At 42.0% G+C, this 63,123-nt stretch overlaps 2 protein-coding genes across 6 annotated transcripts; one reads left to right on the forward strand and one right to left on the reverse strand.

Annotated features, from left to right (window-relative positions):
* Positions 1-11,096: 11,096 nt before the first annotated feature.
* On the reverse strand, positions 11,097-30,696 carry FAM76B (family with sequence similarity 76 member B). 2 transcript variants are annotated; one of them, XM_073337728.1, is made up of 10 exons: positions 30,404-30,696; positions 29,322-29,386; positions 28,833-28,887; positions 26,922-27,077; positions 25,546-25,742; positions 22,154-22,201; positions 21,863-21,943; positions 21,076-21,208; positions 14,584-14,685; positions 11,097-13,707 (listed from the first exon to the last, which is right to left on the reverse strand). In XM_073337728.1, the coding sequence occupies exons 1-10, from the start codon at positions 30,497-30,499 to the stop codon at positions 13,618-13,620; spliced, it is 1,023 nt and encodes a 340-aa protein (XP_073193829.1). In that variant the 5' UTR covers positions 30,500-30,696; the 3' UTR covers positions 11,097-13,617. The 2 variants fall into 2 exon arrangements, with proteins under 2 accessions (XP_073193829.1, XP_073193818.1); XM_073337717.1 differs by having other exon boundaries at positions 21,076-21,211.
* Positions 30,697-31,221: 525 nt separating this feature from the next.
* On the forward strand, positions 31,222-60,467 carry CEP57 (centrosomal protein 57). Of its 4 annotated transcripts, none has more exons than XM_073337681.2 (12): positions 31,222-31,388; positions 31,961-32,045; positions 43,123-43,279; positions 46,728-46,907; positions 49,084-49,205; positions 49,723-49,839; positions 52,711-52,788; positions 54,991-55,095; positions 55,248-55,328; positions 56,107-56,351; positions 57,142-57,286; positions 59,152-60,467. In XM_073337681.2, the coding sequence occupies exons 1-12, from the start codon at positions 31,237-31,239 to the stop codon at positions 59,386-59,388; spliced, it is 1,704 nt and encodes a 567-aa protein (XP_073193782.1). In that variant the 5' UTR covers positions 31,222-31,236; the 3' UTR covers positions 59,389-60,467. The 4 variants fall into 4 exon arrangements, with proteins under 4 accessions (XP_073193782.1, XP_073193797.1, XP_073193793.1 ...); XM_073337696.2 differs by having other exon boundaries at positions 59,048-59,220; XM_073337692.2 differs by lacking the exon at positions 55,248-55,328.
* Positions 60,468-63,123: the final 2,656 nt, after the last annotated feature.

Here is a 63,123-nt window from a genome sequence, read left to right on the forward strand (position 1 = left end):
GCTGCTTTATCCCATTGACCTCCTCTCCATTTACTTTGCTAACGAATCCAGAAAGCTCTTTATTTTAGCAAGTTGGTTATAATACTACCAATGCCAAGGCATGTACAGTACTCATAGAGGCAACCTACAGAAAGGCCCAAACCCCAATAGGCTAATATTTGAATGAAGTCACAAATAAATGCAGCACTTTTATCTGGTGTGGAGCAAAATGGCAACATTTTCTTTCTACATACTTATCTGACCCCCATTCCTAACCTTGTGATGCAGAGAAGTGCTGTTATTCCCATTTCACAGACGAAGAATTGAGGCACAAGAGAATCTAAGTGACTTACCATCCAGGAGGTCTGTGGCAGAGCAGGAAATGGAACGTGGTCTCCAAGTTCCTAAGCTAGTGACCAAACCAACAGCCCATCTTTCCTTTCTAGCCACAATTGACCTCAAATTGGCAAAGCACTTAAGTGCAAGCTTAACTTTAGGCACATGCTGAAAGTCAGTGAAGTCAATGGGACTTAAGCCTGTGCTTTGCTGAATTAAGCTATTTAATGTATTTCTAATGATATTCATCTTGTCATATAAGTGTTGTGTGGTATTAACTATTGACCTTTATGCTAAAAATTATGTTAGCAATTGAATATACCAAAGAATTTACAGTAAAGATTTGACTGGCTTATGTTTTCTCATGAATGCACAATACTAGGGTTGTTGCATGAAACAGCATTTAAGACAGACCCTTATGGATGGGTCTAATTTAATAACAGTTGATAAGCTTTCCATAGAAAGTGTAAGCCAGCCTATAGCAAGTAAGAGACAATGATATCCCAGCTCTAAAATTGCTCAGTTCTAGGGTCCAGTTTCACAAAGGTACTTGGGCACCTAACTCCCATGGAAATCAGTGCCTAGGTAGCTAACTGAGAAGCTCGCCAACTCCACCTAGATCCTGACAACATCCTGGACCCCTCCCACTCAGATTTCAGGCCAGAACACAAAAATGGACTAGGCATGGTGCTGTTGTCCATGGCTAAGAGGAGATCATCATGGAATAAATTGCTTATGGAGTTTGTGGAATCTCCTTCATTAGAGATTTTTAAGAGCACATTGGACAAACACCTGTCAGGTCTAGATAATACTTAGTCCTGCCTTGAGTGCAGGGGACTGGACTAGAAGACCTCTCGAGGTCTCTTCCAGTCCTATGATTCTATCAGTGCCAAGAGCCAAAGATCCCTACTCAAGTTGGACCTCTCCACAGCATTCGACTGGCTGACCAGAGACTTCTGCTGTCCCACCCCAGAAGTGGGGAGGGAGAGCAGGCTCATGTGGAGATGGCTGTGACCATTTCTCTCAGACTGCACCCAAAGTGGTCTGTTGAGACCCTGCTCCTCCATCTCCAGAGCTCTCAACTGAGTCACACAGATTCATGCTATCCAATATTCTACATGCAGCCAGTAGGGGAGATTGTGGAACTGCATGGACTTGAATGCCAACAATAGGCCGATGATACCCAGCTCCAAGGGTTTGTCTGAGATCAGCAGCTGGATGTAGATGAGATGACAGAATCTGGAAATACTAGGGTGATACCGGTGCGGAGAGGGAAGCACTTTGAAGAATGCATCACCCTCCACCAAGGCAAATGACCCTAAAATTGTTAAGCTGGTCTACAGCCTTGGTGTCCATCTACATTCTTCATGTCCATGTCTGCTGGAATTCCAAATAGCCACAGCCATGAAAAATGCCCTTTACCATCTCTGGCTGGCAAGGTGACAGTTCCTCCTTCTTTTGGATTCAGCCTTATTCACAGTGATCCATGATCCCCAGCCTCGCATATTAAAATTCTCCATGCTTAGGAATGAACTCACTAACCCTAAAAAATCCCAGATCCCATCAACTCAACAGGCTGCCAAGAGCACATGAAACCTGTGTTTCACTCTCTTCACCAGTTCCCTGTGGAATACTGGGTGAGATGTTTTGGTTTTGGTTCTCATCTTCAAAGCCCTTCCTGGCACTAACCCAAGTTACCTGAGAGATTGCCTCTCCCTCAATAATTGTGACCTCCCAGGAGAGCTCTGTTCCAGTGGAATAATCAAACTAAAAGTGAAATTTGTAAGGACAGCATCCAGGCCCACAAATCTGGAATTCACTCTCCCGAGAGACCAGAATAACCCTGAACTTCACACTTTCGGAGCAAAGTGCAAATCCCACTTTCTTTGGTTGAGTTTTCCCACCATAAATCCACACTGAAAAATAAACAGTTTGACTAAGTCCAGTGCCCTGTGCACTTTGTAATTTTTAGACGCACTCTGACAGCACAGTGTTGGAGGCTGTATAAAACTTGGATGTGGCAGATTAAAAAATTATTTGGAAAGGATAATATTCTATTAAATTCTGTTGTTTTTAGAGTGGTTTCTGTAGAACTATACTGGCTCCAACCCTATTAATTAAATTCTATAGGATTCTTTCTACAGTGCCATGTATACCTTCCCCTGGTGCAACTTAACCAATGAAACAAGAGGGTTTTCTAGTAAAACTTTATCAAAGTGTTATTGAATGCATGTGAAAGCAAAATTACAATAATGATTGGGTTAAATTATGTACTTTGCACGCATTGGCAATAAATCCAGATTATTGGGCTCTAAAGGTTGCCAGAAAAGGCTTTGTAGAATACCATACTGCTAAAAACTTAATGAGTTTTAGTAGAGAAGAACATAATTCTAAAGTTCAGCAGAAGGTGTATGTTTGTATGCAGTGACTAAGTGTATGTGAGTGGGAGGCAAATGCAGATGGTTGGAAATATGCTACTACTGCTAAACACATATGCTGTTTGGTAGTTTATAGCAGAAAGCAGGAATTGTCTAAAATACGGCAATTCAATTACTAGTTATTGTTGTGATACTGAGTCATGTATCTTCAGAAGCACTGAATCCCCCCAGGAACAAAATTTTCCATTCTTTCTGAAAATGAAAGAGGTCATATTAAGAATTAGGCTCACAGAGAGTTTGCAGAAGTATAAGAGGAACAAGACAAAGGGAAAAAACAGTTCAATAAACCACATTCCGTAAATTTTCCTGTTAAAAGCAAAGGATGCACGAGTTGGCTAGAAAGCAATTTGCTTTTGGTACATAGAAAATGAAACTTAAGTACGTTCCCAAGTGGTTCTCCATTGTGGCTCAGTCCTGTCTTCTCTTTTAGCTGGCTTTTAGACAAGTAGCTAATTAGGGAAATGACTGTCTCACTTTGTGTCTTGTACTGCTCCTGGATTGGTTGTTGCTTATTGAAATTACTACTGATTGGTGAGTGACTGTTCAGTAAATCCAGCTTGTGGAGTTTCTAATTCTAGCCGATATCTTTTCTGGACATATTTTTACCTTTAGTTAAATAATCCTTCACCCTAGGGGTTGAGAAGTCAGTTCTACAGCTCTGCCCAATTAACACAATACCCAGCTGAGGCCCCTCAAGGGGAATGTTTTGGAATGGTTGAGTGGCTGATGCCATTAATGGGAGACCTGTTGGTGTGGAGGGGGAAATGGAGAGCTGGCAATACTTGATGGGAAGAGCAGTGGTCTGGAGTTCTCAAAATATGTTCTCTCACCCCTTAACAAAAATTACACTACAATTAGCTTAAAAACTTGAAAATTTAAAAACTTTTCTTGTATATTACAGTCATTGTTAAAAAATGAATAATGTTAATAAATACATAGGTTTGATGAAACAAAGTACAGTAGTTGTACTTATGTGCCTGTGCTTAATTTGTGTTTTCGATGATTTACCTTCTAAAAAAATCTCGCAGAAAGGTCACCTCGCACCCCCAGGGGATGTGTGCACCCCAGGTTAAGAACCACTGCACTAAACTGATAAGATCTGCATTTTAATTTAATTTTAAATGAAGCTTCTTAAACATTTTAAAAACCTTCTTTACTTTACATACAACAATAGTTTAGTTACATAATATAGACTTATAGAGAGAGACCTTCTAAACACGTTAAAATGTATTACTGGCACGCGAAACCTTAAATTAGAGTGAATAAATGAAGACTCGGCACACCACGTCTGAAAGGCTGCTGACCCCTGGTGTAGACACTTTTGGTGTCACACTAAACATTTTTATTAGCCACTACTCAGAATATTCTAAAGACAAATTAATTTTCTTTGCTCAGTATTTATTAGTATACTAGTGTTGTTCTCTCTCTGGCCCAATGACTCTTTAAGTATTTATCCAAAGTGGAACAACTTTAACAGGAGAGACTGAGGGAACCCCGCATCAGAATATCTCATAGCTCAGTGGTTAGCGCTGTCCTGTGAGGTGGGAGACCCCTGTTCAAATCCCTTCAGCTGTGGGGGAACTGAATTTGAATCTCCCACACCCCAGACGAATGCACTAACCACCACTGGCTTTAAAGTTACGAGGTGAGGCGTGGCAGCGGCACCTCCTCTTCCTCCACCCCGGCTTTGTGTGAAGCCCCTGCCTCAATTACGCTCACAAGAAACAACTTAGGTGCCTAAGGCGCCTGACTCCAGGAGAGGGGTCCCCCGTTGTGGACTGCTAGCAGAGGTAAGTGCCTCAGTGCAGCCTAGACACACCCTTCTCCTTGGTATCGCCCATTGGCTAACTTAGACAGCTCCCCACCTAGCGTGCTGGCTTTGTGGATTCTATTCTAAGGGGCCTGCCTCTCCCCACTCATTGTACGGGGAGTCTAGGCACCTAACTCCAGCTTTGTGGATTGCAGTGTTGTTCCTGTAATTTTCTAGGTGCCTGAAAGTTAGGCTTTGCTCAGTGTCACAACACCTCAGTCCATTTGTGGATCCAGGCTTAAGTCACTTTTGAAAATGGAACCTAGGTGCTCTTGAGAATTTTACCCAATAGCTGTCTTAAAAAAACTAGGAAATAAGGTACAATAAACATTGTCAGACTTTTCTCTGCATTTTCATAGTATGAAAATTATCTCACATTGTTAACAGATTAGCAAGGAAGAAGTAGGTGACAGGTCACTGCTTCATGCCCTGTGTACTTGAAGCTTTCTTCCCAAATTAGCTCTTGAAAATGCTTCTTTTTGCAGAAACATTCCAATTTCAAACCCAGCGACTATAGTTAGAGGATTACTTTCCAATTCTCTCTTTAAAATTAAATCTAACCCCTATATTACATTTTGCTTACTAGTTAGATTGTTAATACAAAAATTACTGTCTCTTTCATAGAACTGAAAACAAGGAGCAGAAGGTATAAAATTGTATGAGTATGGAAGTAATTCCTGACAACACTCAATCAGAAACATTAAAACTTAGGCTAGATAGCAATTCTCCCACAATACAAGCATATATTTTAATGGTCCACATGAACTAACACTATTAATTTTTCATTTACCATGTGTAGGTTCCAGGGTCAGGTCTTCCAGCTCATAAAACACACATACACACTATACAAAAATGCCCTGAACAACATGTGGAGCTGCTGAGGAAAAGGCTTGGTTGTTTAATAATCTGGTTATCAGAATTGAAGTTATTATGCCCTTAAAGCTTTAAGACTCAATTCAAGTAGACCCCTGAGTTCTTAAATGATTACCTGAATTATATCCTTTGTTGGCAAGTCCACATGATCTCAAATATTTCTACTACTACAATCAATTTGTCTGGGAGATATCTGGATCAGAATTATGTCAAAGGGAGAAAGAAAGAGGAAACTAGTCAAGCCTAATTAGATTTAGTGCCAAAGGGGTACTGCTTTTGCCTATATATACTGAACCTGGAAATATATCATTTAAATTCCAAAATTATTTATTTCCCTGTTAACTTATATAGAAACTGACAGCACAGTCCAGTGGCTAATGCCATAGCCTGGGCATCAGGAGACCTAAATCCAATTCCCAGTTCTACCATTGCATTGCTGCTTGACAGTGGACAAGTTACCTCCGGACCTCATAAAAAGGATATATTTTTCTCCAAGTACAATGATTTAAGATCTATGGCTGAAAAAAATCACTATTTAAGTGACAAGGGTTATTGAATTACTACAAAGATTTTTACTTTGTTATCCAAAATAGCTTTCATATTTTCACTTTATAGATCTACTAAAACAGATCTAGAGAATATGGCTATTTAAGCAGCCAAGGTGTTTTCATTGTGGTGACTTTGGAAGGACAGAGAATTCCTAGCTCCCCAATGAAATCTCTTGTGTAGCTGCTGATGTGTGCAACAATACATTGTACAGCATATGCTTCTGAGAAAGTATGTGGTTTAAGCAACATCTAGTGGTTAATACCGAACAAGCAGCCATTCACATTCAGCTCAAGGCTCATTTTTAAAATTCAGTGTTTAGGTAATAAGGGCAAGGACTTGGGTAAACTCCACAATATGCTTTCTGTAATCAACATTGAAAGGAGAATTTGCTATAAACAAAATTTCATGTGGACATGCACTCACTGTCACACTGTCTGGAGTGGCTCACAACTCGGAGTGCCTCCGTGAGGCCAAACTGTCAAAAACAGGGTGGACACCCCAAACTGGTGATATGTTCTCTTATTAGATTTCACCAACCCAATAATAAACGTGAACTCCCAAAGCACTACAGTAGTCTTATAATGGAGTCACAGACAATCCCCTTAGACACTCCTATCTATCTTGCCACCCAGACAAGCTGAACTCTGTGATAAATGGTCATTTACACCAAAATCACAACAATATTCAGATTACACCCAGTCCAAGAGACCAGTTACTCACCCAGGTCGATTTGCATCCTCGATCTCACACCAGACAACACTGGTAGCCAATTCTACAGTAAACTAACTAAAGGTTTGTTAGCTGAGCAAAAGGAATGAGAGTTATTGAGAGGCTAAAGCAGGTAAATATATATATGTACAGGTGAGTCAGTCTATAATTTCAAAAGGTAGCACAGATGTAGTAATCTGCCAGCTTCCCAAAAGTCTTAACTCTGGGGATCTCCATCTTCTAATTCAGTTATTCTGCCCTGTTAGATCCAAACAGTCCAGAGTTGAAGAAATTTGTTCCTTGTGTCCACACTTATAGCTTCTTCTCACAGAACAAGTTAACCCACAGAACATGTGGGCTCTTTGATGATGGAGTGGGGAATGCATTTAGAGTCTTTGATTTCTGATCATCACACACAAAGAGCACTTGATTTGAAATGTGCAGGAATTAGCACCTTCCTGTTATAGTTTGACTTACACATGGTTTCCTTATGTTTGATCAGTCACTTAGGTATACGGTATATACAATATAAATGTTTGCTATTTCATTCTAAGATGATACAGATAAGTGAAAACAATGCATGCAACATCCCATTAGTTTTCATGAGGTTTAAACACCAAACACATTCTAACATGTTCAACAACTACTTTCATCTATACAAATACACAGTGAATTGGCCTGGCATCCAGCTGCAAGTTTGTCAGTTTTTTATTGACGCCTACACCTTGGCCAGACCTAGCACTCGGCTCATCAGTGTCGGCTCATCACTATCTTCAGTGTGACTTTAATACAGAATGGCTGAAAAAGTACAACAAGTGATATTAACAGTCATACTCCACAAACAGGAGCAGTCTGAGGAACAAGATTTCTTTAACCAAAAACAACAGGGGAAATTCACTGACTTATATTGGTTAAGTCATTCCCTCTTGCAATCGGCACTTCCAGAAGAAAGCTTCTTACACAGGAAGTGGTCACATCTTCCCAGGCAGAGGGCTTGGGTGAGCAAACTCTCTCTGGGTTTGTGGATATCACTATTTCACCAGTAACAAAAGCAAAATTGCTGGGAGATACTAAGCTAAATTAAGGATTCCACTATTGCTGCTACTGATTTTTCTGACCCAGCCAGAGGTGTGGTGGGAAAGATATCCAAGTTTGTCTACTGTGGACAAGCCTTAGTACATGGTCCCTTCCGGGCCAGCCTTTGTCTACACTAGAACAACCGTAGTGTTCTACCTCTTTAACTGTAGGGTATCATTAAGTGATACAACCCCCCTAGACATGGTTATACTGGTAAAACTATGCTTGTAGTGTTACAAGCTTATACCATCAAGAAGGAAAGAACAATTTCAGGAAAAAAAATCACACTCCTAAGCAAAACAGTTGTATTGGTAAAACTTGAAAGGGAAGACTAAGACTAAATGTGTCAGACTGGAAGAGGACCAGGAATTGGAGAAATTTAACTCTAGCCTTTTTTGTGGTAGTGTGAAATTTTGAGTGCCTAAATGCAAGAGGGGAAAACTAGAGATGCTGTGAAATGTTAAACGTATGCAAGTATGTGCCTGAGATAGCTTATCTCAAACTACTAAATCAAGTTCACCAAGCACAGCTTGCTCTAGATCAGTTGTTCTCAAACTTTTTTATTGGTGACCCCTTTTACACAGCAAGCCTCTGAGTGTGACCTGCCCGCCTTATAAATTAAAAACCACATTTATTTATATTTAACTATGATAAATGCTGGAGGTATTCTCCCATTCTGTCTCAATGAAAATAGCATAGATTTCCTCCTACTGTATTTTAGTTTTTGTTTTATCTTCTCTGAAGCCTGAGGGACGGCCACAGCTGGAGATGGAACATTGGATGGGGAGGACCAGGGCTCTGAGGTGGTACCAAGCACTCTCTCAGGTGCTTTTTCTGGCTGGTTTTTTGCTCACATGCTATTTCTAACAGATCACACCATATGTGGGGTTGGTAAGGAATTTTCCCCCCAGGTCAGATTGGAAATGACCTTGGTGGTTTTTCATCTTCCTCTTCAGCATGGAGTGCAGATCACTCGCTAGGATGATTTGGATATATCTCAGTTCCCTGCCATGGCAAGGGCCTTGAGGACGGTGCACCTCAGTTCCTCCTATTCTCTGCCTGCAGCACACAAGTCTAATCTCTTGTGGGCTGTAATATTTTGGTCTAATTCTGATTGTGGGAGTTAGTGCGTGGGTGCTGGATGGTGTTGGTGGCCCGTGATATACCTGATCAGACTAAATGATTGGGTTGTCCCCTCCAGCCTTAAAATTCTATGACTCTACAATAATAAAACTAGTGTCTTATTTTGAAGAACATTTGTTGGCCAATGCATAAGAATGCAGGTAGACAAAGTGAGGTCAAGTTACTTGTAAAGTAAACAAACTCCTGTCTTGCCTCAAGTGGGTCAGTGGGATAGAATGCTTTTTTCAAGTGAACATTTATATTTTCCACACAGTTTCTTCTGTACATACATACTAAAGAGTTGTTTTTTTAAAATACTCCTTTTCCATGATGCAGCTTTGCAGCAGTGCTTGTTCAAGATATACAAGCCACGTGAGCCGTAGCCACGAAAGCTTATGCTCAAATAAATTTGATAGCCTCCAAAGTGCCACAAGTACTCCTGTTCTTTTTGTGGATACAGACTAATGCAGCTGCTACTCTTAAACAAGCCACATTTACTTTGCCCACAGCTGTCAAGTGTTGGGCTCCTTAGTAGAAAAGCTTAAGGTAAAATGCTGCATTCTCCACTGTTACTTTCTATTACACTAGTTTTACAGACCAGTCAAACTTCAAGAACACAATAAAAAGGGACACGTATAGAAAATAAGGATGCTGTACAAAACTTTTTATTCTGCTAAAGATTACAGATCTGACAATTTGCATTCACTATAACTTGTTTTAAAAAAAAAAAAGTAAATTCAGTGCTTCTTGGAGGTGCTGCAGACCGCCAAGACTGGAGATCTTGTTTATACACAACTTGCGCCAATTTAAAATCAGATTTCATTAAACAATACATAACCCTGTACAGGCACTTGTAATTGGATTTTTTGATTCATCCTCTGACTCAAGTTTACTTATATAAGCTATATAGATATGCCAGGTTTAAAATGAGTCACATCCACACATGCAACTCACTCAGCTTTAAAAATCACATAGAGACACAAGGTAGGTGAGGTAGTATCTTTTATTGGACCAACTTCTGTTGGTGAGAGAGACAAGCTTGTGAGCTACACAGAGCTATTCTTCAGCTCTGGGCCTGACCCAAGTTTGCACTAGCCTAAGAGTATTATTCTGTTGAGACTGGTTTCATTGTAGCGATGACAGGACTTGTAATAGCAGTGGTTGGCGCCTAAGCTGAGCCACGCCAAGTAAACATACTGAAGATTGTGAGATTAATATCAGAGTCTTTCCAATGATGGAATGCGGGTCACTTTAAGCAGTTTCAAAACTCACAGGATATGACCTCACATTAGTTCCAAGATGCTATACATTAATAAGCCCATCCAATTCATTTCCTATAATGATGTGGATGGTTCATATACGTAAGAGTTTAGTGTAAAACAGTCTAAGAAAATCATAGAAACACTATTTTGGAAGGCCGATGCTAAAGGCAAAGTAAACTCCAAGAAAATATCTTGTTCTCTCCACAGAGAACACAAGATGATAAAATGAAGTAACCAGCTTTTTGAAGGTGAAGCATAAGGAATTGAGAAATAGCCTGCAGTTTAATGAAGCCGCTCTATCAAAACTAAGTATGAGGAAATTGTCAATTTGGAAGAGAATCTTTTAGTTAAACATGCCCAATTTTATAGCATCTCTAAGTTTTTGTTGAATGCTTAGGAAGTCTCACTAAGGGTATGTCTACCCTACAAGCAGAAGCTAGAGCCATTGTAGTGCAGACACTTACTTCAGCAACAAAAGGGGTTTTTCCCCTTTGCTGCAGCAAATTCACCCCCTTGAGACAGTAGCTAGGTCAAACGAATAATTCTTCTGTCAACATAGCTACATCGCAGAGGGTGTGCAAACTGCATCACTCAGGGCTGTGAAAATTAAGTTGGCCTAAGTTTTAGGTCTATACCAGGCCTATTTCTCTTGAGTTACACATGTAGTCGCTCCCCTGAAGTGGCTCCATGCATTATCACATTATAACAGAGAAGAGCAATAATATATTGAGTCACTAAAGTAGGTAATTATTCAAAAACAATCACTTGTTGCAATTTGAAGAATGCTCCATGTATGCAATATCTATGGCAGCTTAGTTCTTTGAACAGATCCTTCACAATTCCCCTCAAAAGTGGGACTGATGTTGAGTTCTGGTTAATGTTTGGCACTACGGATGTTTAAAACAAATTATGACTTTGAGTAATATAAAACAGACAACTAAATGTTTTGACAAGCTTTTATTGTGAAATATTGGATTTAGAAAAAGGTACAAAATGTCAGATGTGTGTCAATACAGGATTTCAATAGTCTATAAATGTGGACAACTGAATAGCTTCACTACAGGATGCATATTTAGACATACTATCTAAAAAGAGACTGCAATATTCACAGACTTAAAATACATAAATAACTTGAGCCAAAGTGGCAATCACCTGTCAATGTTAACTGACAACTAAAAACAGGCTAAAAAGCACATTACAGTACAATCAGTTCCTTATGTCAATGCTCTACAGCTCCAGGATCGCATTCGTCAGGACTGGGATTTGATTGGCTAGTTTACAAACTTTAAAAATTAAAGTTAAGTTAGGTTACAGAATAAAGAGATCAAGTATTTAATTATAACTAAATACTGTGAAGCCCCTAAATGTTTTTAGCACTGGGATCTATAAAATTCAAGTATAATATTGAACTTTTTCTTAAAAAAAAATTCTATTGCAGCTCAAGGAGGTTTGAATAACAATCACTTAATGGAATAATTCATCAATTTGATGTGCATGGTTCTGAATTGGTTTTTAAAATCCACATGCACCATGGACTGGTGGCCAGTAAACTGGAGAGAAAAGCCCCCAGTATCAAAATATTACTCTGAACTAATGAAAGTCAGAAAAACTCCTAATTTTTTTTAAAACTGTATCAATACAACTAACATCCCAAAAGGATAGCAGCAGCATTTTCTACCCTAGCTGTATTAATAAGTTTATTAAGAACAGTTTTTATAAACTTACAAAGTTGATCTTCATGTACAAAAAAACCAAATACATCTTCACTGTATGAAACAAGCTAGCTTGCTTTTTCCAAATTAAAGTTATTCATTAGACTAAGTCTGTCTAAACTGCTGAAGTTGTTCACAATTCAGTAGCATCTGGATAGACAGCCAGAGGACTTTAGATTCTAGTCCTCCAAGCAGCAAGGTGTCAGACAAAGCTAGCTGAAGTGCAAGCAGCTCCCGAGTCACCAAATCAATGTCCACATCTGAACTGGAGCTCCCATCTGACAGACTATTCCAAGTATTTGCTTTCCTAAACAGTGTACCCCCAGTTATGCGAAGTTGTTTCATCCTACTAAGACACTTGTACTGATGTCCATTAGGAGCAGAGCTAAAACTGAGCTAACTAAATGTAAAAACAGAAGATTCCATTCGAGGGGTTGAACAGTAAGTTTTCATTTGACACCACATCCATTCCCTTTATTTATGTACTGACCATTACGGTTTTGGCTACTGTTTTCTCGATGTATATCTTTACATAAACTAAGTACGTGTCAATCTAGTTACTTAAAAAGTGACCATAAATTACAACTAAGTACATTTAAAACCAAGACAAAGTGAATATGCAAGTTTTAAAAATAAAGTAGTGAGTATTAACTATACTGCTAATTTCGGGATATAACACTGGGAGTACAATGCTTGCTGTGAAATTAAAAAAATTAGTACTGGGCCAACAGGAAAAATACATAAAGCATTATCGTCTAGTGTGGCAAAAACCATATGAATTGTTTATTTAGGAAGTGTTTGGCATAATAAGCACTAACCAGACTCAAACCCCACAGATGCAATCTAACAAGGTTAAAGAAGTCAATACACACTATCCATCAATTAGCTAGTTCTTCATGCTGCTTCAAGCACTGCACTAGCAACTTTGATCTTTGTTTGATTCCTCTGTACACACATTTATATATACACAACCATTTATTAAACATGATCTTAAAACAAAAACGCTATGTACAAAATACCAACATTCCTATAAATAAACAGTTGGAGAAAGGCACTTGCAAGAAAAAAGTCTACAGTAAGTCTTACAAAAAAACCACACTTTGCCTCTGGTACTGTACAATAGATAATCTTTCAATAAATTCCAATCACAAGAATGTAAAACACTAGTTACTCACTTGTTATCACTAAGAATATAACTGTTACAGTTGTATTTACACATATGTATACATCTTTTGAGTTTCATTTAAGAGCACCATGATTTCCAACCTAAATGTCCTATATTTTAATACAAAGCAAAAGAACAGTTGCCAGAACCCAGTGTCCATATTCCTATTCCAAAAGTGTTGCCCTTGCAGATTTATAAACTTGAAACTGAACTTTTGGCCAAAGTTAGCATAGTTTAAGGGATTCAGTTGCTGCTTTGAACTCTGTAGAAAGTACACCTATTTTGTTATTGCATGATGTGTTTTAAAGAGAGCACTGCTGTATTATCCCTCTGCAATTGTTAAATACTATTGCTGGCAAAAAAGTTCCCAATATAAAAAAAATAAAATAAATTTCTTCAAGCCAGTTGAAGTACTTTATCTGAACAGTTTAACTAAAAAGCTGCATATTAGTTATAAAAATGTGTAGGAAACATGCCGACTAATCTTGTGTGCAAAAATATTTTTCCACTACACAGGATTTTAAGGGCTTCACAGAATTACTCAAATTTACATTGAGTAGTAATCCTCATTTAAGTAACCAGTTCCTCATGGAGATGTTAGTATACTTCCACTTTTATCAAACTTTTTACCCTTTGACAACGCAGCAACCTGTTTGAGTAGTTCTCTGTTTTTGGCCTGTAATATAGATAAAAGAAAGATTTATAGAAACACTCTTCTGTTTAAAGATAACAGAAACACTGTTCAAAAGTCCTAATAGTTACTCTTAATTCCAGTACTATATCCATCAGTGACACACTGCAGAAAGATCAACAAACTTCTTGAATAGGAGGGAGCAGTTATTCAACAATGCCATGCACAACTGTCTTGCTGAAGTTATGAAGCCACCCTTGCGTAAAACTTCTATTCCTAAGAATAAATCAACATAACGGCAGAAGTTTTCAGCATAGCTCAGGTATTTAAGCTCCACATCTTCCACTAGTTTTATAAAGGAAGACAAAGCCAAATCACTCACACGGATTTGCAAAAATCAATACATCTACTGCATTGTAGATATTTCTGTTCATTCTAGACTTTATAAATTGATTCAGGTTTTCCTGCTGCTTAAAACAGTTGTACTTTCAATGTAGGTTACATCATTGCAAGATTAACCTCTTGCACTGCAATAAAATTGTGCAGTTATGCTAGGTCATTATACCACACAGAACAGGTATATCAGTGTTTCTTAAAGTATGAGGTATGCCCCTTGAGAAGAGGGGCATGAGGAACTACCTGGGGGGAGAAGAGAGGATGCGCCTCAGTTGCTCTTAAAAAGTAGCTATCTAGTGGTTACATTTGAAAAGAAAACTGAAGATAATGCAGGCGTAACTCAGGCAGAGAGAGAGTGAGAACCTGAAACAGCTCAGAGAGGGGAACTGATCCATCCATTTCAATGACTGGTAACTCATGCAAGGATGACAGTGCACAATGGTTATATTTAAACTATTTCATTTCTCAAAGCAAGTATACAAAATATTTTGACACCTATTCTATTAAAACTATTTAAGTATTTACCTGCAGTTGTTCCACTGTTTCCTTGTGAGCTCTTTCCATACTGTTCATTTTTGTCCTTAAATTAGACTCCTGGTACTGAAAGTCTGCCTTCAACTCTGTCAACTAAGAAAAACAATTCCTATAAGGATATTTTGGAATGCTACCTCATACGTATTTTTAATTAACTTAGATCCATAAAATAACTTTTGAGGCATAAAAGTCTCTCGGGGACACTGACTACTTTCTTCATTTACTGCTTCTTGTGTTGACAGCTCAGCAAGGTTAAAAATATCTTACAGCACAAGTCAAATATCTCTTTTACGTGTGAAAGTCCCATTTGGGAACTGGATATGGAAGACTAGTCCTTCAAAGTATTTTCAGATGTTGGATCACACTGATTTACAATACTTAGCTTTATTTTCAGCCATGAGACTCATCTGCCAGGCTTTAGCTATGACGCTGGCACAAAGCTGGTTTTTGAGCAACAAATCTGAAGTACAGTCTAAAACTGATGTGCCAGTAGAAGAGATTTTAGAACACATTGATAAGTTAAACAGTTATAAGTCACAAGGATCAGGTGGTATCCACTCAAGAGTTCTGAAAGAACTGAAATTTGAAACTGCAGAACTACTAACTGTTGTGTGGAACCTGTCACTAAAATCAGGCTCTGTCCCAGATGACTGGAAGGTAACTACTGTAACACCAATTTTTTTTAAAAAGGGCTCCAGAATCCTGGCAATTACAGGTCAGTGAGCCTAACTTCAATACCAGGCAAACAGGCAGAAACTATAGTAAAGTTTTTCAGAATGATCATACATAGATTAACAGGATTTGTTGGGGAAGAGTCAATGTGGCATTTGTAAAGGGAAATCATGCCTCACCAATCTACTAGAATTCTTTGAGGGAGTCAACAAGCATGTGATCCAACAGGGGTGATCCTGTTGATACAGTGTACCTGGACTTTCAGAAAACCTCTGACAAGGTCCCTCACCAAAAGCTCTCATGGAAACTAAGCAGCCGTGGGATAAGAGGAAAGGTCCTCTCATGGATCAGTAAGTGGTTGAAAGACAGGAAACATGATAGGACTAAATGGTCAGTTTTCACAATGGAGAGGTGAACAGCGGGGTCCCTCAAGATCTGCACAGGGACCCATGCTGTTCAATGTATTCATTAATAATCTGGAAAAAAGAGGTAAACAGTTAAGTGGCAAAGTTAGCAGATTATACAAAATTATTCATGCTAGTAAGTCCAAAGAGGACTGCAAGAAGTTAGAGGAATTTCACAAAACTGGTTGACTGAGTTAATACTTAATCCTGCAATGAGCACAGGGGGACTGGACTAGATGACCTCTGGAGATCTCTTCCATTCCTATGATTTGATGACTGGACAACAAAACAGCAGATAACATTTGACATTGATTCGTGCAAAGTAATGCACACTGGAAAAAATACTCCTTACTATACATATACAACGATGCATTCTAAATTAAACGTCACCACCCAAGATAAACCTTGGAGTCACTGGGGATAGCTCTCTGAAAACTTCTGCTCAATGCACAGCAGCAGCCAAAAAGGCTAACGTATGTTAGGAACTATTAGGAAAGGGATAGATAAAATATCATAATGCCACTATATTCGAGGTGTGGGGACACCATGGATTTATACTCTGTCCAGTGCTGGTTACCCCAGCTCAAAAAAGGGCAGTGCAAAGTTCAAAGAAGGACAACAAAGATGACCAAAGATATGGAATGGCTTCCGTACAAGGAGAGAAAAACGGTTAAGACTCTTCAGCTTAGAAAAGAGATGACTAAGTCTATAAAAATCAAGAATGGTTTGGACAAGTGAAAAGACAAGTGTTATTTACTCTTTCACACAATACAAAAGCTAAGGGTCACACAATGAAATTAACAGGCAGCAGCTTTAACACAAACAAGAGGAAGTACTTTTTCCACACAGTGCACAAGTAACTTGTGGAACGTGTTGTGATGGTCAAAAGTATAACAGGGTTCAAAAAAAGAAATGGATAAATTCATGGAGCATAGGTCCATCAATGTCTATTAGCCAAGATGGTCAAAGCACAATCCCAAGCTCAGGACAGCCCTCAACCTCTGACTACCAGAAGCTGGTGTGGAAGATGGGTGAATCACTGCATAATTGTCTTGTTTTGCCCCCCTGAAGCTGTACTACGGGCCATTGTTGGATACAGGATACTGGCCAAGATGGACTATGGCAACAGTTAATTAGCATAAAGCTGTAATTTACATGGCAAATATCTACAGAGACATAATAAAATGATTCTGAAGAATAAGTCTATTATATCTCATTCCTAAACAGAGAGTAAATTCCAAGAGATCTAGAATTGCCACTGCAAACACTACATTGATAGGAGAATTAAATCACAAGTGAAGTTTATATAGGAAAGTTACTTATCTTTTAATTCTCCTCTAAAGACTAGCTTACAGGTTTCTTGCCCCTGGCTCTCAGATACCAACGATGAAACAGGCAGAAAAATGCTCTAGAGGTGTATTGATCCCCAAAGGCAGTGGGCAGAAGTACAAGCCATGTAAGACCTGCAGTGCCACTCTTGGAGCCTTCTAGTCAAGTCTCATTTATCAGGAAGCGAAGCCTCCCAGAGCCAAACAAGCCAGTCATAACAAAAGGGTTGAAAGAGCAGTAACCTTACAAAGATTCCCTTCCACTCTGAATGGAGCTGGGAAAGAGAAAATTCTGCAAGATGACATCTTCAGGGATGCAGAACTACAAGTAATTCCTACTCTTCTGACATACCAGCTACGTAATATTCTCAGAACAGAATTTTTTCTAAATCTCCTTTTGGAACCCAGATACTTGTAGGCAAGCAGACCTACAGAAATCCATTCCTGATGCAATAGCTCTTGCTACCTTGTCACTTGCATATAAAAGAACACCTGCACCCAGTACTGGCTCAGCCCCACACTTTTATCAACCATCTTTGAGTTCCTGGTATCTGTCCTGTGGACTACATTCAGTCAGCTCCCCAGTAGTTAATATGCCGTTGGGCCATGAAGGCCCAGCAGTTTCTGATGTGTAGGATAATTGTCTGATGTATTCTCTAGCCATGGTTGTCTTGACCACCAAGCTTTCACTGGGATGGGAGAAACTGCTGGCAGAGTCCTGGGCAATATGTACTTCTCAGCAACATTTGAAGCAAAAGAAGTCGTGTGAGTTGTCTGACACACCTTTGCCAAGTGGTCCAAAATAGGATGCAAGAGCATGGCCACTCAATTGGATGGAGGCTCTTGTTCCACGTATGTACTAATTGTTGCCCTTCTAAATTCCTGGACTGGTGCTAATCCAGATCCCACCAACTTTATGCATTAGAGAAAGTCAAATCCTTACAGAGCATGTCTTGTTACTCCTTCAGTTAATCTGTTCTGCATCCAGGAGGCAGACATTGTATCCCTGACCACCATCATGCTTCTATTAAGGCAGCAAAGTAGTGAGCCAAAGGGGCACTTGGAGCATTAACCATCTCAAAAGGCATCAACAACGGCTGTGCCCAGACTCTCAGCACAGGAGCTGTGGGGTTTGTGTACTGCTATTAAAGGCCAGTACTTTGTTTGTTGAAAGAGCCAATCCTGGGGTACAGTATCCAACTCAGGCTTATCTTGATGAAGGATCAGAGGCAAGCATTAGTGATGGCACTACACGGTATGAAATCACCAGGAGACACACGGCTAGGTTGCTGAACACACCATGGAGGCTCCCCAAAGCAGTCTTCCCTGTCCTGAACCAATGTGAAGAGAAGATGCTGTGGTCTTATGATGTGAAGGTGCCCCAAGTCTTTGGAAGTGATGAGTTGGAGGGCAGGTGGCTCTCTTCTGGCGTCTCCTGCTAATTATTTGTTTGAAAGAAAATTCAAAGTCTGATGTGACAAAAGTCAGTACCATAGACATTGAGCACCGAGACCTTGATTTGTGGTAGAGTCCTTGGATTTGGATGGGATGAAACAGAATTTTTTCCCCCCAGGGGAACTAGTTTGCTGGGCTTAGAGGGAAACAAGGCATGGCACTGCAGGCCTAGAGTCCAGGTGGTCAGAGGCTGATTAAGGCTTGTATTTTTATATTTTTTCCTTCAGAGCTAACCAGGCTGACCACATGCTGGACTTATGGGAGTCTCTGGAGAGTGCCTTAAGGAGGGCTTAAAGAAATTTCTCAGTGCTTGGGTGCACAAGGCAAATATCTGAAGGCCCTGCACATATTGTCCCACTAGTTTGAATTATTAACTCCCAGGCTGAGGATTCTGTGAATATGATCATTTATAAACAGACCTGTCAGCCATACAGGTACTGTATGGAGGTATGACTGGTCTTCATTCCCACCCAGGTGCTGAGGAAATGGATGTTATTCTGAAAGAAATTAATACCTAAAAAGCTTTGAAGTTCAGAGAACTATGAGATGCCAAGAAAAAGGTTCTAACAGTAATACGAAGGAGCTGAAGCACAAGTTGCCAAAACAAAAACTCAGACCAAACAGAAGTTTTTCTATGATCCCCAGAGGCTGGCAACTCTATCAAAGCTCCTAGAGAAACAGAGGCCACAGGATAAGAAAAAATTTGAAGACAAAAATATATTCATAACAGTTAGGTGCTGAGAAAAAGGAGTACTTGTGGCACCTTAGAGACTAACAAATTTGAGCGTTACCTTCCGTGAGCTACACGAAAGTCTTATGCTCAAATAAATTTGTTAGTCTAAGGTGCCACAAGTACTCCTTTTCTTTTTGCGAATACAGACTAACACGGCTGTCACTCTGAAACCAGTTAGGTACTGAGTGTTTAAGAGCTGAAGAGGTACAGGGCTATCAAGGTCGAAAAGAGACTGAAAGGTTCTGAAAGTAGTGGTTAAGGCATGGGATATCATACCACCACTAGCTGAGGACTGCTTGTGCTACTACTTGCTACTTCTCACCTAAACCTTGGGGAGTTCCAGCTATTTTGCATTAAGGAGCAGAGACCCAGGAGTGAGAACCTGCACAGAGGAAAGTGAATTTACATTTTCAAAAGTAGACTATATTCTGTAATACATCCTCTGCTCCCTAAACTTAAAAGTAATGAATAGCCATATTTAAAATGGCTCGGCTAACAATTCTGAAACAAGGATTTTGCAATTACAACATTAAGTGACAAAATGTAGCAGGAGACTAATCACCGTCTCTAACGCAAGTATTGTCCTCTGCCTTGTCAATCATTCAAATTGAGCTGCATTTTGTCTGTTCTAATCTACACCAAACTGGACCTCCTAGCTAACATGATTAGCAAAACATCAGCTCTATCAAATATCCTCTTGGTGAGTTATGGAGAAAATTGGACAAGTGAAGAACTGTATTAAAGCAACTCATAGTGTGTATATATACACACTGTAAATGTTTAGCGACAATATCTACTCACTGGTAGTCTTAGTTATCTGATTATAGTGCTTATGTAAAAGGACTAATTGCACCAACAATCACTATTCTAGAATTAAAGATAAGTGTTCTGAAAAATGTTTGGAACTCAAATCACCACCAAGTTACAAGGACATGAAGTGAGAACAAAGTGGGACATATGAACATTCATGTTAATAAATGGGACCAGCTAGATTAAGTACTGCATTTGCTTTCAGCCAGTTATTTAATTCAAACTGTACTGCAGGGAGAAACTAGGTGCAAAGACCAATGACCCCAGAATATAAAAACAAAGTTCTCAGCTCAAGCAACAAAATTCAGTTTAGTGTTTTGCTTGTAAAAAGGGCACAAATGCATGTCACTGTGTGCCCACTTTAGACTAACAACAGGAGTACAACCTTCCACACACTGCTCTTTTTGTGTTTCACCTAGATCAAATTTAAAGAGAGTCAAAAGGTAGTTTCAGTTTCAGACTGATTTAAGGCCTCCCACTAACTTCAATGGGACTACCAGAAAAGGTAATGGTAGCTTTTGTATTATGAATTGGACTGCCCAATTCATTTCAATTGAGCCACTGAACAGCTAGAGATAAGGACTTTCTAAGCATTCTAAAGTGGTCCAGATTAATTAGTTTAGCCTCAAAGATTCAATATACCAATACAAGAACCTAACATTGCAGTCCCAACAGCACCCATTTACACCAAAGGACACAACCTTAAACTGGTCAACAAATCAGTTGCTTAAGAAATGAGCTTCTAATAAAAGTTTGGCAAAATTAAAATATTTGGGGCTGTTTTTAAGACAGTAGGCTGCCTGAAAGGTGAGTCTCTTGTATACATTTAACACTAGTCATTACGTTCAGGGAGAGTTGCCTTACAGCTAAAATACATCCAAGCTGTGTAAGTCTGCTACTTAACTTTTTAAAAGGACAATTTGGTAACGTTGTAATTTGGTAACGTTGTCTAGTCACAAAACAAATTTTTGGTATTAATTTTGTTTTAACATTCAAACACAATTTAAGTTGACAGCTCCTTGAGTCTACAAGATACAAGAAAAAATTTAATAAGGTCTTATTAAGCAGCTGTAGCCTTTACCTTTTTATCTTTTTCTAAGATAGTCTGATCTCTTTGCTGCAAAAGACGTTTGAGTGACATCACTTCTTCTTTCAACTGACTTATGAGGACAAAGTTGTCAGTTCCCCCACTGTCTGCTGACTGATTTATAGAGCTACTAAAATTAAAAAAAAACCTGTTACTTGTAACATCAACAGAATAACACATTTTTCAAAGTTCAAATTGCTTAAATTAACAATTCCACAAACATCCTTAAGGACTAATGCAAAAAAAGTATGTACCTGACAGAAATGGATGCAACTGGCAAATTACCTTACTAATGGCACACATTACATACACCTGCAGAAATATAATTGAGTATTAGCTTTGAGGGGGTCAAATTCTTCTTAAGTGAAGCAGCCTCTTTGTACATTATTCCAACTGTTGATCAGAGACAGAATAAATTGTTCAGTCTCACACATTTAGGTCCAAACACATTTTCTAGATACTACATCAGTTTAAAGCACCAGATTCAAAATCTGTGTCCTTCTGAAAAATCACTGATGTCAGAATATTCTTTGTTTGATAGCTATGGCCTTATGCTCTACTTTTGCTTCCCTTTTCCCAAAGCAGCTAAAAAAAGGGACAGTGTCAGCTTTCTACTGATAAACTCTCAACTGACTAACAGCACTCTGCCATAAAACCCTAAAAGTTACTAGGATGAAAGTGTAATTTTTCGCCTTTCTAATCTGCCAAATAAAAACAGCAACTGGCAGCAAACTGATGGTCTACTTAGTTCAACTATCTCAGCTGTAGAATATAACTTTACCTATCTCCATTGGATGGCTTGGATTCCAGTTTGGGTTTTTTCTTTGGAGTTTCATTCTGAATAGCTGCAGAGGATTTATGGCTGAAATCAAACAAATATGATAAATCAAAAGCAGTAGAATGGTCTCATACTGCAGAACTGAGCAACCTACTACTATTTACATATGAAATGACTCATACACAGAGATTAGTCTTGAACAATCAGAGATGCAAGTATGAAAAAAAAATTACCTTTCAAATAAAGAATACAACATTCATTTGCTAAAAAATCAGAAATGGGCAATGCAATTACCTCTGTTTCCACAGTCCCTGATCTTGTTCTGGACTTAGATTGCTGATTCTGAAATACATGTAATACAGGTCAAATTCCATAACCACTATCTGAAACTGAAAAAGCATCCATATCAAAGTTTTGTGCAGCAGAGCAGCTCAGTTTATAAATTTGTAATTGGATGGATAATTAGCAAGGCACTTAGTAAGCACATTTGGGATTACTCCTCATCAAGGCCAGGCTCATTTGCAAACAGCCTTTAAACTACTGCATGCTATCATAAGGCACAAGGGGAAGAGTTAGGGTTGACAATTCAGCCTTGGTTTTAGTATTTCCCTACTTCTGCAAACATTATTTTAATACTTGGCAATTTTGAACAGAACTTGTTTTTTCAAATATAAGTTGTACCTTAATTCATTTCCAAGGTAAGCTGACCGGAGAGCACAAGTGAAATGGTTATGCTCAACGTATGTGCAACTTAGATTGCATTGGATGAAACTGAACTCCTCAGAGCCCAATTTAATTCATTACACACTTTAAACCTGCATGTGCACTGATCTACCAACAATACTAATAAAATTGGATAGGGCAAGTTGGTGGGAAAACACAGAGGCGGTTTACACAGGAAGGTACCTGTCAATTGAAATTATCAACTCTGTTTAAGTTTGGAATTGTGCATTTTAATAAATACAAGCAAATACATGCATACACACTGAAGCTCTTTTCTTTATGACACCAGGAAGTTATCTGAAAATGTTTTATTTATTAGACATTTATCATGCTCTCATGAAATAAGATTTGAGCAGTTATATCTTGGGTAAGTCAAAATGGATTTTCACCAGACACTATAAAGGCACCTATCATTCCTACTATTCACCTGCTTGCCAAAAGTCACTTTCTTTTATAATGGGAAAATTGCAATTTATTCCCCCCTCCCTGGTCTTCATTTTCAAGAGCAGTTGAACCAATTTTCCCCTCAAGCTTTTTTTTTTTTTTTTTTAAACGTAATTTTTATTAGATCAGACCTGCAAAAGTTTCAGCTTAGAAGATAGTAAGAATGTCTTGAGCAACTGAAAAATGAAGTGTATAATAAAAATGTTTAGGGTGGCCTTAAGAATCTATGCACTTCAGCTATAATTTTTCATTGTTCAATCTAGGAAATACAAAATGTTATAAAGAGGTTCTAAAGTAAAACTATTTCCAGCCTACAGATAACATCTGTATGATTCTTACACAGCATCCTTTTAACAGAATGGTAAAACAAAACACTAAATCCTTGAAAGCAGCTGCCTACAAAGACTAATAAGTGTTTACAAGTGTACAAAACTAGAGATACATGACAAAAGAAATTGGTCCACTGTTTAAGCCACAGCAAGACAGCTGCAAACACTCTGAAGCATGATTAAAGTGGCAAGTTTAAAAGAAAAAATTAAAATGACAATAGCATTGCTCTGCTACTGACATGACAGCCACCCAATTGTAAGGTCTGAGACCTTTTTCTGCAGCCACATTAGGGGAGCAGCTGACATGAGATATAAAGCAGAAAAGAAGTCACATCCTCACATTCCATCTAAATTACATTAAAACAATGAAATATCTGTTAAGATGGAGATCTTGTCCTAATAGTACCCACCACCACCAGATTAAAAAAACAGATCTTAAGATGTTTAAAGAAAACTTTGCTTGATAGCATTCTGTCTGTCAAGGAATCACTTAACAGTTGTGACTATGACATCTATATTTATTTTTTGTTTTGCCTTTATGGTCTTTACTTCTCTATTGTTTATCTGTATGGTTTCTGTCTGTTTCTTTGATTGTTTCTGTATGTTGCATGACTAATTTTGCAAGATTTAAATCAACTAAGGTGGTGTGGTATGATTAGTTGAAAAATTGTTTTGCAATACATTAGGACTGGTAAGACCTATTTTGTAATATTTTAGTTTAAAATGACTGGTTAAGGTATAGCTAGGGCCCTACCAAATTCATGGCCCATTTTGGTCAATTTTACAGTCATAGGATTTTTAAAATCGTAAATTTCATGATTTCAGATATTTAAATCTGAAATTTCATAGTTTTGTAATTGTAGGGGTCATGATGCAAAAAGGAGTTGGGGGGGGGGGGTGTTGTACCACTACCCATATGTCTGTGCTGCTGGTGTCGGTGCTGCCTTCAGAGCTGGCTGGCTGGCGAGAGACGGCTGCTGGCCAGGAGCCCAGCCCTGAAGGCAGAACCACCCACAGCAGCAACACAGAACAAGGATGGCATGGTATGGTATTGCCACCCTTACTTCTGTGCTGCTGCCTTCAGAGCAGCCACCACTCTCCGGCCACCCAGCTCCAAAGGCAGCGCAGAAGTAAGGGTGGCAATACTGCAATCCTCCCACCCCCAGCAACCACCTTTTGGATCAGGATCCCGTTTAAGAAACACGGGACTCCCCCATTAAATCTGTATAGTATAGGATAAAAGCACACAAGAGACCAGATTTCAAGGTCCATGATGCATTTTTCATGGCTGCGAATTTGATAGGACCCCAGATATAGTTAAGCAGGACTCAAGTTTAAACTATATAAAGGGGTCCAAAAGGAAGTTCTTTGGAACCTAACTCCAGGACACAGCCCAAGATCACAGCTGCCAGACCTCAACACCCTGCCAACCATATTGTGCAGAAGTTGGAGGAGTCCCAGATGACCTGATCCTGACTGGCCACCAGGAAAAGTTCATTTGCCTTATTGGGAGTGGTGAGCACTGTATGGTGTGTGTGTGTTCATTCTGTTTTGGTAACTGTTAATAAAGAAATTAAGAATATTACTGTGCAAGGCTCTTTCACTAGTAAAAGGCTCCGCAAACCTGCAGAAGATTACTCCCTGAGCCCTAGGAACTGGGTTTGGGTGGCCCTGAACCTTAAGAACTAAGTAAGGGTAGGTGCCTTTTGCCCTAGAACGGGTGGGGGTGTCTAAATTAACCAAGTTACACCTTGAGCCCATGGAAGGGTAAGGGTGGGGTGCCTTAGGGTAACACCATGAATGTCAGTCAGCATTGGATATTCTGGCAAGAATTACATTTACTATCATAATTGGGGAAAATCAAAGGTGACCTGCTTCTATCCCAAAGATGGTGCCATGACATCATTTATCTACTCCTCAGATAAGTAACCCCATTAGCATTTCTAGACTTATGGGCAGTTTCAACATCAGCTGGTAATTAGACTGCCAAAAGGTTTTTTTCTACTAAGTTAACTCTAGTCCATTCCATTTATAGCAGTACTGAGACTCTGCTGGATTTGTGGAATAAATTCACAAAATGTTATTCCGATTTTCAATTCGGTAATCGAAACAGCTACTTTCATTTCGCTACTAACCCTGTCTCATAGAAGTTAAGATTTTTCAAGTTCCATAAAGTTTCAGAGTACTTACTTGTGATGGCTGCTGCTGTGACGATGATGATGGTGGTGGTGGTGATGGTGTTTCGAATGATGCTGGTCTTTCTCAGCAAGAGACGAGGATGACGAATTAGAATGTGAAGACCCTAGGCTCTTCCTCTGTTCCTTTGTCTTCTGCAGTACTCTCTTGTAGGACAGTGTGCAAAGCCAACACAACAGCTTCCCATCAACCTTTTAGGAAAAAATTCACAAAAAGTGGGCAACTGTACTTAGTACTAGGAGAAATCTCTCTGGAGGAAAAAAATCTTACTTTATCTATTATCCCTGTGTAAGTCAGTCTTAAATTGGTTTGATTAGAATTCTTTTGGCTAGATTACCACTACTGGGACTCCAGAACACGGATTTTATTCTTTAATATACACAAAAAAAGTTAGAAATATACACAGTAACAGTCCATTTTCGTGCCGCAATATTTTTTTTTCTATACACTGTGGGATGTGGCAATGAAGGCCAATAGTTACCTTCTACAATAAATGACATCAAATGAAATCAACTCAATATAGTGCATCATTTTTTCTAGTTAAGTTACACTTCTGAAAAGTGAATCCTCTCCTCTTCAGCATTTTAGTTGCCCTGTAAAAATGGCTACAACAACATGTGTTGGACATATATCAAATATTCCTCCCCCAATGCCAACCCCTCTCCCCACCAAAGAGAAAATCCCTACTCCTAAGTAAATTTTTACTTTAGGAATCACGCAGCCACTCAAGTCTTCTTTACTCAGGGCAGCATCAGCCAGCCTAAACCAGCTGCAATACAAACCAAGTACATTATTTTGTAGCAGTTAAGGAGAAAAGAAGTCTCTTGTTGACAGCACTGTTCTGGAGTTCAATTAAAAAAACGTGCTCACCCATAATGTCATTTCACCATCACTTTCTGGACAAATGGTTTTGGCAATTGCCCCTCTAAGAAATTAAAATACACAGGTCTGTGGAGAGCAGTCTCTTTCCTCTCTTCAGCTATACTCTATGGTTAAAAGGAACTCTTTCAAACTGAAGGATCGGACAAGGTGGAAGTGACAGATCCAAGCTAAGGAAATTTGTAGCGTTGAAGGTTAGGGTGAAAAAAAAACAGACTACTCAACTGCCATGGTCAGATTATTTTTAGCTTGTAAAAAAAGAAAGAATTTATTCCAGAATAAGTCAATAGAGAAGCATCAAATCTCTATTACTCAGAAGTTTAATACAAAATGCTGCGTCAGATCTTTGTTAGAAAGCCTAATGAAATTCTCTTTATACCACATTGCTATTTGGGAAATTAACTCCTGCTATTTTTGAAGAGGGAAATATTTCAAATTGTATCTTTCGTTTTCAGACCCAGCCTTTACAGTACCACCACAACAAAGCATACCTTCCTTCTTCCCTCCTCTTTGCGATCAAAAGCACATTGCTGCTTGCACTGTTCACATGTCTGAGGTGGTCCATATTTCTTTTCTGAATTTGTGCAACGCTGGCATTTTGTGCCAATAAATGCTGCAATAATATTACAGTACTGACAAGGCTTGGGCTGAAAAACAATGGAGAACTAGAAATTAGTACATTTTAAAATGCTTAACAAATTAGCACTACAATTATTAAAAATAATCATGCTTCTAAACTAGTCTTTAGAACTTGAAGTTAAGAACAGGAGGAAAATTTGGTATTTAAATCAATGATGGCCCTAATTTTTTTGGTTTGTTTTAAAGTGATGCTAGCTCAACTGAGACAAAAATAAACAGTGTTTTGCACACAAACTAGCCTACATGCTCTGTGAAAGAAGTGCGTAAGTTTTTTTGGATGTTGCCTTCTCCAATTTACAAGGTCAAACATTTTTTCTGTCATTGAGAAATCTACCTAAATCTGAAAAAGAGTAATTAGATCATTTGCACTTCTCTGAAGGTTTCTGAGAACAAGGAAGACCCTTCAAATAGCCAAGAGACTTGAGCACTGCAGAACTTCGGAGCACTGCAGGTACAGGCTTCAGATATAATGCCTGCTCCTACAACCCTATGGGGAGTAAAACAAAACTTCAGCTAACTAAAGGTCAGTTAATGGAGTTTAACCTTTACTATAAAATGAAGCCAATAAAGACACACAATTAGAAACCAAAATTAATCAGTTTCTAAAAAATTCCCTTCTAGTTCATATATGACCTTATTTTGCTTCGAGGCGGTTTCCTTTTTTGATAAAGTATTGCCCAAGTGTTGGTGCATCTATATGATGCTTGGTGAGATGTATTACAATCCTTTAGAACTTCCAAAAAAGATCCTACTTTATCCAGTTTAAGTTTACAAAGAGCTGGGTAAATTACATGCTGGTAATTTTTAAATTGAACTAGTCCAATAAATTGAATCTCGTGTAAAAATGTGTTAATCTAAGGGCATAGTTTACAAGATTTAAGTGCTTCTGTTCACATGAGAAATTGCTATGCATTACCAACACCTTCTCTAAAAGCATACAGTGCAATTTAACGTAAATACTGTTCATTAATATGGATTCTATTATTACATGCAAATCTTTTCTAACACAGCACTAAGTTAGAACTAAAGATGAGGAAATATAAACCATTCCTACAGTAATATTAACCAGCCCACATTACACAAGTAGAATTTGATGGCATACTTGACAGCACAGTGGAGTCAACATTCCTTCAGGAACCTTCATTTTTGTATTATGTTAATAATGGAACCTTTATAGTGCATAACCAGATTTTCACCTTGAGTCGCTCATTAAAAAAATACCAAGGGGACACTAAGTCTCTCGGATAGCTAGCAGCATATCTTGTCAAGTGAGCATTTATGAAAACATGCAGGGATTTGCCACGTACATATAAAATGCACACAGACTTTAATTTCTACTACATGTGCAGGATGAACAAGTTTCCATGATTCATAACTATCAAACTTGGTTGTGAATTACCCTGAATTAATAGTTTCAAACTGAACCATTTTTTAAATTTTGTGAAAAAGTATGCCAATTTTTATAACTGGGAAAAAACCTCAAATAGCTGAGGGTTTTTTCCTTAAGCTTTTCAGAGGACTTTTCTTAGGTCAGAGAGAAAGAACAGAAACTTTCATTCCAAAAGATTAATTTTTCAGAAAGTGTGAGTGTGTGTGTGTAAAATAGTGTCTATAACTGAAAATATTTTACAAACTGAACTAGTAATAATCTAAATAAGTTTATAATACCAAGATACATGCAACTCTTTGCAACGTCTCTTGCATTTATAGACCAACTGAAACTGAAATATGTATGTATATTTGACAATGAACTGCAAACTCACCGTTCCAAACTGCTTCACGTTTTGGGCACATTTCTTGCATATTGTGTTAGTTTTGCTAAAGAGAAGATTTTGCAAAGTTGAATTTAACAACAAGCACAAACTTTCAAATTCTTTCCCATATGCAATTACCATATAATATGCATGCAAATATAAGCTACACCCAATGTCTACTTAAAGACAACCAGGTATGGAAGGAGTCTGCCTTCTTTTATGTTTATATAGTACATTTGGGACACTACAGAAAGCAAGTTATTGTGGCTGTCTTATGCCAACTCACAGAATTCACTTCCAAAAGCCTAATATTTTCATTGATAATTATATGCATTATTGCAACACGTGATTTAAGACACAGCATTCCTCTGAAGGTATTATTGATAATCCACAGCAATGTTTGTGAATTTGGGATTTTAGCCACACATGAAGGAAGTGTTTTGCATCAATTGAATACTCCTTCATGAAGGCTGAAATAGTTTCAGAACACATACATACCTCTCTTGTTGGAATTCTGATCGGCAGTAAGTACATTTTACAATGGGATGTGCAATTCGACATTCCTGAAAGAAAAAAAGTCAGTAACCATTTATCAAAGCGAACAACCATGACATTACAAGTTAGTCTCATCTGACTTCTTAACATACCTTTTATATATTGTTATTGTATACATCCATTGATGTTTGAGTGGTTAAAAAAACTACACACAGAATAGTTTTTCCTACAACTTGCTTTCCGCCATTTAGTTTTGTAGCAACTGTCTGATGTAACAGATTCAATAAAGAACATACCCCCTTTTTTCCACAGGAAGCAGAATGCAGAAAGTGTGACGGGGCTATGAAGTTTATCATAAAATAGATACTGATTTCTGAAGTATTTTACAAGGAGGGATGTTTAAAACCCACCATCATCATTTTCTTCCAGGTACAGCTAAGCAGAGGATTAGCGTGACTAATGCTCAACACCGGTGAGAGGGTGAACATAAGTGCTAGTATATAACCATAGCCCAGAAGTGCCCCTACGCCCTGGCCAGCCCCAAATGGCATTGCATCCTGGCTCACTCAGGCTATAGCTCTAGGCAAGACCCATGAGCAGAGCCAGACACTGGGGGTGCAACTGGTTTTGTAAAGTGGTGCGAGAGCTCGAGTCGGCTCATCCCTTCACCAGGGCAAAAAGGCCCCTTTGGGCATCACCCGAAGCTGGGGAACTTCCTGTCCTGAACAAGGTGCAGCCTCAGCATTACAGACGGGGCAGGCAGGGAGCGGATGTGGTAGAGCCAGAAACCCTGTGCCCAGTAACAGCCCCCCTCAGCCCCTCCTCTTCTTCCCCCGCTCAGGCCCCCCCCTTCGCCTCCAACTTCTCCCCCCGTCCCCAGTGACCCCTCCTGCCCCCCACTCTCAACCTCTACTCAGGTCCCTCCCCCTTCTCCCCCACAGCTCCCCCCCCACGTCTTCCTCTCAGCTGCCCCCGCAGCCCTCTCCCGAACCACCCCTCACGCCTACCTGTCCCGCCTCAGCCCCCAGGCGCACCCCCTCTCCCGTCCCCCCGCAGCCCCGCGCGGGTCCCCGCCCCTGGCGGACCTTGCAGAGCTGCTGGCCCTGGGAGAGCTCCTCGAAGGGGTAGCGCTGGTTGCACTTGGTGCAGGCGTACAGAGCCGGGGCCGCCGCCGCCGCCATCCGCGCCGCCGCCGCCGCCGACAGGGAGGGCGCGAGCTGCGGGGAGCGAGCCGGGCGAGGCCGACGGCAACGGCTCAGGCGCGCCAGTAACCCTCCGCCCGTGGCCTCCAGCCGTGCCCGCTGCGCCGCTAGGCCCCGCGCAGAGCCTGGGCCGCCAAGCCGCTTCCTTGTGTCGGCTTCGGCGTCGCCCCGCTGCCGGCCCCGCCCACGCGCCCCCCCCCAGCCAATCGACGCCGCGCGCCAAGCCAACCTTCAAACTTCGTAACCCAATGGCAAACCCCGCCGCTCCTGCTGTAGCCAATCAAAGCTCGGATTCACGTCCTGCGGCTGCCGTTGATTGGATCTCTTTCTCCCTCCCTCAGTGGCTGCTCCGATTGGCCTGCTCAAGGCCTGTTCTGATTTCTCATTGGCTAAGAGGACACGCGAGCATCCTGACAAAGACCATCCTCTTCCGCCGCCCGCGATATGTGCCTGAGCAAGAATACCTTATATCAACAACAAACCTTGACGTCACTACTCCTCCTCGATTCGGTTGGTCGGATCAAGCAATTGCGAACGAGGCTACGCCCCTTCTGTCAAACCTTCGCCTTCTATTGGGCAAACTGCTTTCTTTATCATCTGATTGGATAGCTGACATGTCAATCAAACGTCGCGTTGTGACGCACGACGTTGTATTTCATAGGGGGTGGGACCTATGCTGGGCAACCCCACTCTTTCCTCCTCATTGGTCAGTTGCTATGTCGGTCAAGCAGCGCCTTGGTGGCGTAGAGGCGCCGCTGGTCCTGGAGTGGGGAAAGTGGCTGTATGGGCGTCGCGGCCTTAAAGGGGCCCGCACCGCTTGTGGCCGCCCCGTGGGGACATGGCGGCGGCTGGTGACCCCCAGCACATGGTGAGACATGGCGACGGGGTGGGGGCGCTTCTCTGTGCACCGGTATGAGCCGGGGGCGAAGAGCTCTAAGGGCTCGCCGGGGGGCCAAGCTCCTGTCAGCCTCGCCGCGGGGAGAGGGGCGCAGGATTCCCCCCCCCCCCACGGGCCTGGCTGGGGAAGCCCTCGCCCCCGATCACCTGAGAGTCCCCTCCCAGCAGGGATCCCGGTGGGAATCCCCCCGTCCCGCCCCTAGCACGGATTCTGGGAGGACTCCCCCCCGCGCCCCGGCAAAGACCCCCTCTGGATCGCCCCGCCCCCTCCTGAGCAAAAACACCCAAATTGCCTCCTGCTCTGTTCCGAAGCCCAGACCTGTCGGGGAACGACTGCTAGAGTCAGTCCCCTCCTTCAGCACAGTTCCTGGATCCCCAGGATCGCTCCCCTTCCCACTCAGGGCAGATCTTGGTGGGAATTCTCCCCACCCCCTCCTGAGCACTGACCTGGGTTGGTTGGAGGGTGGAAGAAGGTGCCCCCGAGCACCTCCATGCCTCCTGTAATGCAAATAAATAATATTCATAGCTTTTGTACATCTCTAGGTCTCCAGCTGTTTCTTACCTGCCCCTCAGCAGCTTGGAGCTGGCTAAAGAATTCCGGGAGGGTGATGGTGATGCTGCATGGAAAGTAATAAACTAATGGCACATGTTTACTTACAAAGGGCTGCAAATTTCTAATAAGAAAACTCATAATATTTTGTGTGTATGTGTGAGCAATGCAGAAAAATTTACAAATCTCTGAGTGTAAAACCTCTCTGAGGTATTACTGGTTTTAGTGGGAGTATCTGTATTGCACAGCACAGTCTGGTATCTGTGGCCACCAGAGAAGTAGTGGGGACCAACACAGTTTGATAAGAAGAGGTGTTTACATTACTAGAAGCTGAAGCCAAAATGACTGGTTTCAGAGTAGCAGCCGTGTTAGTCTGTATTCACAAAAAGAAAAGGAGTACTTGTGGCACGTTAGAGACTAACAAATTTATTTGAGGATAAGCTTTTGTGAGCTGCAGCTCACTAGCTCACGAAAGCTTACGTTCAAATAAATTTGTTAGTCTCTAACGTGCCACAAGTACTCCTTTTCTTTTTTTGAAGCCAAAATGTAATCCAAGCAGAATAAATTACTAAAAGATATGGAACATCGAAAAAACATGTTTGCAAGAACAAGTGAAATTTTAAACTCTAAATGTCTTCAGTCTAGTGCATTTCTATGACAGGTCTTCTGATAATGCTTCAGATATTAAAAAACTGGCCCTTTTAAAAGTGTTGCTGTTACCTCAAACTCTGGTATAGTGAAGAGGGTAAATTCCCATCTAAAGGACTTTTCTATACAAAAGAAATAGAATGTTGTAATAGGTTTTTTTTACATTGAATTTGTATTTTCCAGCACTTTCTGGTGTTTGCCAGGGTTGTTGGTTTGATGATGATTGCTCTAGGGCTCATCAGAGGCTCAATTCTGCACTACTCAAGCTTAAAATTAGGGATTTGCTTAAGAACCGGGCTAAATCAAGGCCTAAAACCCAAAAGAATCACAATCTAGGGACCAGAAAGGTATGTCTTCGCTGCAGCTGGGAGAGAGATGTAGGCAGACTTGCGCTTGCTCAGCTCAAAGTAATGTGCTAAAAATAATGATGTAGACATAGTAGCTTGGGCTCTCAAGTTTTCCTGGCCCCCTGGCTCTGAACTTGGAGGTCAGGCTGAGCTGCAATGTTTACACTGGTATTTTTATTGTGCTAGCTTGAGTCTGTCTACCCAGGCTGGGAGGTTGCAGTGTAGACTTACCTCAAATGTCCCCACATGCATCTTTCCCAAGAAGCCTAGCTTAGGGAAGCATAGCAAGACCCTCCCTCTCCCTACTCTGACTTCCATGAGAAGGGGAGAGAAGAAAGCATGACTGTTGAGGGGAACACAATAGGACAGAACTGAGGGTGCTGTACAGGGCCATAGGCTACCAGGCCAATGATCCTAGAGAACTGCCTGGACAGTGAAACTAGAATTGCCATGAGAATGTGGTTTCCCCACATGTTTCTGGTCTGCTGTCTTCACGGCTCTCAGAAGTGAAGTCTGCTCTTTTTGCTAGCAACTGCATTTGTGAGAGGAGGTGCAACTGCTGGGAGGGCGTGGCACATGTTTTCTGAGAACTTCTGGCAACGGGCCGTAAACCATTAGATGAAAGCACTATTCCTACTTCCTGGGCCACAGGTTAGAATCAGCTGCCCAGGATGACTGAAGCATGGGCTATGCTTAAAAGTTAGGTTGATGTAGCTACAGTGCTCAGGGGTGTGAAAAATCCACATGCTGAGCGCCAGAGCTATGCTGACCTAACTCCTGGAGTAGGCGCAGTTAGGCCCATGGAAGAATGCTTCTTTCGACCTAGCTGCTGTTGACTGGGGAAGTGGAGTTCCTACAGCGATGGAAAAACCACTTCTGTCCCTGGAGAGAACCTCTACGCTGTGCTGCTACAGCGGTTTGGTTACAGCACTGTAGTGCAGTTGCAGCCCCTGTACTGTCGACATGGCCTAACCCTGCTTAGCTTCCTCCGGTTAGTCGCTAGGTCGGAATTCTGAATGTTATTTCTTCTGATGGGACAGAAGTCCGAGCAACAGTCTTGGTCACAAATCAGAGAGAGGATTGAATAATAAGTGTAATCTCAAATATACTGTTAAAATGTGGGTTTTTAAAAGTGAAACCCATCCTCAGTTGGGGGTTTATCAGACCTGCTCTGTTAAAATTTTAAATGTTGGTGGAATGAAAAGTGACAATGCCAGCTCTTCATGCTTTGGAATAGCAAGTTTCTGGATTTAGAAAAGCTCACCCTCAGAGTGTTAGGCCATGTCTACGCGACAAAATTATGTTGACCTAAGTTAAATCGGCATACGGCCACTGCAGTTATTACATTGCTTGTGCGTGTGCACGCTACGCTCCTTGTGCCGGCGGTGCATGTCCTCACCAGGAGTGCTTGTATTGATGCAGAGGTCAGTGTGGAGCAGCTCCCTGAAACCAGTAACAGTTGATGTAAGTAACAGTGTCTACAGAAAGAAAAGGAGGACTTGTGTCACTTTAGAGACTAACAAATTTATTTGAGCATGAGCTTTCGTGAGCTACAGCTCACTTCAATTTGTTAGTCTCTAAGGTGCCCCAAGTCCTCCTTTTCTTTTTGCGAATACAGACTAACACGGCTGCTACTCTGAAACCAGTGTCTACAGAGACATTGCATCGACCTAACTACATCGACCATGACTCTACGCTGCTCAGGGAGGTAGTGTTATTAAGTCAGCCTAGCGGGCCAGTGAAATCAGCGGTATTGAAATTTAATTGTAGTCACATCCAAAGGTAGGTTGACGTAAGCTGCCTTGCGTCGACTTAACCGTGTAATGTAGACCAGGCCTTAGTATGGTGCTGAGTGATTCCTCAGTGCTAATGGTTTTTTCTCTTGTGAGAGCTCAGTTGAACTCACTATTAGCTGCTTATTCTTAGCCATACAGATAAATGGATTTAGCAATAAGCTATTTAGAAGCATTCTAAACTTAGTTACTTGTGCACTGCATTATAACCTCTCTGTGCTCCTTTCTGAGTAATAGGAGCATAATTACTCAAACTGTTTCCACGATATGCATCTGAAGAAGTGAGCTGTAGCTCACGAAAGCTTATGCTCTAATAAATTGGTTAGTCTCTAAGGTGCCACAAGTCCTCCTTTTCTTTTTGCGAATACAGACTAACACGGCTGTTACTCTGAAACCTGTTTTTTCACGGAGTACCTAGAATAGGTGCTTAAACTGAATTGTACACAGCACTATTCAGAGCTGTGGCTAATGAAGGGATAGTAGGGATAATTCTGTTCTTTATAGGTTTTTATACCATGCTGAACAATGTACTATCTGAGCACCTTCCAATAGAGCATTAACCACTACACCTCTATCATATGTTGTTTGTTCTCTCATCCTCTCCTCTGAGGGTAGGGTGACCAGACCAAGTGCGAAAAATCAGGACGGGGGTGGGGGTAATAGCCTATATAAGAAAAAGACCCTAAAATCGGGACTTCTGTTCACTCGTTGCCCTCCAAGAGGGTGGAGTGTCTTGTTTTGGTAGAGTTGGGGTTGGTTTTTTTAATGGGTAAATATACCTGTTGCTATGTGTTTCTATTAGAGAAAGCAAGGCCAAAGAAATGTGCCTTGCATTTGGAGTGGAAAGCAGTGAGGTTTGTTATGGTTCTTCATTCTTGGGGGTTTTCTTTCTGCAGTCTTGGACCACCCCAGAGAAGTTTTTGTTCCCCACCTAGGTGAGCTTTACTCTTATTGCTGAGAGTTTCGTTGTCCCAGAGGAGCAACAGTTTCAATCGCAGTGTTCATCTTAGAGCTTTAAACGGACTCTGAAGTATCCTGGGCCTAAGCCAGGGAGCGCTTTGAAGAGACGGACCGAGAACTTACACTTGATTAGAAATTCTACTGGAAGCCAGCGTAGAGATTGTGGTGCTGGTGATGTGTGATGGGCTCATGGTAGCCTGTGTTGCTGAGGAGACACACTGCAGCATTTTGTATTAGTTGACGTTTCGGAAGTGTCAAAGGTTACTTTCATGCCAAGGTATATTGCATTGCTGTATTCCAGCTGAGAGATGACAAAGGCATGAATAACTGAGGCCAGGTCTTTGTCTGCTAGGATGGGATGGAGTCTTTTAGCCAGCCGGAGATGGTAGAAAGCATTACTCGCAGCTATTGCCTTGGGAGAGCTTGCATCAGCAAGGAATCCAAGAGGACTCCTAGACTATGGACTGAAGTGACCAGTTGAGGATGTAAACCTTCAATCAAAGGATTGTACAGTGGCTGCAAACTCTTCAGAATACTTTCCACTCCCCACTGGTATCACCTCTGCTTTGCTTGGGTTGAGCTTCAGCCAGCTGTTCTTCATCCATGAGCTGATCTCATCCAAGCACTGCTGAGCCATGTTAGTGGTAGTGGTGTGGTTGTATGTGAAGGATAGGTAGAGCAGTGTGTGTGTCATCTGCATGCTGCAAGCACTTACGTTCATGTCATCTAACCAGGTCACCTAGTTGCTGCTCACAGACTGGAGAGAGACTTGATCTTTGTGGAATCCTACAAGTTGAGGGGTCTAGTGGTGAAGGTGCAAGTTTCCCATTATTACTCTTCGGGTATGTCCCTCTAGGAAGGACTCTCACCATTTTATCACATTACTCCTGCCACTTCTCTCAGGTGAAATAGTATCTCATGGTCAGTATCAAATGTTGCAGAGAAGTCCAGGAGGATGAGAATAGATGTTTGTCCTCTGTCCATTGACAGGAAGAGATCATCCATCATTGCCACACTAAGGCTGTTTTGCTTCTGTATCCTGATTATACTGGGTCTAGAATGTTGGCTTTAGTTACACGAACTTGTAGTTGACCTTTGGCTGGCTTCTCTATGAGCTTGCTCAGTTTTGACACTGGGCAATGGATGGCTAAGACTGAAGTATCCAGGGTGGGTTTCTTCAGTGTTGGTTGGACTTGCGTGTGTGTGATGGAAAAAGGGAAGATTCAGTCTTTGAATATGGTGTTAGCAAATTTTGGTCAGGAATGGTACCTGTTCACGATTCTCTTCCACAAGCCAGGAAGGGCATGGGTTGGATTTACAGGTCTTGCATCGGGACTCCTTTATGGGGTCAAGAACTTTCTTGATGAGTGAATGTATTGAACTCTGGGAAATGCAGGCGGGCTGTTGGTTGGTGGGTGCAGGCAGTGTGGATACATGCTGTTTGAGAGAGCTTCTCAAATGTGCATGATATTTTCAGCGATATGATAGTTCCACACAGTGCTTGGTGTTCAGCTCCAGTCTAGGCTGTAGGCACTCAGGATTGGTGAAGTGATTTACTGACCTGGAAAACTCCTTGGGGAGGGATTTGGGAGCCTCAGTGGAGATTGATAGAATGGGGTGATCTTGTCCTGTAATTAAGGCTACATTTTAGTCACAGGTATTTTTAGTAAAAGTCATGGACAGGTCACGGGCAGTAAACCAAAATTCACGCCCGTGACTTGTCTATGACTTTTACTATATACCCCTAACTAAAATATGGGTCAGGGGGACACAATGCTCTGGGGAGGGCAGTCTAGGGTGTCGCGAGTGCTGGTGGGGGAGTGGCTCAGGACCCCTGCTGGTGCTGGGGGGAGGCGTGCGGTGGGGTCTGGCCTGGGACCCCTGCTGGTGTGGGGAGGGGTGCAGGCGGCATGCAGATCGGGACTGCTGCTAGTGCTGGAGGGGGGAGGGTTGGCATGGCTGGCAGACTCCCTACCTGGCTCTGACCAGCGTGTCCCTGCAGCTCCTAGGGGAGGGGCAGACGGGGGGGTTCCGCACGCTGCTCTCGACCCAAGTGCCAGTTCTGAAGCTCCCATTGCCTGGGAACCGCAGCCAATGGGAGCTGCGGGGGTGGCGCCTGCAGGCAGTGCGCGGAGCCCCCTGGCCCCTCCGCCTAAGAGCTGAAGGGACATTTTAGTGAAAGCCAGGGAGCGCCCCCCACAGGTAAGTGTTGCCTCGCACCCCAACCTCCTACCCCAGCCCTGAGCCCCCTCCCACACACCCAAACTGCTGCTGGCCCAGGGGTGCCTGGCTCAGGCAACCCCTGAGCAAGCTCCAGCCACTGCAGAAGTCACAGAGGTCACGGAACCTGTGACAGACTTGCAGCCTTACCTGTAATACAGCCTCAGCATAGGCTTTGAGGGATTTATTACCTTTCTTCCTGTCTGAATCAGCCTTTGTCTTCTGCATAAGTACATGAGTTGCTGCCCCCCTCTCTTCATCTGACACAAGGTGTCAGAAAACTAAGGGTGTCTGTGTGGGTATGAGGAGGAAGGGGTCATTTGTAAGACAGCGTGTCAATGGCAGAGGCCAGTGCAGAATGATGATTATTCCACAGGTCCTTGACTCTTCATCCTATGACTAGAGTACTGCTGCCATTTAGCAGGCTTTGGAATTGGTTGCAGTTCATGAGCCTTCGTGGTCAAATCAGGATGACTGGTCTTTTTTGTTGCCCAGGTCATTGGCTTGCTGAGGCGATGGTCTGTCCAAGACCATGTAATGTCCTCTATTTTGATATCTAGGCTGAAGATCAGGGTATGAAAATTATCTATGTGAATCTGTCCCACCCTGTATTTGTGCTATCCAGCATAAGACAATCTGATTGCTATTCCTTTTCTCTTAAAAGTTACTGTACCTAGATACTGCCTGCAGAAAGAAACTCAACTGCAAAATTCCTAGGCAGCTTTGCGTGTTAGGAATGTAAAGGAGTTGGGTGCCAGCCCATTCATGCCTGGCTCCAAACTAAAAATCTCATGAATCCTTTCCCACTCCACTTCCCTCCCTGCAGACTCTCTTCATCTCCCGCTAACCTCCTCTTGCTGCCTTTATGCAAGCTTACCACAGTTACTATCTGGAAGAACTATCCTTTGCCTTTCTGCCTCCTGGGTTCTCCATTTCTTTATAATCTCATCTAACTTGTGTACATCCTGTACAAATCTAATCTAAAAAGGTGTTTGCTCCCTTTCTTATACCTCTTAATTTTTCTCCTCTTAAATTTAAGAGTATTATTTATGCTATGTCTACACTACGGACCTTACAGCTGAACTGCTGCAGCTGCACCACTGTAGGTCTGCGTAGCCGCCCTAGGCTCTCCTGCTGAGATAATTAAACCACCCTGAACAAGCAGTGGTTGCTATGGCAGCAGGAGACCCTCTCCTGCCAACATAGTGCTGTCCACACTGGTGCTTTTTTTTGGTGCACCTTATTCACTCATGGGGGTAACACCCAGGAGAGGGAACAGAAGCTGTGGTTGGTGAATATGGTCCATGAGTTAGACTGACCTTAGAATCATAGAATCATAGAATATCAGGGTTGGAAGGGACCCCAGAAGGTCATCTAGTCCAACCCCTGCTCAAAGCAGGACCAATTCCCAGTTAAATCATCCCAGCCAGGGCTTTGTCAAGCCTGACCTTAAAAACCTCTAAGGAAGGAGATTCTACCACCTCCCTAGGTAACGCATTCCAGTGTTTCACCACCCTCTTAGTGAAAAAGTTTTTTTCCTAATATCCAATCTAAACCTCCCCCACTGCAACTTGAGACCATTACTCCTCGTTCTGTCATCTGCTACCATTGAGAACAGTCTAGAGCCATCCTCTTTGGAACCCCCTTTCAGGTAGTTGAAAGCAGCTATCAAATCCCCCCTCATTCTTCTCTTCTGCAGGCTAAACAATCCCAGCTCCCTCAGCCTCTCCTCATAACTCATGTGTTCCAGTCCCCTAATCATTTTTGTTGCCCTTCGCTGGACTCTCTCCAATTTATCCACATCCTTCTTGAAGTGTGGGGCCCAAAACTGGACACAGTACTCCAGATGAGGCCTCACCAATGTCGAATAGAGGGGAACGATCACGTCCCTCGATCTGCTTGCTATGCCCCTACTTATACATCCCAAAATGCCATTGGCCTTCTTGGCAACAAGGGCACACTGCTGACTCATATCCAGCTTCTCGTCCACTGTCACCCCTAGGTCCTTTTCTGCAGAACTGCTGCCTAGCCATTCGGTCCCTAGTCTGTAGCTGTGCATTGGGTTCTTCCGTCCTAAGTGCAGGACCCTGCACTTATCCTTATTGAACCTCATCAGATTCCTTTTGGCCCAATCTTCCAATTGGTCTAGGTCCTTCTGTATCCTATCCCTCCCCTCCAGCGTATCTACCACTCCTCCCAGTTTAGTATCATCCGCAAATTTGCTGAGAGTGCAATCCACACCATCCTCCAGATCATTTATGAAGATATTGAATAAAACCGGCCCCAGGACCGACCCTTGGGGCACTCCACTTGATACCGGCTGCCAACTAGACATGGAGCCATTGATCGCTACCCGTTGAGCCCGACAATTTAGCCAGCTTTCTACCCACCTTATAGTGCATTCATCCAGCCCATACTTCCTTAACTTGCTGACAAGAATACTATGGGAGACCGTGTCAAAAGCTTTGCTAAAGTCAAGAAACAATACATCCACTGCTTTCCCTTCATCCACAGAACCAGTAATCTCATCATAAAAGGCGATTAGATTAGTCAGGCATGACCTTCCCTTGGTGAATCCATGCTGGCTGTTCCTGATCACTTTCCTCTCATGCAAGTGCTTCAGGATTGATTCTTTGAGGACCTGCTCCATGATTTTTCCAGGGACTGAGGTGAGGCTGACTGGCCTGTAGTTCCCAGGATCTTCCTTCTTCCCTTTTTTAAAGATTGGCACTACATTAGCCTTTTTCCAGTCATCCGGGACTTCCCCGGTTCGCCACGAGTTTTCAAAGATAATGGCCAGTGGCTCTGCAATCACAGCCGCCAATTCCTTCAGCACTCTCGGATGCAACTCGTCCGGCCCCATGGACTTGTGCACGTCCAGCTTTTCTAAATAGTCCCTAACCGCCTCTATCTCCACAGAGGGCTGGCCATCTCTTCCGCATTTTGTGATGCCCAGCGCAGCAGTCTGGGAGCTGACCTTGTTAGTGAAAACAGAGGCAAAAAAAGCATTGAGTACATTAGCTTTTTCCACATCCTCTGTCACTAGGTTGCCTCCCTCATTCAGTAAGGGGCCCACACATTCCTTGGCTTTCTTCTTGTTGCCAACATACCTGAAGAAACCCTTCTTGTTACTCTTGACATCTCTGGCTAGCTGCAGCTCCAGGTGCGATTTGGCCCTCCTGATAACATTCCTACATGCCCGAGCAATATTTTTATACTCTTCCCTGGTCATATGTCCAACCTTCCACTTCTTGTAAGCTTCTTTTTTATGTTTAAGATCCGCTAGGATTTCACCATTAAGCCAAGCTGGTCGCCTGCCATATTTACTATTCTTTCGACTCATCGGGATGGTTTGTCCCTGTAACCTCAACAGGGATTCCTTGAAATACAGCCAGCTCTCCTGGACTCCTTTCCCCTTCAAGTTAGTCCCCCAGGGGATCCTGGCCATCCGTTCCCTGAGGGAGTCGAAGTCTGCTTTCCTGAAGTCCAGGGTCCGTATCCTGCTGCTTACCTTTGTTCCCTGCGTCAGGATCCTGAACTCAACCAACTCATGGTCACTGCCTCCCAGATTCCCATCCACTTTTGCTTCCCCCACTAATTCTACCCGGTTTGTGAGCAGCAGGTCAAGAAAAGCACCCCCCCTAGTTGGCTCCTCTAGCACTTGCGCCAGGAAATTGTCCCCTACGCTTTCCAAAAACTTCCTGGATTGTCTATGCACCGCTGTATTGCTCTCCCAGCAGATATCCGGAAAATTAAAGTCACCCATGAGAATCAGGGCATGCGATCTAGTAGCTTCCGTGAGCTGCCGGAAGAAAGCCTCATCCACCTCATCCCCCTGGTCCGGTGGTCTATAGCAGACCTTGATGGAGGTCCCTCCATTTTTATGTTCGTTTTTGTACATTTCAGGTTGCATTTCCTGAAACATCACATGCAAAAGGGGTCCTTCCCATAAGAGTTCCAAAATCAGAAAAAAGATTAAAAAGAAATAATGTTACAAAAAGAATTAAGCCAATCTCATGGTTTTTTTTGTGGGAGATGGGGAGTCTGTCATGATGTTTGAGTTGAGGTTGGCCGTACTGTGATTTATTGGAGTGATGAGTGCTGTCTTACTGCTGTTGTATAAGCTTTTCTTGAACCTTTTAAAATTCAAATATCCAAGTCTGTGTAAAGCTCACTATTTTTCAGTAAATTACAGAACATCTGGAACAGTTCAGTCCTGTCTCAGTTTGTGGAGTAGCATATGAAACTGTTCCTTGGCCACATTCATAAGTAAAATGTACTTGACAGCATGATATTATTTGGACTGTGGTAAGAAATGTTTGTCTGAACTATACAATGGTTAACACTTCAAGCTGGGGGTTGTCAACATTGGTCCAAAGTGGATGGTTATGTTGACTCTTCATTGCAACATTCAAACCAAGATTAACTGAATGAACATAATTTGTAGCCAGATTGTTCTCAAGGGAAATGTAAATAAGTAAAGGGGGCAAATATTTAGTTTGCTTTATGGGATTTAATGTCCAAGTGTTTAAATAGACTATCTGAAAAGAAAAATTATGCCTGTTAGTGGCTAGGTACCACTTAAGCAAATAAAGAAAACTGCAGTTGATTATATGTCCCTAGGCTTTTCCATGCAAATATGTTTTTCTGAATCCTGAAAACATGTTTATATATGCTGGGTACCAGTATGCAACCAGCCTGTCCCCTTCAGTTGTGGGGCGTAAAGGGACAAAAGTCTGAATGCCACTGGTGCTAGGGCAAGTATAGTGAAACAAGGGAATAAAACAAAATAAGTTCTTTCTTTTTCTTATTTATATCAGACCCTATTTTTGCGATGAGTTAGGGTGAAAATGAAGCTCATAGTCCCACGTTGTGGGGCAGGAAATCTGGCCTTTGCGATGTAATTATATTATTAATCTCTTGCAGTGCTCCTGAAAATCAAAATGCATCTGAGCACTCAGTCAGTAATTAGGAGGAGCTGGGGAGGAGAAATGTGAACTATAGCTGGAATAATTTGCCATTTCCCCTTCCCAGGCTCTTCAGAGGGCATCCGTTAGCCTCTCCCCATACTTCTGTAGTAGAACCTGAGGGCATAATAAATACCATATACATCTGATTCTCCCTGCTTGTTGCAATTAGTGACTGGAAAACGAGGGTTGCCAGTAACAACTTTGTTTCATTTTTCAGGGTACTCTACGTGGAAGTTGTAAATCTGCATCAGTCACAGATGGACTTTCTGCAGCATCATATGTAGATTATCCGAAATACAAACCCTTCATTAATGCTGATTTGCAGCGCTCACCTGAGAAACCAGTAATTCCCTATCCAGAAAGTAACAGCAGAGGTAATATTTTAGTCCAGCATCTATTGCCGTGGGATGTAGGTGCCATGTAACAAGCATAGAGCATGCCCACAAAGGGCCGTAATCTCATTGTCTCTCCTGCTTTTACCCAGGGGAGATGTAGTTTAATCTCTCCTCTCTTACATGTCATTTCTCTTTCCTTAGTTCCTCCTGTTTTGCCCTCCTCACTGTCCCATTAGGGATCTGTCTGAGGGTCACAACTCCCAGTTTGAGAACCCCTGCCATAGCTGGAGTCCCACAGCTGAGAATCTTCTACCTCCTGTACCTGAAAGTCTGACCTTGAGCCAGTCAGGCTGCACTGAAAATAAGTGTGATTCCCTGGATGGATGGGTAGCTGGCTAATGCCCTTATAAAGTAGTCTCTGATGGACATATGGTCCTTCCTCCCCAACTCCCCCAGTGATTAGGGCTTTAATTTTTGCTCAGAAGTGGGTTTGAAGGAGAGGGGAGGTGCTCGGTATAGGGGAAAAGGCAGGATACAAAAGGTAGAAGGGGAAGAATTGCCAAGGGAACGTTTAGAGGACACAGAAAAGCACTACGCATGAGGGGGGATGAAATGAAATGAGAGCAGAGTTGTATGGAGGGGTGGATTTGTGAAGAGTTTGAGCTTCCTGGGGGGAAGATGGAAGAAAGGGAAGGATTAAGCTGAACCTAAACCATGGGATTCAAACTCTAGGTTTTATAAAGTAGCATAACGTGGTTGGAGTGGCTGTGGTAATGCACGTTGTAGTGCAGTCCGACTTGGGAAAGGCCTGGTCCTTAATGGCCAGTGTGGTAAACTCGCACAGAGTGCTTCTTAAATGTAACGAGCTCTGGCACATAACCTGCTTTCTGCACTGATAGTGCTGTTGATACATAATTAAAGGAGCAGTGTGGCTGAAACATAGGAGTATTCGGTAGTGCAGGAAGAGCTCTCCTTCTAATTATTGATGAAGGTGTATTTTCATATGTTGCCTAGTGGTAAACTGAAGCCAGGGTGTGCATCTGGTAGTAAGCCATTTTGGTTTTCATTGGTCAACACTGAAGACCTGTTAACTCCAGAACGTTGAGTTGGAAAATACTCTGGTAGCAAAAATGTGAGAGGTGGTTTTTTGTGTTTAAATTCAAAAACCATGCTGTGTGATCTGTACCGTAATTAAAAAACAAACAAACAAAACTCCAGTCTCTTGCTGTCGCATTGGGAACAGAGCCATGCTGTCTGTAACCCTGAATGCTTGTGAGCTCATCTGAATATTTAGCTACTTTCCACTGACTGTTCGTGTCCATATTTTTAAATGCTACAGTTTCTGTAGCTGTAATGTAAAAAAATGTACACCCATGCACTTATCATTCATTTATATATTTATTATTATTTATTAACTAGCTACTTTAAGAGTAACAGTGTTTTTTGTCTGTCTACCATTCTACAATTCAGTGTTTGACGTCTTTGCTTTAGAATTTGCCCACTGTACTGTAGTAACTGTTCTTTCCCTTTTGTGATGTTATACCAAGATGTCAATATTCACCCTTGCATGTATTAATCTTTTTAATAAATGCATCTGCTTTTTCTTCAGTGTGGGTTTCAGTACAGAGGTGTCATGTTAATGTGACTTTAACCATACTAATCTTCAGATGTGGTTTCTGTATAGATGTATTCTGCTTTAATGGGACTGCACGTGGGAGTAAGGGTGTGGATCCCTTTGCAGAATTGGGGCCTGTATTAGACAATACAGTGGAGATCCATAGTACCTCAGATGGGTTTCATCTCAAAATGATGCAATTCCTTTTTTGAGGTAGTTGACTGTCTAAAGATTCTGTGGGATAATTGGTGGTTGAAGGAGGAATTTGAATTAAGAGAAGAGTGCAAGTGAAGTGGGGAGGGAGTTCCAAATCTAAGGGGAAAAGGGGCAAAAACAGCAATGGGAGAAGGATACAGAAGTGGTACCCTGAAGGGCAGCTTAGGAGGAAAATAGAACAAGACTGTGGAGAAGAGGATTTTTGCAGTCCTTCTCACTCATGTTAGCCTCCCTGGTTGCAGTGAGTATTCACAGTGTAAACTAATGCACCAGTTGAGTCTGTAGCCACGCTAAAATGCTAGCGAGTAATTCTTTATATGGGGGAGGGCAAACTACAGCCCATGGGCCGGATCTGGTCTGTCAGGGCTCTCAATCTGGCCCACGGGATTGCCAGCCCCGTGGCGCAGCGGGGCTATGGCAGGCTCCCTGCCTACCCTGCCCGCGCTGCTCCCGGGGCAACATGTCCCTGCGGCTCCTGTGGCGGGGTAGAGGGCTCAGTGCGCTACCCTTGCCTGCAGGCACTGTCAGCTCCCATTGGCTGGGAATGGGAAACCGCGTGGCGGAGCTGCCTGCCCCATCCTACCCCAGGAGCCACTGCCAGACATAGCCACTTCCAGGAGCAGTGCGGGGCCAGGGCAGGCAGGGAGCCTGCCTTAGCCTGACTGTGCACCACTGCCACCCCGGAGCTGCTTGAGCTAAGCACCCGCACCCTGAACTCCTCCTGCACTCAACCCCCTGCCCTGAGCCCCCAACTCCTACCCTGAGCCCCTGCCGCACCCCTCCTGTACCCCAACCCCCTGCCCTGAGCCCCCTCTTGCACCCAAACCCGTTGCCCTGAGCCCCTTCCTGCACACTGCACCCCCTCCCACAGCCCACACTCCCTGCCTCCCGCACCCCAACCCCCTCCCCAGCCCTACATTCATGGCACTGCATACAATTTCCCCACCCCTATGTGGCCCTCGGGTCAAAAAGTTTGCCTACCCCTAGTTTATATATGCTGTTGAGCTTATAGTGGGGTATCAGTCTTGCACCTTACTATCACTTCAGGTCCAGCCACCTTCTACCTGTATGATCGAATGAGAGATGCGGTCAGCAAATCTGTTGTTGATTATGTTAGTTTAAAGGCAATTTCTGTGGTGCGACTGAGCGCTAGTTCCACTTGTCCTGGATGTCTTCAGTGCAGGTAGAGTTGAAGGAGGGAGGGGGAATCAACCTCACCCAGGAGAGATAGCCAGTGACTCTTGTGATATTGTCAAGGGCCAAAATCAACTTGTGGGTAAAGGGGCCTGGTAGTAGGGGCTGTGCTGTAGAAGTTTCTCCCAAACCTCTAACTGGTTTCAAAACTGGATCGTCTGAAGCAGGTTTGTTCAGGCCAATGCAGTCTGGTTTACCAAGTGCCTCAAGCTCTTTGAAACTATTCAGCTGAGACTGTTTTAAAATTAGTTAGGACCTTGGGGAAATTTCCCCTGTATTGACCAGACTTAAGGGATATGGGTGTTGCATGGGCCTTGGTATGTGGAGGGAGTGTGGGAAGGTGGCAAGAGGAGGGCGTGGTTGGCATTTGTTAATATATTAACACATTTTAAAAGAAACCCTTTAATACTCAGTTAGCTATCTCTTACTGGCATGTAATGAGGATGTCTAATTCAATTATAGCAATATTTTCTGCTCTGAAGAATCTTCAGGAGAAGATTCGCCGACTAGAACTGGAACGGATTCAGGCAGAGGAGAATGTGAAACACCTGAGTAAAGAAACATCTGACTATAAGAAAGTGCTAAATGAGCAAATACAACAGAGGCAGCACTCCAAGACGGAGGTGTCCAAGCAAAATCAAGGTTGGTTCGTAGGTAGCCTTTGCATGGTTGGGGTGCTAACCATACAAACTCCACCCAAGATAGCTGATGGGTTTAGTGTGTTGTGTGGGAACATTCTGCCAGGAATGAACTGTTTGTGTATTGCGCCCACAGAGACTTAGGGCTTGTCTACACTTAAAATGCTATAGTGGTACAGTTGCGCCTTCACCGTTGTGGCATTTCAGCATGGACACTACCTACCCTGACAGGAGGGGTTCTCCCATCAGCATAGGTAATCCACTTCAACCTAGCTACTACTTCTAGTGTACTCAGGGGCTTAGGTAGGCTTAACAGCATTGTTCGGGGTGTGTGGATTTTTCACACCCCAACTGATGTAGTTAAACCAATTTTAATTTCTAGTGTAGGCCAAGCTTTAGGGCTTGTCTACACAAGGAAATTGACTGGAACAGCTATTGCAGAATAAACTATTCTGGAATAGCTCCCTGTGTGGACACTCTGATTCTAGAATAAGAGTGTCCATGTAGGGAGTTATTCCAGAATAGCTATTGCACTTTAAATTTATACCCTACATTATTCTGGAGTAATTTATTCATGGGCTACGTCTACACTACCGCCATAAGTCTACCTACACCACGCAACTCCAGCTACGGTATTCACGTAGCTGGAGTCTATGTATCTTAGGTCGAGTTACCATGGGGTCTATACTGCAAGTGGTCGACATGAGAAACTCTCCCGTCACCTTGCCTTACTCTTCTTGTCGGGGGTAGAGTATAGGGGTTGACTGGAGAGCGATCTGCTGTCTCTTTGGCAGGTCTTCACTAGACCTGCTAAATCAACTGCTGGTGACTCGATCTCAGAGTGTCGATCCTGACTGTAGTGTAGACCTAGCGATATACACACTCCCTTAGTACATTAGGCCTTGTCTACACTGGGAAAAGGTTACCAACATTTTTCTGCATTATTAGAGCTCCGCAAGGGCTGCCAATGGTGGAACGTTTTGATCTTGTTATGAGTGTAGCCTAAATTCAGCAGGATTGGAGTGAGGAGTTGAGTGTTCACTAATGTCCTTGGAGATGAAGAGGTGAAGTCACTCCCTGAAAAACAAATGGAATAATTCCGTTGTGCTCAAATGAAGCTAGTGGTCTGTGATACATACGTAACGGTTCCTGTTATCGTATCTTGTATCTTATTTGTCATTGAGCAGGATTTGCAGGATTCTGATTACTTGCCTAGTTGTAGAGACTGTACATTGTGAGTGCGAGACAATTTACAGACATTCCAGCAATTAGCACCAGGATTTTTCAGATGAAGTGGCCAGACTGATTTCCTCAGAGTAGGAAAAAGAGGTGTTGGTTGTGCCACTAAACTAGAGAACTGTTTTGAAGATGGGTGTGTTTTTTTTGTTGTTTTTTTTTTTAAATCCCAGCTTACTTTTTCTGTTCAGCTATGGAGGAAGGAGTGATGTCCTAGTTCATATGAAAGCTTCCTACAGGTTTTACTCTATTGTAGAGCCCTGTGTGAGACTCTTTTTTTAATCCCAGTCCCATATTGCTCTGCAATACCCACTCTCTCTCCCATCCGCTCTCGTATTGTTTCTTACATTTTTATCCCCCTCCCATCTGCAAAAACCTTAAATCCTGTATGAGAGTCAGATTTCCCTCATGCTACAAAAAAAGTCCAGTTAAAATATATATATATATATATATTAAAAAAAAAATATGGAATTGAGATACAAGTTTTACCACTACAAGAATAAAACAAATCTTGCTTAAGCCAAGTAAAAATATACTTTAACTGTTATAATAGACATCAAATCTTCTCTCTCAAATTTAAGCATTAAAAGTTTTGTTTGTTTTTTAAAGTATTTGCTTGCAAATTACCATAGTCTAGTGTGTTTTTGTTTTTTTTGTTTGTTTGTTTGTTTGTTTTTTGGCTACCCAATCTTGCCCATAACAAAATATGTTTTACCCACTCCCGCTATTATGGCAGCGGGTCCTGTGGGGGACACAGAATCCTAGTCCCACTGCAGGGCTTTGTTCTACTGGATGACTGGTGTCATAGAAGGACTTTTATACTGTGAGCTCTTTTGGGGCAGAGACTTTTCCTTTGTTTTAGAGCAGCGCTTGGCACATTGGGGATGATACCGGAAGCGAATTAACTGACTGATTTCACATTTCCACTTTCTCTGATATCTTAGAACTATCTTCTCAGCTGGCAGCTGCTGAATCTCGTTGCAGACTTTTAGAGAAGCAGTTGGAATATATGAGGAATATGATAAAGCATGCAGAAAATGAAAAGACAAGTGTCTTGGAAAAACAGGTAAATTTATCTGCTAGTTGTACTAGAGAAGTTAATGAATTAAGGTATGATGTTGAGTAATCATTGTAATTCTGGCACCTATAAATGTGATTATGCTGCTTTAACTATCTTTAATCTAAATAAATTAACAATAAAATTCTCTGCTCATATCTGCCAGTCATATTGCAACTGATATTTTGCTTTCTCCTTATGAACACCTCTCTTATTGAAGACAGTAGATGTGCTCTCACAGCATAATACTGAACCAATAAATCTTGAGCCTTCGTTCCCTCCAATGACAGATCCATACCTCTGGGGCAGTGGTTGGCCCTACCTGCAACCCCCCAGCCCCAACTCCTCATCTATAAATAATAATTTCCCGCTTGCAGATGTTTACATCCTTAAAACATTTGCAGAGACTTATCCTAGTTTCCTCATTGCATTATGTGATGCATCTGCATGTTCTCAGACTCAAGGTTTGGATGATTGTGGTGGTGCATTTCTAACAGTTTTTTGCTTTTTCCTTTTCTCTTTGTAGGTCACTTTAGAGAGAGACCGACTTCTAGATCAATCTCATGTTCAATCTAAATTGGAAAAGCTGGATTTGCTGGAACAAGAATACACCAAACTAACTGTAATGCAGTCCCTAGCAGAGGTCTGTCTTTCCTCCTGCATACTAGATCAGATTTGTCTTGGTCATGAGTATTGAGCATGTATTGGTCCTCCGCCAAAAGATCACTAATAGAGCTGAATGTGTGTCCTGCAGGAAATTCTGATATTTTTAACGCTTTTAATGCAAATCAGGTTGTAAAGTTGAATTTTTTTTTTTTATTTTTTTTTTTTGGTATGGAACAAATTCTGAAAATTGTTTCAACATTTTCAATTGAAATGAAACATTTAAACCTTCCCAAAATTGAGAGGTTTCATTTTGATTTGTTTAAAAGACCCCAAGCTCTTCATTTATAGTCATTTCAACATTAAACTGCATTTTCTTACTAGGGCATGTTGCTTTATAGGAGTTGTAGTTTGGGAACCCACTGTATCCATTCGCTCACTGACCAGACTGATGCACCACTAGGGTTACCGCCTGGCTGGTATTTGACTGGCCTGGCCAGTTTTTTTTATGGATTTGCCAGAAAAATAATTTAATATGCCAGGCTTTTTTTATGGTGTGTCTAAAGATTTGCATTATTATCACAGTGCACTGGGATATCTAATGTTAAAAGTTTGTGTTACTTAAAGATGCTGCAGTGTCTACCCACCAGCACACCACATGCATGTATGAGAGGGTCTGAGTCACGTGAGAGTGAGGAGACATGTGATGTTACCAATCTTACCTATATGTGTTCTCTCTTTCAATACTATAAATGGCTCTGGGGGGGGGGGGAAGGTTGCGAAGTTGCCTTGTGGTTGGAGTTTGGGGTTGCAGAGGGATGGCCTTGTTGGGGACCCATCATTTCAAAGGTGGTAACCCTCTGTACCACACCCAGCGTTATCAGAGGCAAATCTTCATTGCATCATGGAAGATGTAGTCCAGCCAGGGAGCTTGGCTCGTAGGAGAGAATGGGGGCTTGAACTACAGTGCCCAGAAGGCAACACATTGATAGGGAAACAGTTTATTTTATGGAACTATTTGAAACTAAACATTTTGGGTTCAACACAACACAATATTCTGATTCAGGTCCAAGTGACCCAAAAATGAAATATTTGTTTTCTTGATGAACTTAGATATTTTGAGGCAACATCTAGTTTTTGGTTTTTTTTTTCCCCCTGTGGAAAATCTGAGCCAGGAAGTTCCGATCAACTCTAGTGACTAAGGCCTTGTCTAGACTACAGAGCCTTTGCTGGTATAGCCGTGCTGGCATAGCCCCTGCTGGAGATACTGTGTAAGACTGGAGTTCGTCTGCCGGCAGCACTACACTACCTCCCATAAAAACACTAGCCAAGTTGACAGAGGCACTCTTCTATAGCATAGTTGTGTTTGCAACAGGGCTTTGCCAGCATAACTATCTCAGCTAGGGAGTGTGAAACTTCATTGACTTTAATACATAAAACAGGCTCTTAGTTTTCCAGTGACTTTGCAAGACACTAAAAATCAGACTGAATAGAGAAACTGGATGTGTGGTTTATTACAACAATCTCTAATCCATTAACAAACTCCTCCCCCCACCACAACCCCCCTTCTCTCCCATTTCTTTCCCCCTATGTCTGGTGCGGTGCCAAACAACCTGTCCCACCTTGTCTTTAGCTGTGACAGTGGGAGTACCTTTCCCAGACCTGAAGAAGAGCTCTGTGTAAGCTCGAAAGCTTGTCTCTCTCACTAACAAAAGTTGGTCCAATAGAAGATATTACCTCGCACACCTTTTATTCTCTAGTGTCCTGGGACCAACGCAGCTACAACAATACTGCATAGACTTAGTAATGCACATAACTCTGTTGGGGCAAAATGTAATATTTAAAAAAAACTAACAAATATGCTTCCATTTATATACATATCAATTGGAATACGTTTTTGTTTTTTTTCTGAAGACAGTTTGATTTTGGATTATATTAGGGTGCAGTGTTTAATCTTTGTGAAGGTTAGGTCATGTTCTAGAGCAGGGTGGGCAAACTTTTTGGCCCAAGGGCCACATCGGGGTTGTGAAACTGTATGGAGGGATGGGTAGGGAAGGCTGTGCCTCCCCAAACAGCCTGGCCCCTCCCACTTTCCACCCCCTGACTGCCCCCTCAGAATCCCCGACCCATCCAACCCCCCCTGCTCTCTGTCCCCTGACTGCCCTGACCCCTATCCACACCCCCACTTCTAACCACCCCCCAGGACTCCCAGGCCTATCCAATCGCCCCTGTTCCCAGTCCCCTGGTTTTTTACTTAGAAATATCAGGAATGTGAAGTCTGGTCTTTTCTGGCTTTGCTAGAAAACCACTTGGATGTCTCTTATGGATTTTTGACCTCTGTCGTTAATTTATGGTCAGGATGTTCAAAGACCTCCATTGTCACAAATGTTTGAGGCATTTTTGTTACAGATGTTGAAAATAAACCCAAAATATGTTTGTTTTCATTCTAACTTGTACAGTATCTGACATAAACAAATTGTTAGTTCTTTAGCTGTCTCTTTGGCCTGAGACACTGGACAATACTTAAATTTTAATGTAAAAAACCATGTTAAATCATTTTTAGGCCTTTTATGTATTTTTAAAGGAGGGCAGTCACCTCATTTTTTCCTCTTTGTAGGTTATACCCTTCACTAACTTGCTCTAGACTTTCAGGCATTGTAATTAATGTCTTATTGAAATAAACATGGGAAAATCCAGTGTGTTCACCTTTAAATATTCAGGCCTGCTTGTACTTGTTAAAGACAGATGAGACTCATCAACAGTTCTTCTGAATCTGAAGGGAATGTTCAGTCTAAAACAATGCACTGAACTATTAGTTTTAATTTTGTTCACGTTTCTGTTTTAAGACTTCAGAAAAAAGGAACCAGGCATTCCATCAGTAACAACATTTTTCTTATTGAATTTCAATTAGAAAAAAATGAGAGAACTGGAACAGAAGCTCAAAGAGGAGGAACATGCAAGGAAGCTTGTGCAGGACAAGGCAGCTGAGGTAACCAGCACGTTATCTTTCCTGCTATTTTACTGTGTGTTGCAAGTAGCTCGCTCTCTTATTAAACTTTCATTTAAGCTCACTGATAGGGTCTCTAATGTGCAATGTAATGAAGAGCTTGTTGCAGTCTGGCTGGTGATGGAATCCAAGAACACCAAAGGCACCAGTTTCTCTTCTTGCCTGTTCTTTTGCATGAAATGGTGGAAAACTCTCTCTGGCAGAGCTAGGAATTGGGGAAGGGTGAAATTTTGTGACTTCCCCAGTCCTGTCAAAAAGAGGCTGTCTGGTAAATTATAGTTTACTATAAAAACACAAACTTAAAGTCTGGTGTTTCCTTCAGATAATCTCCAGATGGTATCCTCATCATCCTATTACCAGATCTGGCCAGTGCACCCAGTTAACTGGATGGCTTTCAACTCCAGCTAAATAAAACTCAGTGGACTGGGAGGAGCTTTTCTTCATTCAAAGCTTCCAAATGGTCTATTGTCCCGTTCCTTTCCAAGGCTTCCTCGCATGCTTTTACATGCTTCTTCCTCAAGCCCTTTTTTCCCCTAGGAAAGATCAGGACTGCTGCTCTTCCTGAGTCTCCACATTGGCAGACATTTGAAACCCATCCTACCCTCTCCTATCCAGACTGAGGAAGACAGGCTTTTTATACCAAGCATGCTTTAACAGCCTGCCGTTCCCAAGGTTACCGAATTATAAGTCCCAAAGAAAGCACTTTTGTGTTTAGTAGATACCACATCACAGGACTCAGCTGAGTTAGCTTTGTTTGGTTCTGCTCTGAAAAGTTTAATAGAAAATGATTGACTCCCTAAGGGTGACTGTATAAATAGCATGGTGGAGGTTCCATGTTTGTGTCAGAATCCATATGGCATTTGCTCAGTGTCCAAGTAAGAGTGTTGTTTTTTCAACTGCTAACCCTACAGACTCAACCTGGACTCAGCGTAAAGCTGAATTCTTTCCTTTTCACGCATCCTTGGGGGCCATAATAAGCATCAGTTACATGGATACAGCTGTATTTGAAGGCTATTATAGTTGGATGGTTATAACTAAAGGCAGAATTTGGCCTGCATCTTATTAGTGGGACTCGTTAATGGTGATGGGGGGGAGGGGAATCCAGGGCTACCATTCAGCAGTTTAGGGAGATGTTGGCACAGTTAACAGGGAATCCCACCATTCAAAATCTTTTCAGAACACAACTATGCTTTAAGTAGATCAAGGAAAAAAATTGAGTCAACACTTTACAATAACTATCAATGTGTAGAGGACAAAAGGATACCATCAAACCAGGAGTGCCTTAACAAGAGACATAAACCTCTCGGGCCAATGACCTTTTTAGCTTCGGTGCCATGTACATCATTAGCACACAGAGGATTATTTATTATAGTGCCACAGAAGCAGGAAGGTAACACTGAATGCCAGCACTGATGCTTGTGGAGAGATTGAGGGGTTCTCACACACATCCTGCATGTTCACTTGTGAGATGGGAGTGGATGGCTGGAAATAATGATTTCTAAAGTCACGTCTTAGAGCTTTCGAGGAAAAGAATTAAACTTTTTTACATGGATCCATTTGCATAGTGATAACTCTAAACCTCAACTCTTTCAGTAAAATGCGGAAGGTATTCAACACAAATCAACCAGAGTGGAAGGAACTGGGATGTCCTCAGACATGGCATCATTTACTGAATAGGCAGGGCCAATATTCTGACAGTCAGCAGTGATGTAAAGGAAGTGCATAACTGTACTGTTTCACACTTGCCTGCAGGGAAGTGGCTTGTGGCTCATTCAGTCTCTCATTACGACTGGTAATTCTTCTTTGAGCCAGAATCCATGGTGGTAGTTTAGATCCGAGGTTCTGAAACTGATCTGTGAGCTTGATGTTCCATCCATGCACTTTTCAATAACTTTTTAAGGGGGTATATGAACCAATAAAGTTTTGGAACCACTGGCTAGATGTACTTAGTGTCACTACTGTTGTTGAACATTGCAGTAATACCTAGAGACCTCAACCACATGGGCGTACTGTTCTAGGCATGTACAAGACCTACAGTAAAGGACAGACCCTGCCGCAAAGAGCTTACTGACTAAATTGTTCCTTGGCTGGCCAGTCCCAGACTTCAGGGTTTGGTTGTTTTAGGGTTTTTTTACACTTTCCAGTTGTTTTAAAAAAAAAAATTATAATTCCCACTATTCACAGCTTCAGACAGGACTGGAGACTAACAGAATACTGTTGCAGGCAGGAACACCATCAGTTCCTCCAAAGCCAAGGAAAACAAAGAAGAAAGCCAAGCAGCCAGACAAGGTAGCATGCTGTCATTGTAAATTGTATCGGGAAGGAAGGAGAATTGGGTGGGTGGGTGGGAGAGATCAGATAGCTGGCTATCGCTTTTACTAGAAAGCAGAGGGGGATGGGTTTGACAGCGTCACTTCTAATGACAATTTCTCTCTTCTTAGAAACGCCCTCTTACGAGACATTACCATGCACAGCCCCACTATAGGCTGTGCCTGGGTGATGTGCCATTTGTAGCTGGAAAGGTGAGTGGGATTAATTTTGAATGCCTACAAATAGCAAGCTCTGGAGAATTTTACACTTGGAGTACAAAGTTAGTTCAGAAGACGGTGCTCTGGGTCACAGTTGCCAATGTTCATGTGGACCCCGACTTTCACAATAAGCCAAAAATCAAGCTAAACCCATTTCAAAACAAGGCCAAAATAAGACCATCCCTAAGAACCCCAACACTGTGACTAGATTCCCCCTGCGTGCAGTCTGGGACTGTGGTGGGTCCGATGTGCACCTCTGATTCTCTCCCCGCCTTGCCCCTGCTTGCTGGGAGCCGATTTAAAAAAAAAACAAACTACTAGCCAACAAGCAACTCACAAGCCAATTAAGCCAAAAACAAGTCCAATTTCTGCATTCTCCCCTTCCCTCCACCCCCCCGCAGATTTGGCATCTTGTTTGGTGCTCTCATGACACCTAGGTGGTCAGGCTACTTAACAGTTCTATTTTCCTTCCATTAACTTTTAATTTTCCCTCCGCCTTTCTTGCAATGCTCTGTTCTGTCTTCTGTAACACTGAGCTGGCATGGTCAGAAACATCTCCCCTGCTCTCAAGGCTGCTAGTCAAACACTTTTCACAAGCACTGATTGACTCCTACACAGATCTCTTCTTAAAAATAAGTCACTAGCAACAACAAGTCAAGAAAAAAAAAATCACAATTAGGACTGTTTCTAAATAAAATGTCCTACAATATCTCTCCTGCTCTAGGTTTGTTAAGAGATCTATTCACATCTACTTTACTTTTTTCCCCTTCAGTCTACTAGTCCCAGCCATTCTGTTGGAGCCAATGTACAACATGTGTTGCATCTAATGAAACAACACTCTAAAGCTCTATGTAACGATCGTGTGATCAAGGATGTTCCAACACCTAAGCCGACTGGCAACTCATCTCACACCAGCAAAGGCAGAAAGTCATCTCTTTCGACAGGCTCCTCTGCATCCCAGGAAGAGCTTTCTGAAGTGTTGCTGACTTTGCAGGATGAATTTGGGCAGATGAGTTTGTGAGTCCTGTGATTAAATTACAAATGTGGATGCCAGTGATTTTGGTTTGGTGTTGAGAATTCTCTGGAGGGAGGGCGGGGTTATACAGCCATTTATCCAAAGATGATGCATGCTTTTAGGCAGGAGTGGATCAGGATTTAGCTCTCTTCAATCATGGCAGCCTTTTTCCCCTGTAATGTTGATTAACATTCAACTTCAGTTATTCCTACACACTAATACTGCATGGCTCTTTGTATTTACAAGCAGCAGTTCCAAGGGGTGCACCTCTGAGTTCATTCATAAGACATCAGACAAGTGGCTAAATGTGACTACCCTTTTGTGAGAGCTGCCTTGCTATTCTTTCTGCTAAAATAGTAATCTAGTTATCAGGATCTAAACTACTTTGCTAGTCTCACATATCATCCATCGTAGGAGCACAGACCTGAAATAGCAGCTAATGCAAATGAACCAAGAAAATGCAGAATGGGAAATAGGACTCTCTCCTCAGACTTGACTGAGCACTAAGACTATGGCTATAGGAGGCCACCCATGTAATCTTAAATTAGTAATATTTAGGTCTAACTAATTTTATCAGTTCTCCAGTATAGCAGCAGAGGCTCCATGTATGCATTCCACATGGACAGTGCTCACGAGCAGGAACGTTACAGACGACTGTTATGAAATATATTGAGACAGTTTCTAGTTACTAATAATACGCCTCCCTGGACATGTAATTTCTCAGGCAAGTGGACAAACATTGTAAAGTGGAGAAAATCAAGCCCAAGCTTTTTTTCTGTCTTTATGTGTAAGTGATCACCTACAGCTAGGAAAGCTAATCCAGGAAACACCAACTGGTGGCCTGAAGGAAGACCTGGAGCGGGAACTTGAAGCATTGGTGAGAAGAATGGAGGCAAAGGCAGACCAAATAAGTAAAGTCCGGAAACATCGGACACGGGTAAGTCAGTTGCCTGCAGTTGCGCTGTAAGGCTTCTGTAAAATGATTATTTTGAAGAATCTTTCAATGAAATGCTGCTATAGCTGAATTTGGAAGAAGCAGACATGACCTGCCTTTTGTGCTCGCAGGAGAGCAAACCGTTTGTACATGGGGGAAATCCCACAGAGACATTTTGCAAGTTGTCAAAAGACTTACAACTAACTTATTTTCCTCAGTGTATGTTGGTTTTGGTCACCCAAACTTTACTTAGGAAAAGGTCTGGGTTCCCAGGGTCTATTTTCACTGTTACACTAAATTTTTGGACAGTCCTCCTCCTGCATATGCTGATCTATCTGGTCTTGCTTTATAATTCACATTTCACAAATATTGGAGGGAAAGTTAAAGATAGATACTTTGATGAAAGATTTAATCCCATATCTGATTGATCTTTCTCCGCTCTTCCTTCATTTTACTGACGTTTGCTTTGCCCCAAAGGTCAAATGCAGTATGTCAAGCCTATTCAATATACACTGCTGTGAAGTGTATCTTTGTGTAGTTTTCAGCCCCCTCATCTCCAGCTTTGACATTGCGTGCTCTAGAGATAGAAACTTCATCTGCCTAAAGTCAAAGTGTTGAAGACTTTAAACTGCAGATGTCCTCTGAAATCAAAGGCAGTTGAGTATGTTTCCCACACATTTACTAGATCAGAGGTTCTCAACTCCATGGCCCACCTGTACCACAATAACTGATTTTCTGCATATAAAAGCCAGGGCCAGTGTTAAGCCCATGCCACAGGGGCCCTCGTGAAGCTACATTGCTCAGGCTTCAGCCCCAGGTGGCGGGGCTCAGGAACCTGGGCTTCAGCCCCATGTGGTGGGGCTTTGGCTTTCTGCCCTGAGCCCCAGTGAGTCTAATGCTGGCCCTGCTTGGAGGCCCCCCTGAAAACTGTTTGAGAACCCTAGGGGGCCCCGGACCCCTGGTTGAGAACCACTGCGCTAGATTTTCAGTCAGATGACTGAAAAATTCATAGCCATTAACCTATTCTGCAGAGGAATGTCCATGCCAGTGGAAGAAGTTAGTTTATTAGTTACTCCTATCTAGAAACTGAAGCAGTTGTTGCAGACTGGCAGGCGTAGCAGTGTTGACATTGTATGGCAATATGAATGGTTCTACATGAGTACTGTATGCCCCTGACTAGTAAAAAAATTTCCTGCACCACTGCAGTACTGAGAGTCGCATACTGTCCTATTTACACATCTTTACAGCTGATGCCAATTCTTCATACCACCAGTCTTTCTTTTTTAGTGCTCTTGAAAGTGATACCTCAGGTAGCTGCTTTCTAAGGACAGTGATTGACCTATACAATCTGTATAGGTAAATGGAAAACTTAATTTTTCAGTAATCTTTGGGAAAAGCTGGGCAGTGACTATGTGGATTGGAGACTTAAGTCAGCTGTAGGTCAGTTCTTTCCCAATCGTGAGGACGTGTGGGTAACTCCCCTAGACTCTTAGACGTGTGACTTTTAAAATAGCTAATAGTAATTCAGATCACAAAATCTCTGATTCCACTGGAATCAATCTCCATGTTCTTAAAGGTTTATGCCATTGTGCACTTGGCTATAGGAGTAAGTATTCCAGGAGACTGGCTGTCTTGGTTATAGAGCCTCAGCTTTCTATCTGAGTCACAGGCATCCGATGAAGTGAGCTGTAGCTCATGAAAGCTTATGCTCAAATAAATTGGTTAGTCTCTAAGGTGCCACTTGTACTCCTTTTCCTTTTACAGGCGCAAATGAAAGAGGAGATTTTAATTCCATTGGGAGAAATGGAAGAAATAAGTAAACTGAAGCCAGGCTGCTCTTAACGTTTCTCTCTGGGCTTTCCTTTCAGCTAGAGAAACTCAAGAAAGAGTGTAAGTCCAAAAAGTCTTGTGCTGATGAAACACGAGACAGCCGGAATGGAGTTAGTGAGGTGAAAGTAACAACCACCGTGACAACCAGGGGAAAGGATGCTGGCCCCATCAAAGTGAAACCGGGAGAGAAAAGCCGGAAAAACCTTCAGTTGTTGCGGGACATGCAGAGTATACAGACTTCGCTTCAGAAAGATGACATCAACTGGGACTACTGATTTCTGTACCGGTCAATAGTTTCCTTAAACTCCACCAGTCTGAACTTTACTTCTCACATTTCAGGTCTAAAAGAGATGCCTTTCCTACTGTGTGAAAGAGACTACTGTATACGAAGTGCACTTTTTAAATGTAAACCCCCCATTTTGCATCTGTAGTTCTGATTTATTATGGTTCTAATCCATGCACAACACCGATAGGAGAAAGTAAGCCTCATTTCTACTGTATCTAACTACTGAGTTATATACAACCCTCCATTATCTTCCCCTTTGTCAGCTGTACCCTTCCTTCCAGCCTCCTTCTGCCATGCCTGCTGCAGGATGTTTTATTTCATTGTTCACAGGGGTGGCTTGCTAAAAGGTATGTGTGGTTTCATAACTCTCTTCCTGTTGAATTCTTCTGTACAGGGCTGCTTAAAGGCATATCACCATTCGAAAATGAAGCTTTAGCCACAAGTCTAAAAGGTGTTAGCAGTTGCTGGATGTATGCACAGTTGCTGTCAGCACAGCCTTTGAGAACATAAGAAAAAGCAGGAGAACCTCATAAGTGTTTTGTTTAACTATCCAGTTCCTGGTCTGCTGTCTTCCATTAGCCAATATTAATTGTAGTGGACACTTCAACTCACTCACAAAGAAACAACAAAGTAATTATCTTTTGAAGTAGTTTTTCTTACCAATTGACTCATTTAATAGTAATGAATAGAGAAATGTGCCTTCAGGATACTTTTTCATTTAAGTGTGATGTGGAACATTGGGATAAAATCTATCATTTACTAGTGCACTTTGGCTGGAGCAGTAAAGCGTGGACATTTTTAATTTGAAAGTGCCTCAATCATGCCATTCAATGCTGGCAGCTTGCTTAATTTTAACTTGAAATATTATTCACTTTGACTTGGATATCTGCTTTTGTAATGGTGCAGGTAAAAGTGCTAAATGACTTGCACACCTCAGTGAATGTTATTTATTATATTAATAATGTAAAGAATTTCATAGTAATGGTGTGTACAGAAGACAGACTCAAATTACCTGTGTCTATAAAGTTTTTATGATTGGAAACCAATAAAATTAACTTGCAAATCTGAGTGAGGTAAGTTGAAATTTCTCTTTACTAACTATCTAGCTGTGCGTTTTTCCTCCTTTGTAAGACTGATACAATTTACTCTTTGAATTGAATATCAGACTGTTTAAAAAAAATCCTGCCCCACTAAAACTCACCTCAAACACTGCCTGAGCAAAGGTGTTAGGGGGCACTAGTAGAGAGGAAGGATAGGTAAGTAGTGAAGATGGGAGCCTGGCACTTGGAAGACCTGGGTTAAATTTCCTGCTCTGCCACAGGTATCCTTTGTAACCTCAGGCTACTCCTTCACTCTCAGTGCTTCAGTTTCCCTACCTCTGAGAGGTATTGGGAGTCTACATATATTAACACTGTGAGGTGCTCATGTTAAATATTTGCCAGCTCAAAATTAGTTGAGATAATGGAAGAATTACTACTCACAGCTAAATGGAAAAAATCAGCCCAGAGATTGTTACTGGGACAGTAGCCAAAGGAAAACACTCCCTTTGAGCAGGAAGTTGCTCTGGTCATATACAAAGCAATTATGTTACAATAATTCTACAACTACAAAGCTTGAATCTCATCAGCAAAACCCCTTTGCTTACTGAGAATGCCATATATACTTATCTCCTCCGCTGTACTTTGACTTCTGAAATTGTTACTTTTCAGTGATATGACTGACATGTCAACATTCAGGTCTTTTGTTTTATAACGAACAAATACTGTTGGGAGCGAGAGCAGGGCCCCAGAAGACAAACTACAGCCACTTACCACTTAGTATTAACCTTCAGGAAACAACAATGCATACCTAGTGAAACTGCCAAAGTGAGAGTAAAGAGGTAAATGACTATTCCATAGAGGTTCTTATACTGCACTGTAGTATCTGAGAACCTAAGACAGACCCATTTTATATACTGATGGAATCTGAGGACAGGCCAACAGTGTGTGTGTGTGTGTCTCTCTCTCGTGAACTTAAAGCAAGCTGTACACTCCCCATACATCATATGGTGCAAAGAATCAATACATCCTGATTTAAAAAAAAAAAAAAAGTCTCATTAAGGATCATAAAAAGAAAAGGAGTACTTGTGGCACCTTAGAGATGAACCAGTTTATTTGAGCATGAGCTTTCGTGAGCTACAGCTCACTTCATCAGATGCATACCGTGGAAACTGCAGCAGACTTTATATACACACAGAGAATATGAACCAATACCTCCTCCCACCCCACTGTCCAGCTGGTAATAGCTTATCTAAAGTGATCATCAAGTTGGGCCATTTCCAGCACAAATCCAGGTTTTCTCACCCTCCACCCCCCCACACAAATTCACTCTCCTGCTGGTGATAGCCCATCCAAAGTGACAACTCTCTACACAATGTGCATGATAATCAAGTTGGGCCATTTCCTGCACAAATCCAGGTTCTCTCACCCCCCTCCCAAAAACCACACACACAAACTCACTATCCTGCTGGTAACAGCTCATCTAGTGGGGTGGGAGGAGGTATTGTTTCATATTCTCTGTGTGTATATAAAGTCTGCTGCAGTTTCCACGGTATGCATCCGATGAAGTGAGCTGTAGCTCACGAAAGCTCATGCTCAAATAAATTGGTTAGTCTCTAAGGTGCCACAAGTCCTCCTTTTCTTTTTGCGAATACAGACTAACACGGCTGTTACTCTGAAACCTGTCATTAAGGATCATGTTACCCTAACTAACATTCAGTGATGTTTACACTTCATCTTAATGCTAGGCCATTACAAGAGAGAAGACTTCAGCCTCTAATGGATTGACATAGCTGCAGAAGAGGGAGGCACACAGTAAAACACAAGTAGCTTTCCAAAGGAAATGACACTGCCTTAGAGGCAATATACATATGCTGACTGCACAATATCTGCCAAACTACTCTGATCAAGTTGTGTTTGTCTGTATCTGCAAAAAGAACAGGAGTACGTGTGGCAATTTATTTAAGCATAAGCTTTCGTGGGCTACAGCCCACTTCATCATATGCATAGAATGGAACATATAGTAAGAAGATATATATACATACAAAGAACATGAAAAGGTCGAAGTTGCCATACCAACTCTAAGAGGCTAATTAAATAAGATGAGCTATTATCAGCAGGAGGGGGAAAAAAACTTGTGATAATCAAAAGGAGTACTTGTGGCACCTTAGAGACTAACCAATTTATTTGAGCATAAGCATAACACGGCTGTTACTCTGAAACTTGTGATAATCAAGATGGCCCATTTCAGACAGTTGACAAGAAGGTGTGAGGATACTTAACATGGGGAAATAGATTCAGTTTGGGTAATGACCCAGCCACTCCCCGTGTCTATTCAAGCCCAAGTTAATGGTATCCAGTTTGCAAATTAATTCTAGTTCAGCAGTTTCTCACTGGAGTCTGTTTTTGAAGTTTTCTGTTGCAAAATTGCCACCTTTAAGTCTGGTACTGTTAAGTTCCAATTTATTCATGATGACAACAGCACCTCCTTTGTCAGCCTTTTTGATTATGATGTCAGAGTTGTTCCTGAGGCTGTTGATGGCATTGTGTTGAGCACGGCTGAGGTTATGGGGCAAGTAATGCTGCTTTTCCACAATTTCAGCCTGTGCAGGTCGACGGAAGCACTCTATGTAGAAGTCCAGTATGTTGTTTCAACCTTCAGCAGGTCAAACTGCTGAACTGGAATT

This window comes from Lepidochelys kempii, chromosome 1, assembly GCF_965140285.1.
Source record: "Lepidochelys kempii isolate rLepKem1 chromosome 1, rLepKem1.hap1, whole genome shotgun sequence".
NCBI classification, from domain to species: Eukaryota; Metazoa; Chordata; order Testudines; family Cheloniidae; genus Lepidochelys; species Lepidochelys kempii.

Bases quoted from the DNA above. Each gene is read 5' to 3' on its own strand.
- FAM76B (XM_073337717.1), bottom strand. From the start codon at position 30,499: ATGGCGGCGGCGGCGGCCCCGGCTCTGTACGCCTGCACCAAGTGCAAC. The intron at 21,212-21,862 runs GTAAAGTTATAT...TTTTAATTTTAG, and splicing joins AAGCCATCCAATGGAGATAG to TAGCTCTATAAATCAGTCAG. The intron at 14,686-21,075 runs GTAAAGGCTACA...TGTTTTTCTTAG, and splicing joins TCTTAGAAAAAGATAAAAAG to TTGACAGAGTTGAAGGCAGA.
- CEP57 (XM_073337681.2), top strand. From the start codon at position 31,237: ATGTCGGTCAAGCAGCGCCTTGGTGGCGTAGAGGCGCCGCTGGTCCTG. The intron at 49,840-52,710 runs GTCTGTCTTTCC...AATTTCAATTAG, and splicing joins TAATGCAGTCCCTAGCAGAG to AAAAAAATGAGAGAACTGGA. The intron at 56,352-57,141 runs GTGAGTCCTGTG...TTTATGTGTAAG, and splicing joins GAATTTGGGCAGATGAGTTT to TGATCACCTACAGCTAGGAA.